At 40.4% G+C, this 58,276-nt stretch overlaps 2 protein-coding genes across 4 annotated transcripts in view; both read right to left on the bottom strand.

Moving 5' to 3' along the window:
- The window catches only part of OSGIN2 (oxidative stress induced growth inhibitor family member 2), a 10,476-nt gene extending 1,635 nt beyond the window's left edge, over positions 1-8,841 (bottom strand). Inside the window, exons 1-6 of the mRNA XM_063299463.1 lie at positions 8,717-8,841; positions 7,606-7,760; positions 3,495-3,631; positions 2,095-2,286; positions 1,194-1,285; positions 1-578 (exon numbers count right to left, since the gene is read on the bottom strand). The exon at positions 1-578 is cut by the window's left edge and continues 1,635 nt beyond it. Coding sequence (XP_063155533.1) covers positions 1-578; positions 1,194-1,285; positions 2,095-2,286; positions 3,495-3,631; positions 7,606-7,760; positions 8,717-8,760 — 1,198 coding nt within the window. The 5' untranslated portion in view covers positions 8,761-8,841. The remainder of the gene's footprint in view (positions 579-1,193; positions 1,286-2,094; positions 2,287-3,494; positions 3,632-7,605; positions 7,761-8,716) is intronic.
- An 8,298-nt stretch (positions 8,842-17,139) lies between these two features.
- On the bottom strand, positions 17,140-49,066 carry LOC134494343 (Y+L amino acid transporter 2-like). Of its 3 annotated transcripts, none has more exons than XM_063299460.1 (10): positions 48,890-49,066; positions 36,374-36,895; positions 32,142-32,267; positions 31,018-31,162; positions 30,679-30,802; positions 27,492-27,595; positions 19,883-19,979; positions 19,093-19,242; positions 18,062-18,245; positions 17,140-17,301 (listed from the first exon to the last, which is right to left on the bottom strand). In XM_063299460.1, exons 2-10 carry the CDS (start codon positions 36,876-36,878, stop codon positions 17,210-17,212), a joined length of 1,527 nt encoding a protein of 508 aa, XP_063155530.1. In that variant the 5' UTR covers positions 36,879-36,895; positions 48,890-49,066; the 3' UTR covers positions 17,140-17,209. The 3 variants fall into 3 exon arrangements, with proteins under 3 accessions (XP_063155530.1, XP_063155531.1, XP_063155532.1); XM_063299461.1 differs by having other exon boundaries at positions 48,844-48,906; XM_063299462.1 differs by lacking the exon at positions 48,890-49,066 and having other exon boundaries at positions 36,735-36,805.
- Between the last annotated feature and the right edge of the window lie 9,210 nt (positions 49,067-58,276).

Here is a 58,276-nt window from a genome sequence, read left to right as displayed (position 1 = left end):
TATGGTAGACTTTATGGTATTCTGGGTAAAGTTTTTTCGGTAATTGCTTGAAAATTAAACTTGGGTCAGTGACTCTCCTACGGAATGCATGAATAATAGGTACATTATTATTATAAGCACACAGAACTGCATCAGCTGCTGTGAGTCCACCACCTATAATTAAAACTGGATCTGTTTTCCCATGTAATATTCCTTTATCTATGGCAGCTCCAAAATCCGATATGGTATGGAGCACAAAAGGGAAGTCTTCTCCTTCAACTTGCAGTCGGCCAGAAGCATCAAAAGTTCCAGTGGCCAGAGCCACATTCTCAGCAAACAAACAGAATGGCATATGAGAGCCATCTGCTGATCTCTGATAACCTCGTATTTCCCAGTTTCTCTTGATCAGTGGAGTCTGCCCACCCTGTTCTTCCATTTGCAAAGGGCTTTCACCTTCACAGTCCTGGTCACGATAAAACTTTGACACGGATGTTATATAAGTATTTTCTCTGAAGTTTTTCTGTAAGCCCATGATTTTAACATAGTGCTTGTAATAATTTGCAACTTCCTCTGGCAGAACTCTGTCACACTTTATATTTCTGAAAGAAGATCAGACCAGAAAATTATTTGCATTTAATTGTTACATTTAAAGTATATAATCACAACAGAAACATCTCAGCTCCAAATATGGTTGTACTATCCCGTCAAGTTTGGACTCCTAAGCAAAAAAAAAAAAAGGGGGGGGGGAGAGTTGTTACTGCATTCTGTTTCACTTTCAGTATAACAACACATTTATTTTTTTACTATCTGCAAAATTTCCACTACTGAGTTGGAGACCTACAATTATGATCTCTACACCCAGACATCAGCTCTTCCTTTCTGCCAGAATCACTGTAAGAATGTGAGAGCCAGTTTGGTCTAGTGGTTAAGGTTCTGAGCTAGAAACCAGGAGTCAGTGAGTTCTACTCCCACCTTAGGCATGAAAGCCAGCTGGGTGACCTTGGGCCAGTCCCCCTCTCTCAGCCCAACTCGGTGCAATGCAGACTAGCCTCCTCGTGGTGCATCCTGGGCAACGTGACTTGTCACGGCTAAATAGTCTACACATCTGGCTTCTGGACCTCACAAGGATTTCCCAACAAGAAAAAGCAGCATGAACACCGAACTGCTATGTCATATGATAAAAAAAAAAACTATAAAAATGTTACCATGCTCACCTCCGTTTAGTAGCAGCCCAATCTTTAAATGTGTATCCAGGTAATTCCATCCAGTTTCCAAAGCTGATGGTGAGCATAGAACCTTCCATAGACTATGGGGAAATAAAATCATGACTATATTCAAAATATAGTCTTAGTTTTCTATAGCAATAGTATTAAATTTTGAAAATTAATTTTAAAATAAACAAATATATACCATGCATCATGTCCCAGAGGCCAAACCATTTATTATTTTATTTGCTTGGCAAGTTTCCATAGTGACTCTTACTGAAAGTATAATACTTATTCACAGTTTGTCATTATGATATTTAGAACAAAATGAAGTTTAAGCTTCCAAATTCTGTTGCTGATATGGAAACTCTTAAATAATCCAGAGGATCACATTGCAAGCTACCTTAAACAATGTAGTCAGAGAAAAAAGGTATCACCTCTTGACATAAGTTAATATTCTGCATTTCATCATCATGTTTTTAGCCTGGTATGACTCATTTTGCCATTTTTTAAAATCCCTGTTCAGTATGTTATTATGAATGTCCTCAACTGATAATATCCAGCAATAATTGTTTGTGATAAAATGAGGACTTCAGGCCCCAACAGTAGGTTGTGCTAAATGTTGCTTAGTAACTAATTGGTCCCAAGACCAAAAATTAGGATGGGGACTAGGTAAAGTCCCATATTCCAAGCCTGTGAAAATGACAGAGAATGTGTTAAACAAACAGCTAAGTAATTAGGTCTAATATTATTTTTATGGATCATTAAAAATACTGGATTATTCATGGGATGCTGTACATGATACAGTTCAAAAAATATAAATTGGCATTCCCTATAGGAACCATAACCAATCAGAAGCCCTATATTTTAAGTACACATAGCTGACAAAGAAGTTAAAAGTTTTTCTTACATGCCAAGCACCACCAGGTGGTCCTTTGCCAAGCACCATATGAGGAATGTAGTGATGTGGTTCAAATTTCCACTGAAGAATCGGTGGGTATTTAAATCCAAAATCAGCATTAGGATGAAGCAATGTGTCAAACAGAACTGCAACAGGATTTGAAGAGCGTCCTTCCAGGCCTTCAGCCAAGTACTCTAATTCCTGATTTGAACAGATAAGATTTAAATGGCCATTCACAAGTACAAAATGATGGACAGTGAAAAACTCTTTAACTTCACTTGCACATCAGTTATATGAATCTTCTTACAAATTCTTTGTACCTACCATTTCTTTACTTCTCTGCAAATTCTTATCAAGATGATTGATTTGTGCTTTGGTTTTAATTGGCTTGGAATTCGGGGAGGGGGGCATAACCCCAGAATATCTCAAGGGCATGAAGTTGGAAAAATCTTTCCTAAATGGTATAGGATTGACTAATTTGTGTTGGGAGAGAACTGGTATAAAGATTTAGCTATATATATAGCTAAGTATGGATGGACGTGGCGCTGCGGGTTAAACCGCTGAGCTGCTGAGCTTGCCGATCGGAAGGTCGGTGGTTCGAATCTGCATGACGGGGTGAGCTCCCGTTGCTAGTCCCAGCTCCTGCCAACCTAGCAGTTCAAAAACATGCCAATGTGAGTAGATCAATAGGTACCGCTTCAGCGGGCAGGTAAAGGTGTTCTGTTTAGTCATGCCGGCCACATGACCACAGAAGTGTCTACGGACAAACACCGGTTCTTTGGCTTTGAAACGGAGATGAGCACCGCCCCCTAGAGTCAGACATGACTGGACTTAATGTCAAGGGAAACCTTTACCTTTACCTATGGATGGACAATGGGTCGTTCATGTAATATAATTGGACAATTTCTTTTCAGCCGTTTTGGAAAAGCTTACATCCATTTTAATGACATCCTGATGTCTTATGTCACATCATAAAGTAGTTTGCTGAGCCCTACTAGTTAGTTCACATTAAATTAATAGGCCACAGGTTTATTAATAGCCATGATAACTAAAATGTACCACCTTTTGGAAACAAATATTTGGGAAGTTTCCAGAAGCCATAGATATACTAGTGCTGGAAGCACACTGAAAACATAGTGATCTTTGAGAAATGTTTATGTATTTAAGGCATGATACATGTCTTGAACCATGTATATTGAAGTGCTATTTTATATTAATTACAAGAGTAAAAAAGAAAAAAAAAATCTATGCTTCTAGCAGTTTACAACAGAAATGGAATCAAATTTTTTTGAGGCTGGATATAATACACTTCCCCCCAAATATGAAAGAAAATTAAATGCATATTTCATAGCTATATGTTCTTTGATTAATAAGCATATAAGCAAATTGAAAATAAGATTAGCACACACCTGATCAACGATAGAAAGATGAATAGCTTCTTTTAACTTATTATACAAAATAAGATTTGGATGTTCAGCTTCAGGAGATAAATATGGTCTATATCCAGACAACATGTAAGAGAGGCAAATTCCTGAAGGTCCATTACCTGTTTGTTTTTGAAAAAAGGTAATAACCTATTTATTAAATAAAAAATTACATGCTCAAAGTAATAAATATATTACATCAAATATATTACATCATTGCTCAAAGTAATAAATATATTACATCAAAATTAAATATTTTTAAACCTACTGATTTAGCAATAAATGCTTTTAATTTTCTACTAAAATCAGCAAAGATTTTGGTATATTAATCTTAGACGATTAGGCACAATTTTGTCAATGTCCTAGGTTTTTTTTTTGGTCAATTATATTGACTCAGTTCCGATGGCTGAACTAAGTTTGTCAATAAATAATAATTTTATACAATGCCAGCAACTATATAATGTTTTAGAGGCTTCTGAGCTGCAGGGACTAGTTCAGGCAGTCACTAGGAGTCAACACTCACTCAAAGGCACCAAAAAAAAAAAGGGCTAGGAAGAAAGAAGAAAAAACAATTCCTTCCATACATATTTGGATGAATACCTGGAACTTAAAAAAAATCAGATTTATTACTAGACTGGCATTCAACTTTAGACATTGTGTTAATTTTTTAAATTGCTATTTTCTACAATATTGGAAAATATACAAGTGAGACGTTATTTTATAACAAGCTATAACTTTTATTATTTTGTATTTAATCCTTAATTAGTAATTGGTACTAATTAATAGTCCAACTAGGTCACATTTCCTAGCTGATCTTGAAAAGCTAGGGTCAAACCAGCTGAATTCAAGCCAGCAGGAAATACAGGGAGTGTAAGCTAGATGGAAAATTAAAAAATAAAACGAAACAGAAGATGGCAATGGCAAATCACTTCCATCCTGTTGCCAAGGAAACTACATGGATTATCTCTATAATGTCACCAGGAATCAGGTTTTATCTGTATATAATTTTTTATTAAGGATTTTTATTACAATAGTAAAAATTAATACAAACTAAACTTAAAGAAAGAAAATAGTAAGAAAGAATAAAAAGTGCAAGAAAAAAAGAAAAAGAAGACAGAGAAAATAAATAACATATTAAAGAAAAAGAAAATAAATATTTAAAGAAGTAACTTCCAACCTTCATTATAAGTACAGATAAATTTCAACCTTCATTACAAGTAGATAAACTTTTCACCCCCTATAAGGTTACAAACAGATTTCTTTTCATCCCATATCCCATCGCTTTTCTATAAGCATATCCATAAAATGCCAATTTTTAAATCCCGATGTCAGCAAAAAGTCCATAAAGGGTTGCCAGAACTTCGCAAAAAAAAAAAAAAAAAAGTCTTATTTTAAACTTGATCAAAAAGACCAACTTTATATTCCTTCCTTTTACTTCTAACAGTCTTAATCTTTAGTTCATTCAAATATTGTCATAGGATTTGTCTTCAATTCTTCTTTATCCCATTGTATAGACATCTTCAAGGGTTTAACAAACCTCTTTTGTAGATCCAATAACAAAACATTTTCCAGGTTATTCTCTTGGTTTGTCATTTGTCATTTTTAAAACTTCAGCCAATTTCTTTTGTATATCCAATAAAGTGTCTTTTTCCAAATAATTTGTAGTTCTACTTTTGGTACTTTTTCTGTCTTATCAGACAGTTTGCTCCACATCTGTCATTCCCTCATTAACATTTTTTGGACATAACTTATCCATAGAATCAGACATCATTACTGACACTTTTGATTTTGTAGCTACTGATTTCTGGCTCCATTTTTCAGATCTCTTTCAATATTTCTAATGTTATGACATTTTGTGTAATTTTGTAAGTCCCAGTACTAACTGACAACAAAAGCACACTTGTATTTTTCCCCTTCTACTTAGAATCTTTAGTCCCCGCTAGTGTCCAGTTTCTAAAATCATAAAGTCACTTATCCTTGTTATGTATGAATCAAGATAGCCAAAATAGTTCTGGCTCCCATGAGAAGCTACAGTCTAGTAAAAGTCAATATTCCAAATTTAACTGGACCCTTAATCCATTTGTAACTTTCTTAGATCAAAATCTTATTTATCGTTTTGCTGTTTATTTCAAATTCTTTAAGTTCTTAAGTTTGTAATTAATTTTTCTTTTGTTCAGAGCTGGCTAACTCACCTGACGACTTTTCAGACTTGTTGTTCTGAAGGTCTCTAATAGCTTTAAGGTGGTTAATAGGCAATTTCCTAAAGTGATTAGAAGGTAAGGCTTGCAAACTTAGTGTCCTTTAAAAGGCTCTGTTGTGGTTGCGAGCAAGACAGCAACCCCAGAAAACTGCTGTCTTGCAGTCTCTTCACAAGGGCCAGCCATCCAGAGCACATATGGGCAATCTCCCATCCTCTCCTTTTCCAGAGAGGTTCCAAAGAACTGGTCTACTGATTAGTTCTTCAGTCTTTGCCATGATCATCAGCTCCACTTCACAGAGACGTCTTCAGTTTGCCATGCCTTCCCCAGAAGTCCCACCAGGAATCAAGTTTTACATGAAAGTCTTAACTTCACTAATTAGTAACAGTATTTGTCATTCCTCAAATTACCAACAGTTGAAATAATTTTTGCTTCCATATTAATGGAGGTATACTGAATTTCCTTAAGTGTCATTTGCAAAAAGAATCTTGGAAGTATTGTTCAGATATACAACTTCTCATGGAAGAAGCTAACTAAAAATGAAAACAAAAATCCAAAGAGTTAATCCCTCCCATTCCACCCCTCACCATCAGCTCCTGCCATAGCTGACTGGAGCAGAGTGAAATATGTTTAAGACATTTCAAGAAGAACTTATATTACCTATTAATAATGCTTATTCTTTTCTAAAGCATGCAGAAGTGGGCTACTGAGTGGAAATTAATGAAACATATACAAGTAGACTTCATTTACTGACTGCCTCATGCAGCGACTGTTTAAAGTTACAGTGGTGCTGAAAAAATAACTTTGCTGTCAAGGCATGCATTTATGACCTTCACAATGTCGTCTCTCAGTCATTTTTTCACCATTACAGTCAGTCAGTACACACTGTCCTGTGCCTGACCCATTTTTCCCCTCTTGCGGAGCAGATTGCTTAAACAAGCAACCTCTTTAGGTAATATCTCCTGTGCCTGACCCTTTTTCTCCCCCCATCACAGAGTGGAGAGATTGGAGAGGAAGGGATTATAAGAGAGTAAGCAGGAACACAATGGGGAATACACATAGAAAGGAATGTACTACCACCGGTTATGAATGTAAATACAAACATTAATTCCCTTCCTGCTGATTATCCCAGAGCTGGGATGAGCATTCCAAAGAGTGGGGGAGTGGGGGAAAAGGAAAGTTGAAGTAAAATCGTAAGCACAGCCGTGGTCACATGATTTTCCACTTAACAGCTGTGTCTCTTAGTAATTGAGTTGCCAGTCCCAATTGTGTCGCTAAACGAGAACTACCTGTGTCTAAAGCCAACAGGGCAGAAAGTGGGTTATGGAGGGATGATCTGAAATGAAGAAGTGTTGAATAAGGTAATAGTTAAATATACGTCTTACTTCCATTCCAAATTCTGCACTGTAAAGCAGATTTCTAAAATCTAAAAAGGGGGATTAGCTGAACTATATGAGTTAACATGTTTTTGTTGTTGTTGTTAATTCTTAAAAACTGCTTTAGAATCTTTGAGCAGTTTATAGATGTTAAAAAGTATTACAACATCAGTGCCTGCCCACAGTCTTACTATCTTCTGGATACAATTCAAAAGGTAATAGTGCTAAGAGGCAGTTAGGCCCCAAAGCCAGACTTTGCAGATGAAGTACTGTATATACACTGGCAATTTCTGACCTACTGTAAGGCATTAGTTCTCCTTCTCCTTGGAAGAAATTATTTTAGCTGCAAAATTTTTTCCAATACCATCTGATTATTATATACCAGATATGGTTTATCAGTTAACAAGGATACACACAATTAAGTCAAATTAATGAAGTCAACAGTGTTTTTTTCATTTTATATAATTTAATAATGCAAATCTTTTATTAGCTAAACATGGAACTTCTTTGAGAATAACTCACCAATTACTACTATGGGCAAAGTCAGTGCTGGGTCCACAGGAAGTGTAGTTTCTTGTAGTAACGGCATAGTTTTAGTGTTTGTCCCAAGACTGTCATCAAAATACTGCACTAAGGAATTCAAAAAGCATCCTTCAGTTTCTGGACTACTATAATTTCTATTTAAAAGGAAATGAAACAAATAATTATTATAATATATCCCTTACTGTAAATATTTCATTTACAAATTAGTTCATGCTGATTTGTAAATATAGTATTTTAGCCACATGCATATAAAAAAGTTTATTTTTCCCAAAAAACATACATAGTGCTGGTTGTGTGAGATTGTTGGGATTTTAGTTTTGCAACAAACTGGTTGATGATCATTTTCAAAATTAACATGTTGCATACCGAATTGTACATCTAAACATCTATGAATGTGATCCTTACTTAGAGGACTCTTTAGGACTTGTAAATAAATAAGATGCCTTGCCTGGATCCACAAACAAAGAGAAGGGAGGGGGGAGCGACTTCACCCACCGACTCTGCCATACCTTTTCTCACCCAAGGTGAGGGGTAACTATTACAGAAATGTGTTTTTTTTTTTAAAGGCATTCATATATATATGTCTTCGAGGCATAATTTTTTAAATGTATATGATACCCACGTTTGCGTGCGGAGAAAGGGGAAGTGACAGAATGAAATACGATTCGCCTGACACATTTTCAATCCACACACACACACCAACACACAAGAGGTACGTTTCCGCTATTCGGGAAGGCGGCGTTTCCGAGCGCGTGTGGCCGAGGCCGGGGCTCCTCCACCTCAGCCGGCCGTACCTCAACCATCCCCACGCCCGCCGGGCTCCCCTCGTGTTTGGCCGGCCTCCGCCAGGATGCTCCGGAGCGCCTCGCCCTCTCCCGCCTCAGATCCCACGGCGCCAGCAAGCGCTTAGCGCCGGCGACCTTCGCCGGGCTTCCTAATGCCGGCCGGCCGGCCTCGCGGGCCGGATCCGGGCTGCCCAGCAGTTGCGGGGTCCCGTGGCTCAAAGCCGGGGGAGGAGGAGCCGGAAGCCGGTCTGTGCCCGGCGCCCCGCTTCGTAGCTGGGGACCCGCCTGGGGCTCGAGGCGATTACCTGAAGCGGCTGGTCAGGGAGCAGCGGCAGCACCACACCGTCATGAGGGACTGAGGGAAGGGGGCGGCGAGAGATGGAGATACGGCGGCGGGTGGCCGCTGCGGTTCCCGCCGCCTCCGCCTCCTTCCTTTCTTCTGCCGCCGCGCTGGGGGCCGCTGTTGCCTGCCGCTCCCTCCTCCCTCCCGCATTTCGCCTCGCGAGCGAGCGGCGCTGGGCCAGAGGAGCGGGGGCGGAGCTTGCTTGGCCCAGGCCGGGGGAGGGGTAAGAGGAGGGAGGTGCTGCCCTCTGGGGCAGGAGGGGCGCGGGACGACGTTCGGGGGCCGTGGGCGGGCGCCGCTTCTCCCGGGCGCACCTGCGACGGATGGAACGACTGGGAAAAAGCGACAGCGAGGCCCACCGCGAGGACTGGAGCGCAGCGATCAATCGCGCTTCTCTAGGAAGTGCCTTAGGATCACTGCAGGGGGTATTCTTGGGAGTCAGCTGCAGGTCTGCGTTCTTCAATTCTGTACCACACGTGTCTTTAAAAATACCATCATCATCATCATCATCATCATCATCATCATCCTCCCTCTGAAGAAACGCGAGTGCAGGGGTTGCCGCTTCGCTGTTCAGTGCACCGAAATTTTTTTTAAAAAAGAAGAAAAATGGAAGGGGAGAAATGAAGCTGCACCAGTATGCCTATTTCCACCGCGCAGCACCCACCATCCGTTCAATCGTGGGCTCATAATGTTAAGGGAACCTTTCCTTCTTGATAAGAGTAATGGTGCAGCTTCATTTCTCCCCTTCCAGTGCAGTTCTTGAATCAGAATTTAGAACTACCAAAGCTGCTGATAAGCAGTTAGGGAAATACCATACTATATTTTGGACTTTTTCTATGACTGGGTTCAAGTATTGGTCTCCCAGTTAAAAGAAATTTAGTAAAGTTGCTTCAGTTAAAACAAGACATTCCATCTCCTTACTCTACTTACCTTGCAAATGACTGATAACCTGTCTCATAATATTCTTCAGCTATCAAAGAATCCAAAACTCTTTCCAATAATTTAAGAATTTTAGATGCTAATACTTCTGGTCCAAATTGCATAGTAAAAAAAAGGTCTTCCTGCCCTTCTCAAAATGGGGATATCCCAAGTGTTGTTTTCTTAAGGAAATAGGAGTAAAATTTCCTTCCCATTATCCAAAGGTGTAATGCAGCTTTTACTGCAGGAAGTACAACTGCTTTCAGGGCAAATCAAACTCTAGACAATTCCAAAATGCTTGAAACAGCCCCTATATTACAGTACACTTTAGTTTCATGCTCAAAGTGGGACATAGTTTCAAATTTTACACTTGAAATGGTTCAAATCTAAATGTTCTGCACACCCTTTAGTTCAGATTATATTTTATTACGTTTCACTCAATGAAAGCTAATTATTTCAAATACTGAAATTTTGGGTGGTCTCAGTAGTTTTTACATTGTTGACCTTAGTACAAATCAGAATAGGCTGTTTTTATTGCAAAGATTATCCAACATTGCATCAACAAAGATTGCTGGATTGTAGATTTATTTAATCCAGTATAAGAATTTATTGAGCCCCTAATTCTCTGTTCCTGAGGTTCTGGCCCCTCCAGATGTTGCATTGTAACTCCCAACATTCTTAACCATCATCTGTGCTTGCTGGTGCTGCTAGACTTGCAGCAATTCCACAATAGTCAGAGTATGCTCAGCCCTGCTGTAAGCAGAGAGGTTAGATTTGAGTCACTTTTAGTTTGTCCTGATACTCTTTCACAGGCCATGATCTGTTGAACATTGGAAGTAAAAAGGAATAGTAAAATGGTAACTATAGACATTGCAAGGCCCATCGGAACAATATTGTACTTTAATATATTTTAGGATTCCCATCACTTTATTTTGATTCAACTATCTCATTTTCTTTATCTCAAAAACACACCAATTCAATCACATGATTTCTTTTTCTAGTCTGATATTTCCAAAAGAACAGTTGACTAGCATAGGAAGAAAGTTGGCTCAACTATTGCTGCCTCATGAGCTATAATCTATTTTATTTAATCTCTCACACACACACACATCCACCCAGACTTGTTGAGAATCAGGTGCCATACAAGTTTAATTCATAAATAATAATAATAATAATAATGTAAACAATATATATCTAAAAGTCTACAGAAAATGACATAATGCTAAAGCATGTGTCTCCAAAAGCATAAAATGTTACCCTGAGTTACAGTTTATAAAGAGGCAGAGAGATGGAGGAGAATCATAATTAGTGAGCCAGAAGAAGATGAAATGTAAAAAGTGCAGGAACTGGTAATCATTTTTTTAATATAATGTCCTGTTATAAAACATGCATTATGATTTGGAGAATAGAAAGTCTTTGTTAAGATTCAAGTTATAGAAAAGTTAATCTGCTTGAAAAATTCTAGATTATCTCTTTCACGCTGACACATGGTTCCTGAATATAATAGTCTGGATCTGCTAATATATTTTTCCACTTCATTTAGAATATACCATACTCCAAGATGTGTCTGAGTTAAATTCCTAAGTTGTAAGTTTTTGTTTAATGAGTTTGAACATTTGAAAAGTTTGATCCCGTATGCAGTGATTTTGGGAAAATAAGTACGTAATATCTAATATGTAGTGCCTATGTGTCTACTTCCATAAAACTATATTTGGAATGATAAAATGCAAATAAGTCATGCGAATATAAGTCCTTGTCTAGTGGCAAACAGTTCCACTATCTATTATAATACAGTTTATCTTTTCTTCTAAAAATTTCTTGTGTGTTTAATTTCCTGGCACATGTACAAAAGGATTATTAGCTTTTGTATCTGATTGTCCCTTTCCTAATGCTTTAAACAAACAGCAACATTTTAGTTTGCCATGCAAATTCCTGTCAGTTATGCTGTGTTCAGTAAATTCCTCTGTGTTAATATTTATATTACAATGAGTGTAAAAGACAAAGCAATAGGAGTTTGTTACAGCCAAAGACATGAGCCAAAGATTCTTTGTCTGCGAATGCCATCAAGGTGGTGGTGGTGGTGGTGGTGGTGATGGTTTTAAAAGCTTTTTTCCTTGCAAATGTACTAGAGTCCCTTTTTGGGAGAGATGGGCAGTGATAGAAATTTGAAAAATAAATAAATAAATAGGAGTTAAAGTTTTAATGTTTGTGGAAACATTTCAAAATTATATAAAAATCTGGAAACTGATCTACTGATAGTGTTCAATTAAATGTATGGTCCATTCCGTATAATTCATTCTAGCATAATGTTCTTTAAACACTAAATCTATTGTACCTGAAATTATTATTAAACTAAAAAAATCAAAGGCATTCATTTCAATCCATAACTTGTTTGTTCGTAAGTTCCATTTGTTTTAGGAGAGCAGAATTTAGAATGAAAATGGCTTATTTTTCTGTTGTTTGCTGTTGCAGTCTAGAGTGAAGTGGATTTCCTTTAAAAAATATTTTAGGTTACATATACCACTTGCTGAATCTTGTTCTGCAACAGAATGCTGCATTATGGAATACTCATACCCACTTAGCAGAGCTCCTTTACAAGACACCTGTCACGAGTACTGATGGTGAGCAGGAGGGGGCCCCTATCCAGGGGGGAAAACGCATGTGTAGTTTACAAGCTTTGAATCTCCCTTCGAAGAAACTCAGAGCAGGCCCACCTTGATTTCTGGGTTTTATCCGTGAGAGTTTTCCCACGGCCTTTCAGTTTAGCAAGATTTTCTGTCTAGTAGAGTAGAACAATAAACACTAGAGACACAAGCTACCGTCTCAGCGTGGTTCTTCGCTCCAAGATAGGACAATACCCTCCTGATTATTTTGTTATACAAAGACACCATCATTTTATAGCCAAAGACGTGAGCCAAAGATTCTTTGTCTGTGAATGCCATCAAGGTGGTGGTGGTGGTGGTGGTGATGATGATTTTAAAACTTCTTTCCTTGCAAATGTACTAGTAATGCCTCTTCATATATGTGAATGGTATTCTTTTGGCAGTTGGAGAATGAGTTCTCTCTTAGCATATAGGAGTCCAACAAAGAATGCTCTAAGAACTTCACTGCAGTTGTGAGACTGCTTGTATTTGGATTTTAATCAAATGAATATCTGAATTACGTAGCTTTATGCAAGAAAGCTTGTTTTGATTCAGCTCCATGCTTTTGGTAGTGTAGCCATTTATTCTTCTTTACAGCCTTTGCCCCTTACTTGGAGGCTCTCAGAGGACATTCTTCTGTTAGAAAGTGTCTTCTCCTTGAGAAGTGTCTTTATTTTATTTTGTCAATTTTTTATCACCGCCCATCTTCCCCCAAGGAGGGTCTTCTCTTTTCCACTCCACATCTTGTTGAAGGAAGTAGACAGTGTTTGCTGGCTGGGGAATTCTGGGAGTTGAAGTCTACATATCTTAAAGTTGTCAAGGTTGAGAAACACTGAAGTAAAGGGAAAGAAAAAGAAGATGGAAGTTGCTTATCAGTAGTTAGCACCCGAATAGCAAGCACATTGATTTATCTTCCCTATTTTGATGAACTCTATTTAATTTTTATAGGTAGCCCTTGGCTTATGACCACAATTGGGACTGGAACTTCCATTGCTAAGCGAGGCAGTTGTTAAGTGTCTTTTTTGCCATGGTTGTTAAGTGAATCGCTGTGGTTAAGTGAATCACCACAGTCATTAAGCGAATCTGGCTTTTCTCATTGACTTTGCTTGTCGGAAGCTGGCGGGAAGGTTGCAAATGGTGTTCACATGACCCCAGAATGCTGCAACTGTCATAAGTGCAAGCCAGTTGCCAAACACCTGAATTTTGATCAAGTGACTCAGGGATGCTGTGATAGTTGTCAGGGCGAGGACTGGTTGTAAGTCACTTTTTCAGTGCCATCGTAACTTCGAATGGTCGCTAAACAAATACCTGTAAGTTGAGGACTGCCTGTATGTTATACAGTATTTGTTCCTATAGATACAAATAGTATGTCCTCTTTCTGTGGCCATGCATCCCTGCATTTCTAGGCACTTCCTTGTACACCCTTCACTAATTCATGGGTTGGAGTGGGAATTGTTAATAGACTTAAGGAACCGGGATCAATGATCTTGCCTAGAAATGTCCAATTTTCCTTAGAAACTTCCACAGCTGGGACATTAGAATAATTACTACATAATGATAATTTGACAGCCTTATCTAATTTACCATTTTGAATTGAACAGATCAGCCTCCAGACTAAAGATTACACTTGGAGAGTTTTGTCACTGAGCTCTGCAACACAAATGCTGTTAAAGAGATGGGTCATGTTCAGAGAGAGAATGGAGTACTTTTACTATGAAATCGTTTTATTAAAAAATATATGTTTTTAAGAAGTAGCTGAATAAATTGGCCTTTACATAAAACAAATAGTCTGGGCTGAAATCATTCCATAAACAAATTCCTTCTACCACAGATGAGACATTTTCTAGCTCCAACCATAGATGCTTTCATTCAATAACAGTAGAAAGATCAAACAGTTGCTTTGTTCTGCATTGACATTATGTTTTATTATTAAGCTCTTTTCATTCTTTTAAAATTGAAAGTTTTCAGTTGGTTTGATTTATACAGCATAAATGAATTGAGCACATGTTTGGAACTTTGGCCACCTTTTTCTTTTAGAAATAATTGTTGGGATTATTTGGATTGGAGCAGTTAGGGAAGGAGGTTTTAACACTTTGCCATTATTCCAATTCCCCGACAATCGATCCCTGCTTAATCTATATAACCCTGCAAAGCTCTTATTGTCCTGTTGGGAAGCAAGCTTATGGATATAGCTAAACTACCAGTCTTTAAAACCTGGCTGGTTCCTGCACATCACCACTGCAGTTTAGAGTCAATTTGGCTCTCTGGATTTGAATGCTTGTTTTTCAGATGTTTAACATGGAGATGATAGTTAGATAGATAGATAGATAGATAGATAGGATAGATCAATAGACGATTATCTATCTATCTATCTATCTATCTATCTATCTATCTATCTATCTATCTATCTATCTATCTATCTATCTATCTATCTATCTATCTATCTATCTGTATAGGAGTTATTTCAGCCAGTTCCTTCTCTGCAAAACTTGGAAGTCTTTAGTGTAGTCAGAAGACATATCAGAATCTATAAGTATGGTGGAATATACTTGCACTTTTGAAACACTGGCTCTCAGTTGCTTTCCAAGTGCAATTCAAGGTGCTGATTATCACTTTTAAAGCCCTATGTGGCATGGGGCAAGGTTATTTGTGGGACCGCCTCTCCCTGAGGGTATCTGCCTGCCCCACCTGGTTAGAGGTGGGCATGCTTCAGATCTCTTCCCTTAAATGTTGCCATCTAGTGGGACCTAGGAAGTGCGCCTTCCCTGTAGCTGCCCCTGCCCTGTGGAAAGGCAGTATTCAAGCTATTCCTAATTTTACCCTCATGGCAATGATTCTCTGAGGTTGACTGTACTGAGTGACTAGCCCAACACTGCCAAATGTAAATTTTAATGTGGGTCGTCTTTGTCACCATCCAACACTGGCACACCACAACACCAGAGAATATGTTTGCATTTTTGAATATAACACATGAATCACTATTATTGCTAAACCAATGTGAACCAGGAATCAGTATTAATGCATCTTTTGTACCTATGCACAAAAACTGCAATCTAAAGGAGTGTCATCTACAAGATGTGCCTTTTATTTCCTGAATTCATATGCTAGTACCATCTGTAAAATGTTAGCTATATTTCTGTTACATTACTGTACAAATACACACAGACGTTTATACATAAGACTTTTGCTGCAAGAGATCAGTTAAGGCCTCTAGTAAGAGATATCTAACCCTTTGTTGAAGCACACAGAGAAAAGAGCAGATCAGGAAAAAAAAAAAAAGGAATGTCAGAAGTGTATTTTCAAGAGTGAAAATGAACGCTTTTGAGTTTGACTCAACAAGTAGCTTGTTTCGGCATTACCTACCATTGTTGTTCATCTCTGTCCTATCACTGTGAGAAACTTCCTTTAGAAGACTGATAAAGATGTGAGATTAATAGGATGAAATATCTAGGTTGATTGAACATTTCTGGGACTGCATATTACTTAATTCCACAGATTCTTTCATCCTCCAGAAAAAGGTTTTGCATTAAAGTATAGCACTTTATAATTTGGTGTAAAAATATTACCATTTTTCCTGACCTCATCTAAACAATGAATTGAGATGCCATTGCTCGATTCTAATGATCAAATGATGGGGGGGAAAAGACTAAAGCATATTTTAAATCCAGCAGAATGTGATGCTTTTATGAAGTAACAAATATTTTCTATACTTGCATGTATTGCACGAACATCCCTGAATAAATTTCAGATGCAGAATTTTGTTGGGAATCTTTGGGATCAAATTTACTTTAGTTCTGTTCTGTTCTAGAAAAAACCTTAGCAATTTGAAGAATTTTGATTCTTCAGTTATGTATGCACTGGCACATTAGTTCCTAATGTTTTAAAACAAAGCAGTTATTTAAAACTTGGGTTTATTCAAAACTGAAGTGAGTTTGACAGTCATTTATCAATAGAGCATGCATTTAAAAAAATATACTGTATATAAAACGCTTGGACTGAAAGAAAATAAAAATGCTGATTGATGCATGCATATACAGTATCTTACAGTATTACAGAAAGTTGAAAATCTAGAAGAAAACATGGTAGTGTGGCATACATACTTCTCACTGACAGCCTGGTTCTGGTATCATAACTGTTAATTACATAATTATATTCAAAGTAGAACACTTGATATGTCAACGGCCCTTATTCTTCTTCTGAAGATGCTGCTAACAGCAAGGTTCTCTACTAAATACATTTTTTTCATAATACAATTATTAATATCCAAGGAGAAAAGGCAAACTGTGGTGTAACACTGACAGTAACATTTGCCATGTCAATGCTGAACTTAAATGTTAGGCACCAGTACAAGGGCATACAATATCTCTTTACTGCTCCACTAATACTCTTCCATGGATTTCTTTGACTCAGTGCCACAAGATGGCACTGCATTGATGCATACTAGTTACATGCATCCACCAAATAAACTGGACACCTTCCATCTGTAAAAGGCCTACAATGCCTTAGAATTTATAAGTATGAACTTGAGATTTTAAAAGTTGATGTTTTTAGTTTTTTCTCCAGCCATTATTCAACCTTTTCCTTCCTAGTGTTCTAGATTCAGTTGGTAACTGTCACTTTGCTGATGAACTCTAAATCCATAGCACGTTGTAAGAGCTTGCTTCGGTACAAAGGGCTGCTTATTAAAAAAATTAAAAAACAATGTGTAATTCTTATGTACAGAACTGGCATAAAGAAATCCCTCAAACTGATGACAACAAAGAAAAGGTGGATGAAGTGGCACAGACTGAAAAAACAGCAAAATGATGCACAGTACTGCCTTGCTACACCCTACAGCACAGAGGAGGATTTCCAGCTGCTTGGCTGCGTGAAGTGTGGAAATTGTCCAAATAAGTCTACTTTGCTTTGATTTCCAGTGCCTCTGTTTCAACGTCCAAGTCTGTCAGACAGCAACAGAATAACATCTGAGCATACTTCGTGGTGGTAGCTGCAAGATGAAATAAAGTGGCCACATTATAAAAACAGTAATGCCATTGGCATTAATGGCATTTCTGTAAAAGTCCTCATTAACATGGCAACCCTGCTTTTTGGAACAAATTGGTTACTGAAATTTGGTATGAGATAGAGTTACAAAACTTTTTGGGAGTCAAGGGACAGCCTTGGCTTTTAGAGTGACGAGGGCTGCATTTTAAAAAGGGGGCAGAGTTGAAACAAAAGATGAAGGGCAAGACCAAAATTAAATTTCATTCTATTTAATTTACATTAAATTTTAGCTAAAGTTAAATTAACCAAAGATAGTTAAAAGAATTATTCTTTTATTATTCCCAGGTATTCAATGTCTTTTTCCTTCTTTCTCATTAAAAGTTACAATTTAGTGGAAACATTTTGAGCTGTGTGCAAGGCTATGTGGGGAAGGATGTATGTGGCTCTGGGACCTTGGATGGCTGACTCCCTCATACAGGGGTGTCTGGTGGGGTGGTGTCAAAAAAGTCAAGATGATGGCTATGATAGCATAATCAAAGCATGCAGACCTTCAATTGCATGGTCGAGGTTGCCATTTTGACTAATTTGCCCCCCCAGAAGAGATACCACTCTCATTAGATGGGTAAAAGAGTTGAAATAAATACAGTCAGTAGCTTCTGATTTGAACCATGTTAACATCATCCATCCATCCATCCATCTCTCCCTCCCTCCCGTGCAGAGGATATAAATTTGAAAAATTATAAATAAAACATGTAGTTTCCTACCAGAAAGCCACTGAAGATACCAAGGTCTCTTTTCTACTGGTAAATAAACTCCCAAAAAGTAAGCGGGAATCCCAGAGAGTGCAATGCCAATTCCAATAATAGAATTGATTGTATCACTGTAGAGAGGCACTATAACCAGGAAAATGGTGCATATGCAATATACAATGGGAAAGAACAGACTGAGCTGAAAATACAAAAGATAATTCCAAGTTAAAATAAGTGCTTCTGAAAAATGCCGCCATATCACAACTCTCACAATTTCAAATAAGCTTTTCTATAGCTGTGTTTCATATCCTAAAAGAAAATAATTGTACATATGACAAAGAATATTCCTTAGTGCATGGTCTGAAATTCTCAGAAACAACAACAACCTGGTCTTCAGTTTAATCCTGAATTGTGTTCAATAGATAAAAGGTAGATATAAAAAATATTTATTTTGCTTGCTTCTCCAATTAAGGGGCCTTTAATTGGATTACCACATCTGGACTGCGAAAATCTATGCAACAACTACCTAGCAATTAAAAGATACAGAAAATGCTAGTTCTTTGTTGCCATCTAGTGAATGTCTGCATTTTTACAGCCTGGATCTGGTAACCCTAGTTTTTAAGCAGCAAGTCTGTCATTTCATAAATAAAATTTTCTACAGAGCAGCCTTTCTCAACCTTTTGAAGCTGAAGGAACCCTTGAAATATTTTTCAGGCCTTGGGGAACCCCTGCACATTGAGGCTCAAATATAGGACAGAAGTTACAAAATTATATTTGTGTAGGCCTGAATATATGCATTAACAGCGTTCTTAAACTAAAAATAAAGAATGAAATTTACCTCATTAATGTGAAATTACCCAAATTTGAAACAATTTTTTAAATAAATCGTGATCTCCCAGAGAACCCTTAGTGACCTCTCACGGAACCCTGGGGTTCCACGGAGCCCTGGTTGAGAAAGCCTAGTCTACAGAGTCTTAATACAAAAGCTAGAACTATATACAGGACATGGGCTAACATTTTAAGTTTTAATTCTCTTAAGTACTTACTTTAATTGGCCTTGGCCTATCTGGCTGGATATACCTTAAATATATTAATCCTGCAATGGATAGTCCAACAAAGAACCAGTAGCTGAAACAGTAGTAATTTATCAGGAGAAAGACATCTTCCACAAGGAGATAAATCAAAGTCATTAAACCCTATCAGCAGATAAAAGAGAGAGAATGAAGTGTAAAGATAAGGGAAAAAATAAATGTCTGCTCTAAATCAATGTTTTTTGAACTTGGCAACTTTAAGATGTGTGGACTTAACTCCCAGAATTCCCCAGCCTGCTCTAAATGATGCTTAATCATTGATGTGTCTCAGCTGATATCCCCAGATAGAACAGGATTACAGTTTCCCGAATTTAGTCCTGAATTTAGTCTCCATTGCTAACAGCTTTAACCAGATAAAGTGCACCTATTGGAAGCTTCCTTTTGTGCTAGTTGCTCTTGAACTTCAGATTCCCACAATCCCCAGCCAGGTGCTAGAGAGCTACATTTGGGAAGTTTCTTCATGCTGATGTTGCTAGCGGTGGTATTATTATTTCTTGTAAAAGAGCCTGAGAATCATTCAACTAGAAGTCCTATACATAACCTCAAAGACATGCCACTAAATCCAATCCGTCTTCAAAATAGGCATGAACTGGATACTGCTGTCACTGCCTGAATAATGCCTATATATTCAGTTTGTTAAAATAAAAATTTCTTCCTTGCCTCAGTTCACATGAAATAAATGTATAATGAATATAGGTTTCAGAATAAACAAAGCTTTGTTCTCCTATGTTTTATCATTACTTACATTAAAAACAAGAGCAGGAACAGGGGTGAAACATTTTATATGAATTAAGCTCAGGCTATCAGGGAGATGTCCTTCTCTAGCTCCAACATAAAAAAGTCTATAAAAAGTGAAAAAAACATATAAATTACTAATATATATTACTATATATACAATCCATTCATCCATCCATCCATCCATCCACAATCAAAATAATAGTGATGTCAATCATAACAACATAAATAATCCTTTTCCTTCTTCTCCTTCTTCCCACCATTACTATAATTTACAGTTTTATTTTGTTCTTCTCCAGGGAATTCAGGATGGAACATCTTCACAATTTTTTCTGAAGTGAATTAGGCTGACTAAAAATGATTGGCCCAAGGTTACCTAGAAAACTTTATTGACTGGAGTTTTGAAACTGAATCTTCATGGACTTAGTTCAACATTTTATCCCCTGCTGCATTCCTTGTGGTGAAGTGCTAAGGAATGCAGTCCCCATGGCATCCATAGGGAACTGTCCTTTGCAATTCCATTATGGAGTCAATCATGTGGAAATGTTTATTGAAATTATGTATACATTACCAACAATGTATATTCTCTGAATTAATTTTGTAGACAAAGGCACACAGTGTAGTATAAAATATTATCTGTGTAAATGAAATATTCTGAGACACTAGAAGTAGCCCGAGAAAGAAGGAAAGCAAAAGGCAACAGTGATAGGGGGAGATATGCCCAATTAAATGCAAAATTCCAGAGGTTAGCCAGAAGAGATAAGGAATAATTTTTAAACAAGCAATGCACGGAAGTGGAAGAAGACAATAGAATAGGAAGGACAAGAGACCTCTTCCAGAAAATTAGAAACATCGGAGGTAAATTCTGGGCAAAAATAGGTATGATCAAAAACAAAGATGGCAAGGACCTAACAGAAGAAGAAGAGATCAAGAAAAGGTGGCAAGAATATACAGAAGACCTGTATAGGAAGGATAACAATATCGGGGATAGCTTTGACGGTGTGGTCAGTGAGCTAGAGCCAGACATCCTGAAGAGTGAGGTTGAATGGGCCTTAAGAAGCATTGCTAATAACAAGGCAGCAGGAGACAATGGCATCCCAGCTGAACTGTTCAAAATCTTGCAAGATGATGCTGTCAAGATAATGCATGCTATATGCCAGCAAATTTGGAAAACACAAGAATGGCCATCAGACTGGAAAAAATCAACTTATATCCCCATACCAAAAAAGGGAAACACTAAAGCATGTTCAAACTATCGAACAGTGGCACTCATTTCACATGCCAGTAAGGTAATGCTCAAGATCCTGCAAGGTAGACTTCAGCAATTCATGGAGCAAGAATTGCCAGAGGTACAAGCTGGGTTTAGAAAAGGCAGAGGAACTAGGGACCAAATTGCCAATATCCGCTGGATAATGGAAAAAGCCAGGGAGTTTCAGAAAAACATCTATTTCTGTTTTATTGACTATTCTAAAGCCTTTGACTGTGTGGACCATAACAAATTGTGGCAAGTTCTTAGTGGTATGGGGATACCAAGTCATCTTGTCTGCCTCCTGAAGAATCTGTATAATGACCAAGTAGCAACAGTAAGAACAGACCACGGAACAACGGACTGGTTTAAGATTGGGAAAGGAGTATGGCAGGGCTGTATACTCTCACCCTACCTATTCAACTTGTACGCAGAACACATCATGCGACATGCTGGGCTTGAGGAATCCAAGGCTGGAGTTAAAATCGCTGGAAGACACATTAACAATCTCAGATATGCAGATGATACCACTCTGATGGCTGAAAGCGAAGAGGAACTGAGGAGCCTTATGATGGTGAAAGAAGAAAGTGCAAAAGCTGGCTTGCAGCTAAACCTCAAAAAAACCAAGATTATGGCAACCAGCTTGATTGATAACTGGCAAATAGAGGGAGAAAATGTAGAGGCAGGGAAAGACTTCGTATTTCTAGGTGCGAAGATTACTGCAGATGCTGACTGCAGTCAGGAAATCAGAAGACGTTTAATCCTTGGGAGAAGAGCAATGACAAATCTCGATAAAATAGTTAAGAGCAGAGACCTCACGCTGACAACAAAGGTCCACATAGTTAAAGCAATGGTATTCCCAGAAGTAACATATGGCTGCGAGAGCTGGACCATAAGGAAGGCTGAGAGAAGGAAGATAGATGCTTTTGAACTGTGGTGTTGGAGGAAAATTCTGAGAGTCCCTTGGACTGCAAGCAGATCAAACCAGTCCATACTCCAGGAAATAAAGCCAGACTGTTCACTTGAGGGAATGATATTAAAGGCAAAACTGAAATACTTTGGCCACATAATGAGAAGACAGGACACCCTGGAGAAGATGCTGATGCTAGGGAGAGTGGAAGGCAAAAGGAAGAGGGGCCGACCAAGGGCAAGATGGATAGATGATATTCTAGAGGTGACGGACTCATCCCTGGGGGAGCTGGGGGTGTCGACGACCGACAGGAAGCTCTGGCGTGGGCTGGTCCATGAAGTCACGAAGAGTCGGAAGTGACTGAACGAATAAACAACAACAAATGAAATTAATATTAGTTTAATAATGTGTTAGAACTTCTTTGGGAAGCTGACAAGGTGTGCCACTGCAAAAAAAAAAAAAACCTGTCTTGTAGCTATCTATGAAATCTCAGGATAAAGGTCTCAAGACCTCTATCTTATAGACCAGATAGATATATGTAGAAGAATGAGATCCTTCAGGAAACATTGCTCTTAACCATTTAAGATAAAATTGGTACTTAGAATTGGGCATGAAAATAGCCTGACATCCAGCACAGGTGGAAGAATGCTATCACACAATCATCAATGTCATTCACAAGAAATGGTACCATTCTTAAAGTATGATATGAAAAGTATATAGTATGCAATCTAATTGTGCCACTGCTATATGGGGAAATGAAGAAATAAAGGAAACACATATTTGTCCCCAGTCTTGAGTCTCAGATGTCCTAAGCCTACCATTCTTAGAATTACAAGCCTTAGTAGCTGTGAATTCTGGATATAGTAGGCCAAGATTATCTGTAGTACATCAGGCTGGGAAAAGTGCAGTAAAGGACTTAAAATCGTATAAAGTAGTAGAATGTTTCAGCCCATACATTGCATTAGCAATGCAAAATATAATGGTCTTTTCTTTTTTTCTGGTTTGGGGTGTTTTTAAAACATTAAAATAAATAGCAATGAGAAATTGTTTTTTGCTGTTCTTGTGCCCAGACTGGTACACTTAGCGTCAGTGGAATTCTCCCCAGCAATGGATTTTTTTGAGGTGGACTACTAAAAACAGACCACTGGGTGGCATTATATCTTCTCATATTGTCCAATCTAAATGTTTCCACCTGCTTCTGATACGGTAGGGCCTGTGTTTAAATATGTTAAGTTTGATGTATTTTCTACTGGAAACATGTAAGTTCTTTGCTGAGGTTCATAATACAAATTTCTGAATAGGCTTCTTTTCTCTTTATAAAACACAGTTTGGGACTTCTGGGGAAGACATGGTGAACTGAAGACAGTTCTGCTAAAAGCAGAGCCAACAACCATGGCGAAATAAAGAGACAGCGAGTAGACCAGCTCTTTGTAATTTCTCTCTGGACAAGGAGAGGACTTGAGATCACCCACAAGTGCTCTGTACAGTTGCGCCTTATGAGGAGACCACAAGACAGCAGTCTCCAGCGGGTTTAGAGCTCTGGGAGATGAGGGAATAACCATTCTTTACTCAAACCACGGTCGGCACCTTTAAGGACACTGGGTTTGCAATCTCTTTCGGAAATTGCTTGTTAACTGCTTTTCAGCTATTAGGAACCTTTTGATCGACAAGTTTTATAGCACTGGGTAAGTTTCCTTTAATCCATAGTGAAAAAAGTTTTAAATACAAGTTTAATGACTTAAAAAAATTATTTTGGAATAAACAGCAAAAGGGTGATTAGAATTTTGAGTTTGGAAAGTTACAAACAAACTAAGGGTCCAGATGGATTTGAAAGAAGATTTTGGAATTATAAGAATCCTTCCCATGGGAAGATGCTTTTGTTTTGAATTCTCTTTAAAAAACATGATAGGATGGGACTTTGAAGATTGAACACCAGAAGATGGAAAAAGAAGAAAAAAAAATACAGCTTGAAGTTCACAGAAATATTGATAAAACTAACAGCTTTTAGCTGTCCTGTGGTTCTAAGAAAATACATGGCTGCTGCTGGAGCCATTTCCAGGAATTAATGAATGAGCAGAAAGAATTATGGTGGGAGTAATAAAAATACAAGTTACCATAAATATCTGGGCTGTTAATGCTACAGATTTTTATAGTATCCTGAGAATATGTCTCCTTAACCCAGTTTTCCCCAACCAAATGTACTGGTCTTCAACTTCCAGAAGTCCCAGCCAGCATGGCAGTTGCACACAAATTGGCCTTGTTGGCTGGGGATGATGGAATTATCACAGATCTAGTATCTGATTCTTTTTAACAGGACTTTTCTAACATGAGATTGAACTTTGTCATCATATTGATGTCTGATGGTTGGAGAGCCAGTTTGGTCTAGTGGTTAAGGCTCCAGGCTAGAAACCAGGAGATTGTGAATTCTAGTCCTGCCTTAGGCATGATTGCCGGCTGGGTGACTTTGGGCCAGTCACTCTCATCAATCTCAGTCCACGACATCAAGCTTGGTAGCAACAAGCCGGTCAGTCAATTCCTGTTGTAACCAAGTGATCAACATTTGTTTGATCTGAAGAGTGGACCCTGTACCCGCAGGAAAACACTAGGAGGGAAAAAAAATGATGTCTGATTGTTTGGGAAAAAGAAACAAGGAAGAACAGTCTCTCAAGAAAAAAGAACAATAAAATTAAATTTCATTAAGTAGGAATACAGTGTCCATTTATTTATTTATTTATCTGTCATTACTCATACAATTTAATGAATAGAATAGAAACTTTATTGATTTAGTCAACTGACTATATCAAAAGTGTATGACCGATACAAGTATACCCTGTGCCCGATGGAACACTCTTCCCCTAGAGTTGAGGTGTGCCCTCACTCTCCGGACCTTCCAGAAAAGGGTAAAGACCTGGCTCTGCCATCTTGCATGGGGCATGAAGAGGGGTAACCAACCCTGGGGCTGGTTAGCACTCTGAAGATGCTCCCATAAATTAAGAACTTTTTACCATCTATGCCTTGTAATTTATTATTTATTTAAGAATATTGTTTTATTGTTTTATTGTATTTTAACTAGTTTTTATCCTTGTTTTATTGTAAACTGCCCAGAGTCGCTCTTTGAGATGGGCGGTGACTAAATCTGAAATAAAAATAAATAAATAAAAATACAAAGAGATACAAAGAAAACATAGGACATATTTATAATAAGTTGTCACCCCTAATGTTAACCCCAATCTGCTTTAGATAATCTGTCCTCTTCGAAATGGCCTTTGATATAAAGAGTACAGTCTTACTAGCGATATGCAGGTTTGTTCCCTGCAAAAATAAGATAGTTTCTCCTGGGTGCCCCAGCATTTTTTAGTTTTTAAATAAGAATCTAGTCCTTTCTGCAGAATATAGTTTGCAATCAAAGAGGATATGTGCAATGTCTTCAACAGCTGGTGCACCACAGATACACAGTCTTTCTTCAAACAGAGCTCCATGAAACCCCACCCCACATATCTTACTATAGAAACTAGTTGTTCAAAACGAGCTCTAGATAAAGTTCTTCTAAGATGTTGAAGCATGAAAGTAATTAAGTACTTTTGTAACTGGGAGGCTGATTTGTACTGAGCCAGCCACTTCAAGGACTTAACATGTTTAAGGGGATGCAATATCATCTTGGGCTGCCACGTCCATGACCCTTTGTTGGAAACTTTTCTTGGTCTTCTAATCTGATTGGACTGGGAATTGGATGGAGACTTTGTAAAGGGGGTAAACCCAACTCTGTCTTACTGCTGGAGATGGTGTAGATTGTCCACCCTCAAGATGCATTTCAAAAAAGTAGACTGTATCTGTTGCAGTAAGGGAGCATTTATATATCCCCACAGTTCTGTGCCATAGGTAATCTTTGGGACTATTTTGCTGTTGTATACATTTACGATTAGAGTTAGAGAACCTGGGTAGCTGTGGTTGGTGAGCTGCCTTATGGCACTGGCACAGGCTGTAGCCCTTAAAGAACTCCTCTTAAAGTGTGGGAGCCAGGAACCTGTTTCTGTAAAAACAATTCCTCAGTATAGATAGGACTTAACCTGATCTATATGTTCCCTATCCAGGCTCCAGTTATACCTAGTCCGTCTCTTCCTGAAAACAACTACTTATTGAAGTTCAGATAGTTAAGTGCACAGTATGAACTAAACCTGCATAGCAGTCTTCTCAGCCCTACCTGGGTGTATGACATCAATACCATGTTATCTGCGTAAAGCAGAATACTGTATTTATATGTTTACTTTTAACTTTAGGCATTTGCATAGCAGTTGAATGAGGGGATTTTGGGATATCGTTAATGTACAGATTAAACCAAATGGGAGCATCCTTGTCTGACCCCTTTATTGGTGCTAATTATCTCTGCTAGGGAACTGTGTGCTCCTGTGAGTCCCCTTAGGCAGGAGTTTGAATATAATGCCTTGATTCAAGATAAGAGTCTGGGATCCATGCCCAGGTCCATAAATTTCTTCCAAAGAAGCTCCCTATTTATTGAATCAAATGCTTCACTGAGGTCTATAAAAGTTGTAAACAGTTGGCTCCCTTTATCTGTATATTTTTCTATTAGATGACATAAAATAAAACAGTTATCAATAGTGGATTGACCAGGCCTAAATCCAGTTTGCTCTTCGGGTAGCAAGCCCTTTTCAATAACCCAGTCCTCAATCTTGTATAAAAGATATTTGGGATACAATTTTGCTGCAATGTCAATTAGACTAATTGGTCTATCATTTGAGGGATCACCCTTATCACCCTTTTTGTAAATGGGGACTACAATAGAGAGCTGCCAACCAGCTGAAATTTGGCAGGAATTATTTATATGAGTAAATAAACCTGTAGGTAAGGGAGCCCACCAGTTAGTGTGACATTTGAATAATTCAGGGGTAGAAGATCTTCCCCAGGAGCCTTACTGGACTTCAGAGTCTGAATGAGTCCTCTGGTCTCCCGTTCAATCACCGGAGGCCAGGATGGGGAGGGACTACAGTACAATTTAATGAAGTATCATTTGATTTTTTTAAAAAAAAGAATGTTGGTGACGTTCTCCTGGGTGGAACATGATGCTTTTTCACATATTCAGTACAAGTGGCCAAGGGGTACATGAGAATTACTTGTTTCTCACAGTAAAGTCATCTCTCCAGTAGTTTTCAGCCTACGGTGAAACTTAAATCCCAAGGGAGGACATGATGAGGAATTCCTCTCCTCTTGGGCTTTTTGAGTAGCAGTGCCTCCACTAAGATGTCCTGCCCCTTCATAGGTTGCTGGAAAACTCTTTCCCCTGGAGAAAATTCAAGAAATGATCCACCCAGTTTCTTTTCCTAAAAAGTTTGATGGAGAAGTTTGAGAAGCCATTTATGCTTAGCATTACAATGCACAACAGAAACATTTATTAAGCATTGGCTGCTGACTTTATCAACCCAGTACTCATTTCCTAGTGTCTCATACCTTGAAGCTGCAATAATTGATGAGTTTAATCCTCCATAACAAGACATTGCCACTGCAATAGGGATGATCCACTTAGCGTGGCTAAGAGCTTCATTACCAAATGACTGCAACAGAAAGAAAAGTAGAAGAAAAGGCTCATTCAGCTAGTTTCCCTGTGTCAGAGAAATTGACTGCATGGAAATGTAAGTTCCAGCACAAAATTAGACTCGGTGAATTCCGACATTACCAGCATCTTGAAAAAGCTTTTGAGTTTAGCTATCCACCATGGACAACTAGATTTCTACTGATTAAGTAATAAGAGACAAGAAAACCAGAAAAGAATTATCATGATCTGACAAGGATTTTTAATAATCACAGAAGGATTTTGTAAACTCCCAAACTTCCTGTGGGGTAGTGAAAAAAATTATCATCTACCTTATTTGTTCCAAAGCAAACTTTCCTAACATGGTGCTTTCCCAATGTGTTGAAACTGCAGGGTCAAGAATTCCCAGCCATATTGCAGATCTGTTTCTGTAAACCACCCAGAGTCCTTCCTTTGGAGTGGGAGGGAGATGGGCAGTAATAAAATTTGACAAAATGAAATAAATAAATAATGCCTTCTCTTCATATTGGCTGGGAATTGTAGTCCAAACTGTATCTGGAGGGGACTGGGTTGAAGAGACTTTTCTAACAGTTCCATAGCATATATATGTGGTACAGGAAAGAATCCTCAACGTACTATCAGTGAGAACACAGAAGAGAGAAAATCAACAGCACTAGGTGCTATGTGTAAGTTGTAGAAAATATAATTTGGCTCTACCACATTTAATAAAAGCTCTCCTTGACTGAGAATGTGGCATTCTCACATGTTACAGTAAGCTAGACATTCCTATTTAATAGAAAGTTGTTTTAAAATGTGATAATTCAGGAGGAGGCAAACTTTTTGAACTGGTGGGCAGGTTTAGAATTTTGAAAGCGACCAATCATAAAATATCCATTGACCAAAACACGAACGGGGGATTGTGCCTATCAGTTTCTCCAGCCCTTGAGGATGCTTCCTACTATTCCAGCTTATCTGTTGTTATTGTGTTCCTGGACAGGTAGATAGTCAAACTTCCAAACCAAACACCAATCATTTTCTAAGGATACTTATGGGTCTTATGTGGGACCCAGAAACTTTCTTAGGACAACAACAGGAGAGATTAGAATTTTGCTTTGCAACATGCCAGCTGCAAATTTTAATTATTTTGTAAATAGGAAAATAACTTTTCATTTAATATCATTGTAATAAGGTAATTTAAAAAAAAATAAAAAAATGAACTAAGCTTATGGAACCTAGTGGGAACCTATTGGCATCATACTGCCTATTCCTGTTATAGAAGAGTTAATATTACTGTTTTCTTTTCCACTAGTGTTCCCCTTTAGTGTCCCCAGGTCAAATTGACCATGCTGAAATTCAAAAACTATGTTTCTGAATCATCACAGGATTTGGGTATTGGAAGAGAAGCAACAATTCATGGGAAAGGAGTCCTATGTCTCCTTCTATTTATGTCCTTTATTTAAGGTCCATGGAACTTACTGCTCTAAGTAAAGTAACCCAATGCCCAAGGTATTCCCAAAGAAGATCATCTGATAGCTTCCAAAACAAATGGGTTGCGCCTTCAGAATAATTACTCATTTTAAAACTAAGACCCAATCTTGCTAGTGCATTTAGAATCAAGAGGTTATACTTGCACTGAAATGATAACATTGCTTTGCATTTAAAAAATAATCTTATGGGTAGCTGGATTTTTCTTCAGTTTTCAAGGTTTGGTTCTCCCCAACCAACTGTGGGAGTAACAGCAGCACGTACTACAATAAACCTGGTTTATGTGCATGGATTTTCTGCAGGTGCTTTAAAAACTCTTTTTATAATTTATTTTTGCTACTGCTAAAACTGACACTGAGTATTCAGCAAAGGAATTAGTGATAATTTCAAACAGCTTCCTGTCAAATTCCCATATTCTTAGCTCTTAACTACTGCTCTTCTACATGTTCTGTATAACTTATCTATCTTTATTTTTTGCCCATTTATCACTGACAAAAATGTCAAATTCTGTTTCTAAGCTTCAGAGAGGAAAATATATGCAAGAATATCTCATTTCCTTATTTACTCCATTACCACAAACAGGCAATTTTATTTCAGTATTACACTCATGATAAATTCCATCTCTTGAAAACAAAGACGTATTGCTATATCCATAAATTGCAGTTTCATAACTCTTAAAACAAGAGTGGGCAACCAATGAAATGCATATAGCTCTGAGCACCCAGCAGTGCAAGACCTAAAATTCAGCAGCAAAATGATTGCATTTTGGCTGTAACATGTCAGACCATGTGGGAGGGAGGTGTTCAGCAGGGTTTACATGAGAATAATGTTTTTTTCCCAGGTGATTTCTGGTTGCATTATCTCCCTTAAACAATTGCAATACCTCTTCCACCCCAAATGGGCCAAAAAAGATTCAGCCATCCAGTTCTAGTGACATCATCAATGTACCAAATGATCTGAGCTCAGGAGTCTCTACTGTACACCTTGCCTCAGAAATTGCCTCCATTTGTGTTAAAGCATCTAGGAAAATGAGCTGATACTAAGCCTGATGTATATTTCTCTGGCTTGAAATCTAAAATATTACTAAGATTTAAATCAAGAAAGAGTGAAATGAAAACTAATTGATTTAGTCACATGCTGTCTCTACCTAACATCTGGGATTCTATTGCAGGTTGTGGATTCTTGCAATAGGAAATTCTACATGGCAGTTTGGAATACATGGGAAGTTCAGTTCAGTAGCACCCCTAAGGTGGTTAAATATATTGATCTGATGAAAACAATGCTGTGCCATTGCACCACAAGTCCTTTTGTATGTACCTCATGCCATCACACACACATGCCAGAAGGATGGAGCTTGTAGTGCAATAGCACAATGCTGCTTTTGTTATTTTAATGAAAGCAACAAGACACCGTGGACACCTGTGTTTGGGCTGCATGAAAGGCAAGTGGTAAGTAGACAAAAAAGTGTATAACGTGTTTATTATGGGTCAGCCTTCTTCAACCTGCTGTCCATCAGATGCACTGACATTCTCAGAGTTGCAATCCAATACATGTAGATATCCTGAGATTGGGGAAGGCTGCCCATCAGATGCACCCAACAATTTATAATGTACAACATACCACAGCCACCGCATCACTTGCTAAGAGAGCAGGCATGTCCAACACGACATAGTAGGCCACATTGGTCAACAAGTAAATAATAGTCACTATAGGCATTGATACGGCAATGGAAAGCGGAAGGTTTCTGAAGAAAGAAATAAAACAGCATAGCACATTAAATGCAACTGAATTAAGGATAAACCAAAAGGGGAAATATAAAGCAAGTATTAAAACAGCAGTTTATATATGCATCTTTCTACACTATTGAGTTCACTTATGTATATATAAATGAAAAAAAAGCACCAGATTCAAAAGGAGGAGGAGGAGGAGGAGATGTGGTTATCCAACACGAACATGTACCTTTCTGGGTTTTTCATTTCTTCTGTGACAAAATTCAATGTGTCCCATCCAGAGTAGGAAAAGAGGGCAGAATAAAGAGCAAGTGCAACAAATCCTGCATTTGTTGTGGAACCTTCAAACGGTTCCTTAAGGTTTTCAGTTTCTCCTGTGAAAACATCAGAAGTTTGAAGTTATTTACATTTAACTTCATATAATACAAATAACTACGTATAACTACGTATAAAGTACCCAAATATAGGTCCTTTATATGTAGCTCACTTAAAAGTGTGGTAGAACTGGAATATTCACTGCATGAAAATCATGGTTATATTTTGCCTTTCCCATTACTCAATGCATAGTTTGTTGCATTGCTCACATATTCTCTTTACCCTTCTTGGAAGCGAGTCTCTTCATACCAGCTGCCTGGCATCAGAGGACAAAGGTCACAAAAGATCACAGTTCAGTTAATGTGAGCAAAGATATGCCACTTGGAAGCATCATTTTCTGTATGATGACACATTCTTTCATGAAGTTTCTTTGGTGGAGTTACTTTGCCTCCATTAGAGTTAAAGAGCAAAAGAGCCAACATGAATGAACTCAGGGCAGCTCCCCCGTTATAAAATGTACATAAAAACCTGCATTTGGATTGCTCAGGATAATTACTGCAATCTAGTAGTTAGTTGCTGGCAGTGCATTGTTAAATGTATATTTGGAAATAATGATTACCAAGGTTTGGGCACATTACAAAAAATATGGGATGCTGATCAGAATGGGATGCTGATAGAGACAGTGCCTTAAAAACTGGATTATTTTGATGTGTTTGCTGGGCTGCAGCCATAGGAATAATAAATATGATTTGTTCAGTTGCAACAAATCTGGATGCCCAATATCAAGTTATTCAGAGAATTGTAGATATTGGAAATGAACGTTGTGTATAAACATAATGTGCACAGAGATCCATGACCCTAGAAATTGCTGCAGATGGATCACAGTATATTTTTTTTCCTGCATAAGAGGAACGGTTCATGTCAAACACAGACACACTCATACTACACAGCCAAAAAGTAAAGTCTGACTTAAACTCTAGGGTTCCCTCTATATGCTATTTAGTTTTGTCACATTTATAAGAGAAAGTACTTTCTTACCTTGACTAATTTTATAAAGCCCCACAACTATGACCGTAATAAGAGCCATCACTTTTGCATATGTGAAAAGATCCTGTACTCGGGTTCCCCACTTCACATTGACACAATTAATAAAAGTCAGAGAGCCTAACAAAAAAATAGGGTACAAACAAAATAAACTTTGTTAGCTGCATTTCATTAGAATACACAAGCTATTTGAAATGTTTCTTTTAACAGGCTGGCTATTTTGTTTTTCAAAAGTACAGGTGAATGTATTAAAGAACTCCAGGTGGCCCTTGTTTAGTGACCACAATTGGGACCAGCAACTTGGTTGTTAAATGAAGCAGTCACTAAGTGAAACTGATTGTGCTTATAATCTTACGTCAGCTTTCCTTTGATTTACAGACCTGCAACAGTTGTAAATGTGGGGACTGGTCATAAAGTTACTTTTTCATCACCATCGTAACTGCAAATGGTTACTAAATAAGGCAGTCACTAAATGAGGACTACCTGTAAAATGAGCACCCAATGCAGACCAAAAGCAAATTTGCAAGCAAGATATACATAAAAATGAGATATGCCTCTTTCATATGCCTTCAGTGGGAGGCAGAAACCAAAAGACATGGAACAATAAAGCTATTTTTTAAAGAGAATATTGATTTGTAAATGGTTTATCTGATGGATAGTGCTATAATTTTGGAGCATGTCTAACTAGATTTGCCAGTTTTAGGATGAGAAGAACCTGTCAATCAGATCATAAGAGTAAACAATGAAGAAATGCCTAACTAAATGTAGTCTTTTGCCTCAGGCTGATAAAGACAAATTTGTGAGACTTTATGACAATACTGCACATACTTTCGAGAAGTAAATCACACTGAGTATGGTGCTCCAATTTTCAGTAAACATGCAAAGGATTGCACAATTTATTTGAATTCTTTCCTCAGACATTTAACTTACATGGGCTTGGGCAAACCTTTCTTTTCTGATCTTAGTTGTGCTTATAATTTTTAAAGCAGGAATGTAAATGATATTAGAGGGGTGTTGAGAAGGTGAAAAGTAGTTCAGTTTCCATGTATCATTTCAAATATACACTGAATATTTTAAACAATATGAAAACACGCCCATCTTTTAGGTGCATTCTCCCAAGAATGATGTTTGATATAGCTTCATGCTGATGATGAATAGTTTTTTTTAACAATGTAATGTGTGAAATGGGCCACAGTAATAGTTCTAAGCATTTTTAGAAGCAAGATGATATACTGTAGGTATTAATATTAAGCATTTTCTATGCACAGCGGTACTCCTGCATGGAAAGTCAATGAAATTGTTAAACTTCCCCAAGCAGATACTCAGTTCAACTCTCAAAGTTTACACTTTTCTGGGGAGCATTGTCCAAATAATCTACAAGGCATTAAGGTGGGGGGAGATTCTGTTAGAGAAGTAAAAATTCACTCAGGAGCTCTGACTGATGTAACTTGCTCTTGCGAAATAATTGTCTTCTATCAGAGTATTATACATAATTAAAAAAAAAAGATGTGTGCCTTCAAACTCTGGCACTAATTCTAATAATTTTAATCTGAGTTCCAGTAACCAATGACCTTCTTATAAAGTAAAATAAAGATTCCCTTGAGTTGAGCTTGATTCCTGATGAATACAGTACATGGAAAATCTGAGTAATTTTCTTGGCATAAATATTCAAGAAGTGGCTTGCTGTTAAGAATCATCTTAATCATCTTAATTTCTTAGAGATGATGGAGGGAGGAGCCAGGATGGCAACAAACAAGCAGCTTCTTAGAGTTACTCACATTCTAAATCTTAGGCATGGGTCAGAAAAGTTTTCTTCTTGGGGGGAAGGGGCAGTGAAATGACGTTATCAATGAAGCTATCCTGCTTATCAAATATAGGAGATAACATCAGTTGAGATAGTGCTGTCGGTGTGATCTCAGGTATATGGGCATCATAGCTGCTTGTGTGATATTACTAACAAATCAAACAGTCTTTTATTGCATCAGTCAGTAAAAAGGAGGGTTGATTTTGCTTTATAAACAGGTTCTGTTGAAAAATCACCAGATTTTGATGGGCTCTACCAAATACTTTTGGTTTTATATGATCCCTGATTTTAGTTAGGGATTATCCCTTATTTTAGTTAGTGATCAGTATAAAAAATCCTCCAAAACCATCCAAGGAAATAATCCCCCAAAACAATCCAAGGAAAATTACTACAACTTTAAAGTATACTTTTAATAATTAAGTATGTGCAAAATAGATGACAGAAACTTAATTTTGGGAAGATTTTTTTTGTCTGAAAGAGGAAACATTCTGTTGTTGTTTACAATCCCAGGCAGTTGCGCCATCTGGGTCAGGCTTTGGAAAAGAAATCAACTCAAGAGAATCAGCAGGACGCCCTAACATAGTATGGCTTATAATATTTGAAATATTATATACACATCACAATCTAAAGATATGGAACTCCATACAGTCATTTGATATAGGGTCTAAAACTTTGCATAATTGTGCTATTGAGTCTAAGATGGGTACCAAGTCAATAGATGATCTTTTGATGCCCTCTCAGAAACCAAGTTGCAAGTTTCAATGTAATATTTCTCTATACCCAAGAACTCAAGATTAGATATGCTTCATTTATCTACAAAAGATTGAACAGATGATTTAGTGATTTTTTTTCTTGAAAATTTCCCCCATACATCCACTTTTAGATTAAAGATAGTAGTTATAGGAAGTGCTTTGAAAAAGTATTAGCTGCTTATCAGTTTTGGTCACAAAATGCATTAAAATTACTTCTACATCAATAGATGAAGACTGGGATTTTGTTTTGAGGAATGTAGTTCAACTCTGCTTAATTTGACCTTTAGAAGGATACTTCTTTACAGGTAGTACTCGAGTTACAATGGCAATTGGGACTGGAATTGCCATTGCTAAGGAATGTGGTTGTAAAGCATGGCATCATGTGACTGTATTGCTTAGCAATAAAAATCCCGGCAGTCCCTGTTGCCGTTGTAACCCCAGGACCGCATGGGTCATTAAGTGGGAGCCCCAGGTAAGGAGTGTGGGAGGATGGGGGGGGTGCTGCAGGCAGGTGCTGGGAAGTGCAGGTGGGCTGGCGAGGGCCACGGATGGGCACTGGGAAGTGCAGGCGGGTCAGCAAGGGCTGCAGGTGGGTAGGCACTGGGAAGTGTGGGCAGGGGGTTGCCATAGTGGGGCTCCTCAGGAGAAAAAGCTGCAGTAGCAATTTACGGGATCGACTTGCAACCTTCCCTGCCGGCTTCCCCATTGACTTTGCTTGTGGGAAGCTGGCAGGGAAGCTGGCATAACACAACGCTCCAAACAAGGAGAAGATCTCACAAATGGCGATCATGTGACTGCAGGGATGCTATGACCCCCTCAATTTCCTGGACCAGTCGCAAGTCCCCCTCATTCAGCACCATCGGAATTTTGAATCATCTCTGAATGAGTGGTCGTAACCCGAGGACTACCTGGTACCTGTAACTGTGTACATTTGTCTCTGTGTGTTATTTTGTGAAATAATGATTTAGATCAACCAAGTGCCTAATTCGTGTTTTGAACATTTATTCCCAGGCAACAGGCCATTAACCTGTTCTAAAGCTGTTGTTCAAAACAGCTGGAAGCTACCAGGATGCCATGGTCTAGATCACAGGTCCAAGGTCATAATGTTGGGTTAAAGGGGAAAGGGGGTAGACTCAAATTCTTTTTAGACATAAGTAGCCCACTATGATAGTACTTGATAATTTCTAACCTGAAATATTGGTTTGCATCCCAGGGGCAGCATACTTAACTCTCAGACATGGAGCTACAGTAAGTAGTTGGGCTGTGTATATTGTATCCTGCCCACTCTAAATAATAACATAATCGGTGCCTTTCTAGATTAACCAATGCCTTCGTATTCCAGGTTTCTATTCTGTTTGGTTTATCACATTTTATCACATTTGAAACCAGTAATCAAGATCTAAAGGAGGCATCCCTAATGAAAACCAAAATCTAAAATCACCTATGTATACATCCTTTCCTTTCCTTTCCTTTCGAAACTGTACAAATACCTTTCATGTTTAATTGTTCTCATCTTCAGACCAAGTCTGAATTTAGAATTTTTCACTGATAAAATGGCAGATTCTGGAATTTATTTGGCTATTACCCCAGAAAATGAATAAAACATGATTACATTCTAAAACTATACTGTATAATAAATTATTGCATTGACCAAGTAAAATTTTACTTACAGATACAGGCGGCTGCAATCAACCTAACTGCTCCATAGGGTGGCTCACAGAATGGAAATATTGGCTGAACAATATAATTAGCAAAAGTAATTGCTATGACTGCCTGAGTGGTAGGTTCAATGATCAACAAGGAAGACCATAGTCTGATAAAAGCTATAAATCCTCCAAAAGCTTCTAGAATATAGGCATAGCTTGCTCCTGATTTAATTATGGATGTCCCCAGTTCAGCATAACACAACGCTCCAAACAAGGAGAAGATCCCACCAAGGGCCCAGAGGAGGAGTGCAAGTCCATACGAGCCACTATACATTAGCACACCCTTGGGTGATACGAATATCCCTGATCCAATCATGTTCCCTACAATTAAAGAAATGCCATTAAGCAAGGTGATTTCTTGCTTCATTTGCATCTTTTCCTTCTTGTTCTCTGCCACAGAGTCCAATTCATGTAATTCATTCTTGGTTACTTTTTTTTTATTGCAACATGTTGTCCAACGACCCGTCATCTTCAGTTAAACATTACCTGGAAGTAAGAAGAAGGAAATAATGTTTTGTCTGGGGAAAAAAAAAAGAAATGTGGAAACAAGGAAGAGTTGTACTATCACACTGTAACAGGCTATTAAACCTGTTAATCATCATCACCACCATCATCTGGAATCTCTAATCAAGAGGCAAAGCTCTTGTAATAATAATAATAATAATATAAAAAATGGCCTCATTCAAATGAACTCTTTGTTTGTTTCCTTAGTCTTTCACAGGACCTCATCAAGTTCTCACCCCAGTCTAAGGCCAGAAGCACTGGTACTCCAGGTTTTTCTACATGCAACTATCCCTCATTGCAGTTAGGCCTGGGCATGGGCTAAAGACCGCAATTTTTGGTGAGGTAGGAGTGGTTTTCCTGGATAGAGGACAGGAGAAGAAAGAAAAGGTAAGCCTGAGGTTCACTATTGGAAGAGCTACTTTTCTTTGCAGAAAAATCTTCATAATGAAATTATGATTTTACTGTTCAAGAAAAACAGACTTTGAAACACTGGTTCCAGGCCTTTCCTAGATTAAAAAAAAGTTTCATGGGTTTGGTTAGAAATTTAAAATACTAATTTTCTATCATTAATTATTACTAGGAGCCTGAGCAGTGATGGGCAGCACATACAGTTTAGCTATTACTTTGTATAATACATGTGGAAACTTAATTTAGAGAACTTTGTTCTGAGAGCACTGTATGCAGCAAAGTTAAAGCCATAGAAGGGTCTACTCAAGATTGACTCAAACTATAATATGATATCCCTTCCATTCCTACATGCAGAAGCCTACTGGGGTGATAGTTGACTTTGGTTTCAGCATTGCTAATGTGGATCAGGGAGAGTCCCTGGATGACTTTGACCAGTCACTCTCTTTCAGGCCAACCCATATAGCTGCTGCGGGGATAAATTTAGGAGATACCTGTAATGATTGCCTACTCTAATAGACTCAGACTCACAAGCAGGAACTTAATGATATCTGATTTATTAAAGAATAGTATGCAAATACAGAGAAAGCTGAGAATGAGCAAAAGCGCGCCAAATACAAACTAAAAACCCTCGGCTCAAACGTAATCCCTCCCCTCACCCTGCCGTTGCAAACTCCCCCCCCCCCCCAGTGCTGGTAACCGTTTCTGCTGATGTCCTGGGAAAGGAACTGTCAGGCTCTGCCTGCTACCCAGTAAAAACACAGACGCTAGTGTAGGCTTAGGTTCTGGTTTTATTTGAGTAACAGTATGCGTGCCCTTTAAGAAAGCTGAGAGTGAGTGGAGCGTGCCGGAACGGGATTTAAATAGCCCGCGCCGGTCAGCGCTCCACCCCTTCTTACTCTGGGTGCGCCCCCGAGCCCCGTCATTTCCGTCTTCAGTAAGTGAGGGGTCGTGGAGCCCCTCCTGTGCTCCGGGCATTTCCTTGATTGCTTCCCTGGCCGGTGATGGTTCATTGCCGGGCGATCAGGTTCGTAATCTCTTTGACAGCTCGGGCACGCCTCATGGTCTGGTCTTGTCAATTGCTTTCTTTGCAACATTGTATCTTTCTCTTCCGTGCCTCCGGCTAGAGTTGATACTTTGTTGCCAGCACCTGTTGCTCTCTTTTGTTACCTAGTTGCCTTTTCCCTTAATCCGCCCGGGACCCATTTCCCTGCATTGTCATGCGAGCCGTTGGGATGTCACAAGCATTGCAACGGTGATCATGACATACTACCCCCCTTTGAGAAAGTTAAGCCGCGGGTTTGGAGGGATAGGCGGTATGGAAGGTGCGGAGCAGGTCGGGGGCCTGGACGTCGCGGGCAGCGACCCGCTCAGGGTGTGGAAAGTGTTTCCACTTTACTAGGTATTGGAGGGAGCCCCGCCGCTTGCAGGAGTCAAGTACCTCCTTCACTTTGAAATGTTGTTGCCTGTCTATCATCACTGGGGGGGCGGCGTGGGTGCCACCAGGAGGGATCACTTGCCAGCTTGAGTAAGCTGCAGTGAAATACCGGGTGCAGTCTCTTTAAATTATGGGGCAGGTCCAAGCTCACCATGACTGAGTTCACGATTTGTGTCACCTGGAATGGTCCAATAAACTTGGGGGCCAGCTTCTTTGATGGTTGTGGTGATTTTATGAATCTGGTGGATAGATAGACCATGTCCCCCACCTGAAACGTTGGTTGCTGGCGCCGGTGTTTGTCCGCTTGCAATTTGTACGCGGTTTGTGCCTCTTTAAGTGCATCCTTGATGACCGGCCAGGAATCTGCGAGTTTCTCACCCCAATCGCAGGCGGCCACTGCTGGGGACGGAGGCTGAGGTAGTTCAGGGATGGGGACGAACTCCCGACCTGACACCACCCCAAAGGGGTTTTTCCCGTGCTTTGGTGTATCGCGTTGTTGTATGTGACCTCTGCAAACGGGAGGAGGTCCACCCAGTCGTCCTGGTGGTAGTTTATGTAGGAGTGGAGGAATTGCTCCAGTGTGGCATTAAGGATCTCTGTGGATTCGTCCGTCTGGGGATGCCAGGAGGTTGGCAGGGCTTGCTGGGTACCTATCAGTTTCAAAAAAGCCCACCAAAACCTCGAGGTAAATTGTGTGCCCCTATCAGTCACCAAGCGGGAGGGTCACCCGTGTAGGCGGTACACATGGACTAGGAACAGTTTCACCAGCTGTTGGGCTGACGGGATCGAGACGCAGGGGATGAAATGGGCTTGTTTTGAAAAGTAGTCTTTTACAACCCAAATTACCATTTTCTTTTGGCTGGGCGGTAAGTCTACTATGAAGTCCATTGAGATTTCATCCCAAGGACGGGAGGGTTCAGCCACGGGTTGCAGCAACCCCTGGGGTTTGCCAGCCGGTCGCTTGGCCATAGCGCACACTGGGCAGGACGCCACATACGTCTTGACGTCCTCCCTCAGCGAGGGCCACCAAAACTGTCTCTGAGTTAGGTGTAGGGTTTTCAAAAACCCGAAGTGACCAGCCTGTTTGCTGTCATGCAATCTGTTGAGGATCGCCTGCCGTTGTGAGTTGGGTACATATAACCTTCCCTCCACCCATGCGAGGTCCTGTGCCATAGTGACCTTGTTGGGGTTGGTGAGGAGCCAGGGGTCAGATTTTAACGCCGTTGTAAAATCTGCCCGTAACCCACCTGGCATTTGAGGTTGCCTGTGTCTAGGGGCGGGTTGCGCAGTAGTTGTTTGCAAAGGGGGGCAGGTTGTCCCCGAGCACATCCCTGGGTGATAGCTGCCATACCCAGTTGAGAATCGGAGAACACCGTCCCTACAATGTCGGAGATAGGCTCCGCATCCTGGGGCAGTCGGGAGAGTGCGTCTGCTAGGAAATTCTTTTTTCCTGGTATGAACTTCAGCTGGAAGTTGAACCGGCCGAAGAACTGAGCCCAGCGTATCTGTTTGGGGCTGAGGCGCCAGGGTGTACAGAGCGCCTCGAGGTTGCGGTGGTCTGTCCAGACCTCAAACGGGCAAGTCGTCCCTTCCAAAAGGTGACGCCAAGCCTCCAGTGCTGCTTTAACCGCAAATGCTTCCTTTTTCCACACGTGCCAGCGCCTCTCTGTCTCTGAGAATTTCCTAGAGAGATAGGCGCATGGCTTCAGGATTCCAGCGGCATCCTTTTGCAGCAGGATGGCGCCTATTGAGAAGTCAGAGGCATCCACCTGCACCACAAAAGGCCGTTCGGGGTCTGGGTGAGCTAGAATTGGCTCCGCTGTGAACAGCGCTTTTAGCCTGCCAAACGCGGTTTGACAGGCAGGAGTCCAATTAAGTACAGCCCCTGGGTTTTTGACCTTGCGCATCTCCCCGACGCCTTTGGTCTTGAACAAATCGGTTAAGGGCAGGGCAATTTCCGCAACCCCCCTTGTGAAGGACCTAAAGAAGTTCGCAAACCCAAGGAAGCTTTGAAGCTGGCGCCTGGTGCGTGGGTGTTCCCAGCTCAAAACTGCCTGAACCTTTGCGGGGTCCATCTCTACGCCTTTGTCAGAGATTCTGTACCCTAAGTAGTCCAAGCGCGACTTGTGGAATTCACACTTGGACAGCTTAGCATAGAGTTTGGCTTTCCGGAGCTTAGTGAGAACTTGCCTCACTAACCTCTCGTGTTCCCTCTGCGTCCTCGTGTAGATGAGGACATCATCCAGGTAAACCAGTACGCCCTTGAATAGATGTTCATGCAGTACCTCATTGATGAGTTGCATGAAGACCCCCGGGGCCTCCACAAGACCGAATGGCAGTACCTTGTATTGGAAGGAGCCCAAGGGGCAGTTGAACGCCATTTTCCACTTGTCCCCCTCCCTGATGCGGATTCTGTAATACGCCTCGCAGAGGTCAAGTTTGGAAAACACCCTTCCCTTTGACAAGTGTGCCAGCATGTCCTTTATGAGGGGTAGGGGGTATTTGTTGGATAGGGAAGTGGAATTTAATCCGCGGTAATCGGTGCATAGTCTCAGGGTGCCGTCCTTCTTTTCATGAAATAGGACGGGTGCTCCAACCGGTGAGTTTGCTGGTTCTATGAAGCCCCTGGAGAGGTTTTTGTCCAAGAATTCCCGCAGCGCCGCTAATTCTCTTTGGGTCATGGGGTAGATCTTGGGCTTGGGTAATGGGACATCTGGGAGCAGTTCAATTGTGCAGTCCGTCTTGCGGTGGGGGGGGTAATTGGTCCGCCTCCTCTTCTCCGAAGACATCTGCAAAGTCCACGTATTGCTCCGGCAGTCCTTCTGGGGGGGGGGGGGGTCATGGGTTTGGTCGACGACCTCTGCCCTCCCCACCATCAGAGCAGATGGTTTGTCTGGTGTCGGTGCCTGGTAGACCCCGTCTTTGAACGTGATGGAGCGTGTCCTCCAATCTATGTGTGGGTTGTGGCGTGCTAGCCAGGGGATCCCCAGCACTACTATGGGTTTCCCCACCTGGGTTACCACAAAGTCTATGGATTCCTTGTGGGTGCCCATTGTCAGGGTGACCTTTCTGGTCCTCTGGGTGGCCGGTTCCCCCCCCCCCCCCCCCGCTGTAGAGCCATCGAGTTGTTGGAACGCCAGCGGTTTAGGGAGTGGGGGGAGCAGGGCAGTTTTAATGTGGCAACAATGTCTGGTGGATCAGATTTCTGGAGCATCCAGAGTCCACCAGAGCCTCGACCGTGATGGCTCTAGGGCCGTACGAGAGTTCAATTGTCCCTGCCAGGATGGAGCAATCGTCACTCACCCTGGGGTTGTTGCACCCCTTCTTCACCACCTGCCCAGCGGCGCTGCTTAGAGCAGGTGGGGGGTGTTTTCCGCTGGCTGTTCTTGGGCGTCGATCGCATCCCCTGCAAGGTAGGTGTCCGCATCCTCGTCTGGGGTTGCTAGCGCTCCTGTCAGACGTCTGGGGGGGTTGGATGGCTTGTGTGGCGTCTTCGGTGTTGGTCTGGGCAGGCGATCAGTTGTCCTGTTCTTGAAACAGTCCGCCGCTCGGTGGCCCGTCTTCCCACACCTGGTACATTGCCCGTGGGCAAGCCTCCGTTGTTGGTCTGCATGCCAGGTTGGGCCTGACTGTGGGACTGGTCCTCTTGTGCTGGGAGGGACTTTGTCATCTGCAGTTGCGAGCAGGAATGTGCGCTGAGCGTGCTCCGCTTTTCCGGCTAGGCAGATCCACCCGTGAAGGGAGGCTGGGTCATCCCTGTAGAGTGCCCATTGTAGTACCTCCCGGTTGAGGCCACGCTTGAACATGTCGATCAGGGTGGCCTCAGACCATTCCGTGATTTTGCCTGCGAGGACCTTGAACTTGAGGGCGTAGTCAGCCACCATTTTTCTTCCCTGGCGAAGCGCTTGAAGTGTGCACTTGGCCCTTTCTTTCGCCAGGGGGTCCTCAAAGTAATGCTTCAGCTCGGCTAGGAAGTCGTGGAAATTGGCCAAGGCTGGGGCTCAGGACTCGGCCATCTGCACGTACCAGTCCGCAGCCCTGCCTTGGAGCTTGGTGGCCACTGCCGAGATTTTGGCTGCTTCTGTGCTGAAGTAATGGCCGTATTGGGCCATGTAGTCCCTCGCATTCGTGAGAAGGAAGGACAGTTTTGTAGGGTCCCCATCAAATTGTACGGGGAAGTCTTTGGCAAACCCCCCAATTTGTGGGACCCTTACCTGTGGGTGGTGAGGGATGGCTCCCACTGGCCTGGGGCCACGAAGCCCTGCGACAGAGTCTCATGCTTGGCCCCTTCCGCTCGGGGTTGGTGGCAGGGTGGGTAGGGTGCCCCAATCCCCTCTTGCCCCCTGTGCCGCCTCAGTCTTGGAGTGCTCACCTACGATCATTGCCAGGGACTGGAGCATGTGTTCCAGGTCTTGTACCTTGGCTTCCAGGGCCGTGACCCTGTCTGGCGTGCCCTGGTCGTCCGACGTCGGTGCTGCCGGATGCTGTTCGGTCTGTAGTCTTGCGCCTTCCTGCTCAGGAGTTTGGGGGTAGCAGAGCCTCCAGGTGGAGTAGGGTGTTCCCGTCCAGGGTCCTGCTCCGCCGGCCCATGTGAGGAGTTGTTGGTCCCCGACTTCGTCTTCCGTTGGGGCTCTCCCGTCTGGGTTGGAGCTCCAGGTCTGGAACTGGGGTGTGGTGTGGGCAGGGAGGGTGTCCGTGTCCCATTTTGGGTGCACCGCCTCCAGCAGCTGTCGGGTCGCCTCTGCCTCTTGCGGGCCGTCCTTCACGCCTCTGGTGCGAAGTGCTGGCTCCATTGCTGTCCCCGGTTCCGTTTTCGCCAGTTGATCTCTCCTGCGGAAAATTTTCGTCCGGTGGAGCTTGGTGACTTTGGTTTGGTGACTCTCAGCTTTATGTCAGGCTCTGCCTGCTACCCAGTAAAAACACAGACGCTAGTGTAGGCTTAGGTTTTGGTTTTATTTGAGTAACAGTATGTGTGCCCTTTAAGAAAGCTGAGAGTGAGTGGAGTGCGCCGGAACGGGATTTAAATAGCCCGCGCCGGTCAGCGCTCCACCCCTTCTTACTCTGGGTGCACCCCCGAGCCTCGTCGGTTCCGTCTTCGGTAGGTGAGGGGTCGTGGAGCCCCTCCTGTGCTCCGGGCGTTTCCTTGATTGCTTCCCTGGCTGGTGATGGTTCATTGCCGGGCGATCAGGTTCATAATCTCTTTGACAGCTCGGGCACGCCTCGTGATCTGGTCTTGTCAATTGCTTTCTTTGCAACATTGTATCTTTCTCTTCCGTGCCTCCGGCTAGAGTTGATACTTTGTTGCCAGCACCTGTTGCTCTCTTTTGTTACCTAGTTGCCTTTTTCCTTAATCCGCCCGGGACCCATTTCCCTGCATTGTCATGCGAGCCGTTGCAATGTCACAAGCATCGCAACGGTGATCATGACAGGAACCTTGAACACACGAGATAACCCAAACACATTCCAATCCAGCTGCTAACATATAACAATCCCACAAGATGGAATCCTCCTCCCCTCCCAGATGAAACACGCATCAGCCAAATGACATGCGAAACGTTACAATGTACCAGCAACATTGGAACGGTGAACATGACAATACCTCCATATAAACCACCTTAAGCTCTCAAAGGAAAGGTAGAATATTAGAGCAATAAAGGAGTAATTTTTTGCTACAACACCTGAGGAAACCCTATCAGATCCTGGGGCATCCAAAATTATGTCCTCAAATCTGTCTTCTATCTTCCCAATGTTGGCCTCTTAAGGTAGCCACTTGACTGACTCTGTCTAATGATAACCCTGGTCTTGGAGCTAATCACCTCTTCTTCTTCCTCTCTTCCTATCATGCAATATAAAGTACCTTATTCTTTCTGTCTCCAGCCAAGGAAAACATTCGATAACCTCTGCTGCCACAGCTTTTATTTCCATATTGATCATGAACATTACTGCCCATAGACAGTTCCTAATTCATGTATGTTGTACTTTATGCATTCCAACTTTCCTCTGACCCAAGAGATAAGAAGTGGATTCATATATTATAGTAACCCATGATGTGATTTGGTTTAGCATGTTTTGTGAACAAAGTCACTGCTTGTTACAGAAATCTTGATTAAAACAAATGTGACCTAACTTGACTTAAAATGTGAGCCCAGCTATAGCATCTCTAAACAATAGCCAGAGTTACTTCTGTGGAGATAAGCCAGACTCTACTATAGTTTGCCACAGGTAATCCATAGCATTAAACTGTAGTTTCTTGGTTAATTTCAGTATCAGCGTACTACAACAAATGATCTCCACATTATAGTGATCAACTCTGAGTTTCCCGACTGGCAGCAATAGTTCCACTCTTGCACTTTCTCATGTGACTTGATGACAAAAAATAGCTATGAATGAATGAAGACCTACATAAGTTTCCTCTGCTAAAATGAAGAAACCAATGTATTCAAGATCCTGAAAGAATGCAGTTATATGGAGCAAGTCATTCCAGGTTGACTGTCAGTAGGGATGGGGGATAAATTCGTTCAGTTCATATTTGAATGTGAATGTATCACTTTCTTTTAACTAATACAATCCCAATTATTCACATTTCTCATGACTCCAAATTTGGCAATGCAATCCACCCATTTTTAAAAAAATGTATATTAGGGGAAACCAATAAGAGAGAATATATGTAGCTCAAGGTTGAACTGTGGAGTCCATGGTGCTGTCTGAGCTTGGTTGTTTGCTTGCAGACGTTTCATTACCCAGCTAGGTAACATCGTCAGTGCTAGTGAGTGTGGGGTTTGCTCCCTGTTTAGGGGAAAGTCTATGTTAGGGGAATGTCTGCATGTTCCCTTATTTTCATCTTGTTTTCCCTCTTTGGGTGTCATCCTCATTACATCTGGAATCAAAGAAAATTCAGGTAATTATTCTTTATAATCTAGTTTGCACTCTTGACTCAAAAAAACTGTAGTGGGATACTTTGTTTTGAGTCAGGCTATTATTCTTCAGGATGATTAGCTATTTATTAGAAAGCAAGCCAAGGAAAACCTATTCAAATGAATAACTTGATCTTTGGCAGGGCATCCTACTTTGCTCATATTTCTTGACAAACACGCTAAAGAATTAAGTAGCACAGTGAAAATCAGGTGTACAGGACTTGAGTTCATTAGATTATATTCTTGAGCCTGGGGGGTAGGACAGAATTAAGAAAATCAAATTATTTAGTAATGGTGATGATGCACTGTTTATATTGGGGAAACAAAATAATAAATTATGTGATTCTTTTATTGATGATTGATGGCTGGTTTGATACCCTAGAAACGATGAAACTAAACTGGGACTGAGTGACCTGTCCAAAAATGTGAAGAGCATTTGCTAAGTGAACATTAAAAGATTTGTTTTAACCAACAGTGTTTTTTTTTTCATTTACAGAAAGTTTATACTACGAAGTAACAATATTATTTAGTGTCAAAGAGTCCAACTGTATCATGGTTAAACATCCCTTCAGAATTCTTGTTTATTTTCCTTTTTTGCAATTCTTTATTGGTTCAGGCAATAAGACAGAATGATTCCAAGTTGCAAAAGAAATGATAATTTAAAAATGCATGATATAGGAAAAATTGAGAAAGGTAACATCAAGTGAAACAGATTTTTTTCATGCTGTCAATGAAGTTACATGCTATAAGAAGTTAATAAATGGGCTCTGATTCTTCGTAACAGCATTTATATAGAATGGATTTTTGTTGAACCAAGAAAACACTCTTTCTCATGAAAGGGACTGTAGTCCACAAAAATCATATAATAATATTTTTGTTCATATTTAAGGTATCACAAGTCTGTGACCCTAACTTGACCTTCCACCTTTCACTATCTTTACTATTTTGGTTGACATTTGAGCCAGAACTCAGTTCAAACTTAGTGCCATCTGCTCTTCTCTTATCGCTTTGATTGTTTGCTTCTTTCCTTCCCCTGGGCAGAGACTTCTTTTCTTCTCTGCTCGAAGGTCCTGGTCTCCAGGCTTTCAGGAACCTGGCCCCATGACTTTGCAATCAACTCCTTCCTCCCCTTCAGTACAATAATATCAAACAGCCAGTCACTTAAGTACTGTAAATCTATTTAATTGTCCAATGAGCTCATCCAGTACTGTAAAAGTAGACAAACAAGTGTTCCTCTGATGTAACTCTCACAGTCCTCACAGCTTTTAAAAGGGGGTTAAAGACTTTTTAATTTGATTAGTGGGTTTGCGTGGGACCTGTTATTCTATCCTACTCTCAGTAAGTTTGGTGGTTTCCAGGTTAGTATTTGTTTCACATTAATTATGGATGTATGTGTGCTCTGTAAAATTGTAGGGTGTTCTTTTAAATAAGTGTATTGCATTTGATGTGGGACGCGGTGGCGCTGCGGGTTAAACCGCTGAGCTGTCGATCGGAAGGTCGGCGGTTTGAAACCGCGTGGCGGGGTGAGCTCCCATTGCTAGTCCCAGCTCCTGCACACCAAGCTGTTCGAAAACATGCAAATGTGAGTAGATTAATTGGTACCGCTTCGGCGGGAAGGTAACGGCGTTCCGTGAGTCATGCTGGCCACATGACCCGGAAGTGTCTATGACAACGCCGGCTCTAAGGCTTAGAAACGGAGATGAGCACCGCCCCCTAGAGTTGGACACGACTGGACTTTACGTCAAGGGAAACCTTTACCTTTTTATTGCATTTGATTTGTCTTAGTTGTAAATATTTGTTTTATCGGTTTAACTGTTAGTTGTGAGCTAATTTCATTGCATGGAAAGTTGCAATGATTGTGGGTTTTTTTAAATTTGTGCCATGTCTTGGAAAAGGCATATAACAGTAATGGTAATAATAATAGTAGTAATATGACTATTACTGCTAAGTTGAACACTATATATTCATTTAAAGCAGCCATGCACAGCTGAGAACAGATCCTCATCTTCAGCACTGGCGAAGTTGATGTGGCTTAGTCTTGGTGGACAGAAAGAGAGTACATGGAATAGAAGTAGATCTCTATCTGTTTCGGAGTTCAACTCCTATAAGCCTCAGACAGCTTGTCCAGTGGCAAAGGACTGTGAAAGTTACATCAGAGGAGCATTTGTTTATCTACTTTTACAGTACTGGATGAGCTCGTGGGATAGTTAAATAGATTTACAAATCGAAACTGACTGACTGTTAAGGTTTGTGTCAAAACATTATTTTCAGATCAACTCAGCATAATCTTTGGAAAACCTTTTTCATATAATCAGAGATAACATAAATTGCCCCAAGATTTTTCATCTGAAAGCAAAGCACTTGTTTGAATTCACAGTGGTGCAATGAAACCCATGCAAAGTTCATTTGAGTTGACCACCTCCTGCTCACCCAAAGCAATATCTTCAGGAATAAGTGGAGGTGAGTCATCAATGAGGGGTTTGTTACTTCTGTTCTGACATTTCACTTGGCTGAAATGCCTATGCATGCAAATTAAAGAGAACACTCTTAAATAACGTATCTTGTAATAGAAATGCCTTTACTAGTTGATGAATAATTGATGAGTAAGTAGAAAAAAAAGCTATATTAAACCATGCATGATATCAACTATAGTACTGGAAAGTCAGTTGAATCAGTCTTCAGTATACAGTACAGCTATTGTGATTAAACATAAGCTGTAAGAGAAGTGTTTGCTCTATGAACATTTGCCCAAGCAGGAATATTCTGAATATGCAAAGCAAAGCTGGTTGTCATCAATAATTTTCTTCCCCCAATGTTGTACTATTGAGCTAAATTTTCCTGTCCTTTGACAGGATGATACATTTTTATATGCAGTGCCCCCGAGCCCCCAATATTTCCTAATGCTTATCTATAATATTGAGAAAGCTCCTTTGTTTCTCTTTCTCTGGTACCTTCCAGATGCATGGGACTACAACACATGCTGATGGGTTGTGATGGAAGCTGTAGTCCCATGTATCTGGAGGGGGCCAAATTAGGAAAGTCTGTTTCCCCACCAGCATTTATTTAAAAAAAATATAATTTGAAAAAAAAAAATCTTCCCTTGCTCTACCCTCCCAATGGCCCCTCTCTAATGAACATTAATTGAAAATATCAAAAAGAGAAGTCATTCCTACATGAAATTAGTCAATAAAGGTAAAAAAGAGTAATGTTGAGGCTTACCCATGAACGATATCCTCTCTACTTTAGCGGGAAAGCTATTTAACTTCAGAAATGGAATGGTGATCTCACTCTAAGTAAGCAACAGAGCAAACAGCTGCCTGATGCAAAGTGGAAACTGATATGAATATGAATAGCCTCTTTGCTTTTTCTCTTCCCCCTTCTCTGGGCTGCTATTTGAGGAGGGAAACCACAATGACCCGCTGCAACAACAACCAATAAAGTAAACTGTTTTCTGCTAAATTGCTCAAGTGTACTAATGAGCAACAACTGTGGAGGTTACAGCCAAGCTTTAGTGTGTTAAGATGGTAGGTGTTGCAGAAGAACTGTGTCAGTCTATGGTTGCCAAAATGTATCCTAGGAATGTAGAACACCACAGGAGGAGTCTGGCAGCACCTTTTCACACTACTACCTTTTATTAAAAGGCATAAGGCTTACATAAAATTGGTTAGTCTGAAAAGGTGCTCCAGACTCCTTCAGTTGTGTTCCGAGTATCTCACAAATGTACCCTGCTTGCTAAAAGTAAAATAATTCAACAGGACCTGAGCTCCTTCTGACAGAGACTTTGCTTTATCTAGTCAGGGATGGGTTTATTATTTCTACATTCCTAAGATTTCAGTGTAAGTGGTTGAAGTGGAATATTTTATAGAGGGTGTAAACATAAACCAATTTGTTTTCAGAGCAAGGAGGAGAACCCAGTCTGGATGGAAGTGTGAGCAGAAAAGAATCCAATCATGAGTCACTAATTCAGAGTCAAAATCAGCCAAGCTAGAAGAAAAGGTCAACAGTAAACCAGTCTCATGACATAATAAGTCAGGGATCACAGGGGAAGATATTGCAATGGGTGTGTAACATCCTGATTCCAAAGAAATCAGTGGGATTTAGTTTCATGACTAGCTGATCATTAAGCAAAACAAATGAAACCAGCCCACTTCTAGATAAATTTTCTAAGTGCTTTACTGAGCCACAAGTGTCTACTCTATCAAATAGGAATTAAATTTACTAAGAACATTCCTGAGAGTAATGATTACCTAGACAGGACAAAAGAGCCTGAAATGCCTCCTGGAATCATTGCTTAATGCTTAATAGCAGGTACTAGACACAGTCACAGGAGAATGCAAGAGAACAGAAACAGAAAAGAGAGATAAAATTCAGGCAGGGTAAGTAATAAATGAAATGGGTTGAAATCATGGATGTTTAAGAGATTAATTAGAACAAGAGTCTTACACAGTGACTGGTTTTACACAACATGCTAGACTTGTTGCTAGTTGCACAGTTTGTGGGTTGGCATGTTGGTTTATTAATTTATTAATTGCATTGGTAGGCTGCATACTCAGAATGACTTTGGGTGGCAGATTAAAAACAAAAAGTCAGACAACCATCAAAACCATAGCAAAGAAAAAATGGCCAAACAGGTAAACAACAAACACAATAACCATAAAATCAACCCACAATGAGGCTTAGTCCAATATCTGGAGAAAATGCCAGATCTTTAAGGCTTGTCTAAAAGACAGTATGGTTGTGGGAACCCAGCACTTGACTGAACATGACAAGGCCTTCATGTTTAACCATATAATTTTTAATATTTTGGGGTGTAGCCTGTTATGTGCACATAACAATTATACCTGGTTAACTGAGATTTGGGGTCTAGAGTGTTGTGTGAACCCACTTATTATCTAAAAATGTGCAAGAGAGTACCCCAAGGGGCTGGGTTTTTTGAGGGACCACCTCTCCTCAATGACATCCACCCATCCCATCAGGTCCAGCAGAAGAGACTTGTTGTGGGTTCCATCCACTAGAGAGTGTCATCTGATGGGACCCAGGACGAGGGCCTTTTCTGCTGCTGCACCCACCCTATGGAACATCATTCTTCCTGAGGTCAAGCTGGCCCTGACCTTGATGGCCTCCAAGACTGGCTTTGCCATCTGGCCTGGGGATCAGAGAGTGGTGTGGAGCCCATAAAATGGTTGCACTGTTCTTGAATTACTGTGCTCTCCTGCTGACTGCATTGCATGGTTTTTAATAGTTTTAATGTTTTGTATGGTTGTTTTATTTTTGGGGTTTTTGGTATTGTTGTTTTAATTGTAAGCTGCCCAGAGTCATGAATGTGAAATGGGCAGCTATATAAACTGAATAAATAAAATAAACAAGATGCATAACAGGAAGATTGCTGCTGCTGAATTCAATATAATGCCACCAGCAGCAGCAATGCAGTGCAGCTGGAGTGTCTCTGTTGATTTCAGGGAGAATCAATAGAGACTTGATTCACAGCATTATGAATTCACAGAATGGCTTTTTTTGTCAGCTGCAAACTGTATCTCTGTATTTACATAGACAAATGTCCTTAGAAGAAAAGAAGTGGAATTGGCAATGAGTAAAGGTTCCGTTTGCCTTCTTCATTTCTGTGCTAATTTCAGGGAAACTTACCTGTCCATAGCAGTGTTCATACACTTCAAAGAGTCTACCTGAGTGCTTAACTTTTTGTACCTGAGTCCAAAAAGTAAAATAAAAGTTGCTCCTAAGGTGGGTTCCACAGGTTGGTGAAAGCTTTACAGCTTGAGGCTGGGATCGACATCTGGCTTCTAATCCCTACATATTATACCTTTGGAACTTGTTATGTACCCAGCATTTGATTCTACTGCTCTGTTCAACTGCTCCTATTTTTAGGAATTATTTTCAGAACAATCTACTTCCTTCTAACTCTGTGTCTTGAACTTTGAAGTTATAAAGACCAAATCTTAATCTTTGCAACATCTGTTTAGATATTTCAAAAGTGATATCACATCCTGCCTCTTTTCTCAAGGCTAAACATATCTAATTTCCTTGTTATGCCTTGCAAAACTTAGTTTCCAGTTCCTTGATTCATGATCCTCATTGTCTTTCTTTGCTCCTGTTGTAGTTTCTTTGAATCTTTCTTAAATGTGTTGCCCAGAATTGGACACAAGACTTGCAGTTCAATCTGACAAACACAGAATATAGTGGAATGTTAATATCCTTTAATTCCAACAGTTATATCAACCAGCCTTAGAACTGACAATTAAGATACTGAAGTGGTGAATAGTTTCTGCTTTTTAGGATTGACTATCAACAGTAAAAACCAGCAGTCACGAAATATGTCACAGACTAACTATTGATAAAGTAGCAATGAAGGCCTTGGAAAAGATATCCAGATGCTGTGACATGTCTTAGAACTGTGCAGGAAAAGATTTTCCCTGTGACACACTATGGAAATGAAAGTTGGACTTCGAAGAAGCAACTAGAAAGAGTACTGATGCTTTTGAATGCTGGTGTTGGAGAAGATTCCTGAGAATATGATAGATACCCAAGGAAACAAACAAATGAATCATAGCACAAATCAACCCAGTGTTCTCACTTAAGGCACAAATAACCAGGCTCAAATTATCATATTTTGGACACATTATGTGAAGACCCAGCTCTCTTGAGAAATTTATAATGCTGGGAAAGGTGGAAGGAAAAACAGGACAACCAGCAGTAAGGTGAATGGACGTAATGGACTCAATTGCAGTGGCAATAGATGCTCTGTTAGAAGACCTTAAAGACCAGGTTAGGGACAGATCATCCTGGAGATGTGGTCACTAAGAGTTGACACTGTCTCGATGACACATAATCAATCAATCGATCAGTCCCTATGATTTGGAAACTATACTTCAGTGGAAGCAGCTTAAAACCACATTTGTCTTTTTAGCATCCATGCCACACTGCTAACTCATATTTAGCCTGTGTTCAACTACAATTCCAAGATCCTTTTCACAGGTACTGTTACCAAGCCAAGTATCCTCCATCCTATATCTGTACATTTGATTTCTCTTTTTTATGTGAAGTATTTTGCAATACTTGTAACAGATACAGAGTAATTTGAAAAAATAAAATTAAATAATAATGGGGGAGGCGTCTGCTGCAATCTTATTATGGCTTGTCCTGCCGCTGCTGCTGCATTATTGCTTACGCCAATGCATTCCTTGCAAACCAATTCAATCTATATTGCCCAGCAACACAATAGGTGAAGAAACACATGCTAATCTAGTTACACTAGGTCTTAGTAGCCCCTTCAGATAATACAAGCCAGAGTAAAATTAACCAAGTAAGCAATGCTGAGCAGCCCCTTCCCTCTTACTGTCTCAAGAACTAGAGCAAGACTCTTTGAAGTGAAGACAACTTTGCATTCTGCCACATGAGCCTTGGTAGTGTTGGGCTGGGCATCAGAAGGAAGTTTTAGTTGCAAAGGCTTCCTCTGTACAAAAAATTGCATTGTGATGAGTTCCATGCTGGTATGTATTTCCTACATGTTCCATCAACATCTCTCAGTCACAGTGTTTACGAATCATGGCTCACTTTAAGAAATGCATCAACCACCAGCATAGGGCGAGAATAAGACAACCTCAGTTACCTGATGCACAAAAATGCCTTGCAAGCACAACTCTCCATCAGTGACTCCTCTCTCTCTCTCCTTTTAGTCAGGAAGTATACATGTATCCAGGTATCTTCAGATAGGGTGCTGCCACTAATTCTTTAGATAATGCTAAAGATGCATTAAAATGGTTCTTGTTGAAAGAGAATGAGCAATTTTCTCATTGAGAAATGAGCAACAAGAGGGAAGGAAGGCAGCTGCATAGTAGCAGTGCACAGAACTTTGAAGGAATGCTTTTTTCTATTACACAGTGAAGCACCAGTTGGAGCACAGTTGCAAAGTGAAGTGGTAGAGTAAATAGCAGTTGAACAAACTGGTTGCACTGCTGCGCTTTGCTCATAGAAGGTGGCTTCAACACATGTGCAAGGGCCATTTGCTGTGAAATGCAGTTGCCAGTTAAGGCAAATCTACCTCACCTGGACATGACATGAGACAGAAGACATTGCTTCTCCTATTGTGAAGTGCAACCTGGTCCCTTGGCCCATAAAGGCATAACAGAAGATAAACAATACACCCACTGGAGAAAGCACTGAGAACTTCCTGAGGATTTAATGGTAAAAGACATAAGAAGAAACTGGAGCATTGAAATCTCTCTCAAAAGAAAGGCAATGCTCCTCACCGCAAGAAAAAGGCTACATATTCCAAATCCCAACAATAAGACACATTCAGGTATTTAGCATCTATTATTTCTGAATTTATGAAAAGGCTCTGAGGACTTGTGGGTTAAATGTGATTCCTGGGATCCTATAGCTGCTGAGATTATAAATCATCATTACAGCAGGCATCATTTTGAAGGGAAGGTGGGTGAGCTACAAGTATGGGCATATCAACCAGTGTGGTGTAGTGGTTAAAGTATTGGTCTAGGACTGGAGAGTGCCAAATTCAAGTCCACCCTCAGCCATAGAAGCTCCCTGGGTGGCCTTGGCCAGCCACACTCTCACAGCCCAGCTGATCTCATCCACTTGCTGTGGGAATAAAATGATGTAAGATTTCCATGTAAGTAACCTTCAACTCTTGGCAGAAAGATGGAATATAATAGGGAAATGATGTAGATGCAGATGGCTCTGAGCAGGAATAGGAGATGTTGCCATTTAAGAGGGGCATAGCTGGTGCATACTTCAGCATTTGCAGACCAATGTTCTTAATGTCTCCTTCACTTATTTAGTACCTACGATACTACATAGCTGAACAGGAGTAATAACTTTAGATGGGAAAGAGGAGATGATGATGATGATGATGATGATGTCACAGCCAAATACCATTTTAACCACAGCCACAGGAGTGGATAGATGAAATAATCTCTGTAATCTGAAATGGTCAACCTCTTTCCTTCCTATCATCCCATGCATCAAGGACTGAAATCGCATTTTTGGTAGAGTTATTAGTTAGGGTTCATCCTCCCATCCTCCTAACTATGATACAAAGATGCTCCACTTTATGAGGGCTAAGTCCTTATGATGATTTTATTTCATCTCCAGCTAACAGTGGAAGCAGCTTAAATTTGACTTTAGCTGATCCATTTTAAAAAGTAATACTTTCTCTCTTCCTCCATCATTAAGTGTTGGCTGTAGATAAGATGTGGGATGTTTTGCCAATAACATGGTTGATTGTATGGTTAGTGGCTGGGATCTGCCCAGCACCATTGGCAATTTTGGGCTACGGTGGGCATACCTTTTTGCATTTAGTTCCTTGGCACTATTTTCCAGGGCTATTTATTTGGGCAGCAGGAAAGTAGCTGAGAGAGCAGTGAGGCGTCCAGCCAGAGTGAGTAGCACATGGACCTGTATTCTCATTCATAATGCAGCTGAAGTATTCCAGGTCAAAGGTTATCTTGCATTTGCCCAGGTTTGCTTCCTCCCATTCCACAATCCCCTCCTCATATACAGTAGGGGGGCTGACTATGTCTACTGGTTATTTCCCCAACCTTGTTAGCCCTTGCCCTTCATTTCCATCCCCTATTTCATACATCTCAACAGTGCTGAGCCAAAACAAGGGGGGAGAATGGAAAATTAGGAAAACATCAAATTGCTTCAAGCTTGCTGGGATCCTGTAGGCAGAAAGATTTTGGTGCTCAATTCCAGTGCTGTGGTAGTGATGATGGAGCAATCACTCTCTCATCTTCCCAGTGTGCATGTCTTATTGGAGAGGAAGTAGCCTAGGGCCTCTGGGTATTTTGGACTGAAACTCCCTTCAGCTACTGCAGCCAGCGCCAAGGAACTCTGAGAGCTGTAATCCAAAATATCTAGAGTGTACAAGACCACCTGCTCCTGACCTGTTTGTAAAAAACTGCAGTCAGGATGTATAAGATTGGGAGGAGTAAAGTGCAACATCAGGGGGCGCATCTCCATTCCTATCCAATACCCATAGCTGATTGAGATTAGTCTCACTGGTATCCAAATATTGACCACTTGTCTTTAGTTCTCACGGGTACAATATTAATTATTCCTGGCTTTATCCCAATGTCCCAAGATGTGTGCTAGAGACCACCACTGGAGATGCTATCTAAAGGTGCTTTCAGATTAATTCAAAAGAAGAATCAACTTGTGAGAGAAAGACTTACCACACGTCCACTGACTAGATGTTCCTCACAGTCATATAGGCCGTTATTTAGAGCTTGCTTGTTGGCATCCAGGGGCTGGAATGAAGCAAAGTACACAATAGCCAAAGGCGCTGGGCAGAAAAACAGCCCCCGTTGAGTGTCTTGTGAGGAGCAGTTTAAGAAGTTAATGAATGCTGGAAAATTCTGAGGCAGTCAAAACAAGTCAGCCAGAGTCAAGGAATGCATTTGTGTTCCTAAAGTCAAAGAGCAACTGGAAGCAGCCTACTGAGTACAGAGTAGCCATGGGGAAATGACCTAAGCCAGTCAGGCCCTCCCTTGTTTTTTTTTTCTCAGCCTCTGCTAGTTATATTCCTAATATTTACTTCCTCCCATTCTGCCCCCTCCCTGCTCACCCCTTCCATGCAACCCAAGGAGTTGGGATTTTTAATAGTAACTAGGCCCTAGAAGAATGTATTCAAAGGGTAAACATTTGGTGCCTTCCTTTGGTGCTTCTGCTTCCTACAGAGCTAACATACAGGATCCCTTGTCTGTTATTTTCCTAGACACATCAGCAGCCGCTGTCTAGATCAGTGTTTCTCAACCTTGACAACTTGAAGACGTGGGGACTTCAAATACCAGAATTCCCCAGCCAGCATGGCTGGCTGGGGAATTCTCGGAGTTGAAGTCCACATGTCTTCAAGTTGCTAAGGCTGAGAAACACTGGTCTAGATAAATATTGCTGCCTTTTCTATAGTGAACATAGAGATGTTTTCGGTTATTAGCCTTGAGGTCAAAGACAACAAATGACCATGTCCTGCAAGAAACAGGGCTTTGCTGAAAATTGCAAAGTATACTAATTTGATGGCTTTGATAGATTTACTGGAGGTGTTCCCACTCAACTACCCCCACTCCCATGTACACATACACAAGTATAAGAAGTAATATCACATTAGAAAATGGCAGCTTTCTGTTTGTCTACTCAAAGGCAGTTGTATCCCTGAAACTAGGGAGAGCTCTTTCACTAGTAGAGCGATCTCATTCCTTTGACCTCAGAGTGCTTTGATATAGCCCTGCCTTGGGTGCTGCAGTTGGGAAAGGAAAAATAAGAATGTGCTATTCAACGTTTACATAAATAACTTAGACAAGGGGATAGAAGGGGTGCCCATCGAATTTGCAGATGACACAAAACTAGATTTGGGGTGGGGAATCGGTAACACCTCAGAAGATAGGTTCAAGGTGCAAAAGTTTTTCAACAGACCTGAATATTGGCCTCTATTCAACGATTGGAAGCTGAATGGCAAGAAATGCAAGATTCTGGACCTAGATAGGGGGAAAAAAACCAAACAGGTGCACAGATACATGATAGGCAGTACTGGCTCAGCAGTAATACTGGTGAGAAGGATCTGAATGTCCTGGTAGATTACAGATTAAGCCTGAGGCAGCAGTATTCAGCTGCCAAAAGAGGCAATGCAATCTTGGGCTGTATCAGCAAAGGTATAATGCTGAGAACATTGTTCCACTCTAGCTGCACTAGTCAGTTGCACCTCCAGTTTTGACCAGCAAAATATAAGAAGGAAGCTGAGGAACTGGAAAGAGTACAGAGAACAGTGTAAAAGATAGTGACTTGAAGGCTAAATCCTATGAAGAACAGTTAAAAGAACTGGGTATGCGTAGCCTAAAGAAGAGAAGGCTAGGGGGAGACATGATAGCAGTACTCCAATACAGTACTTGAACAGTTGTCATAGGGATGAGGATGAGTCTATGGCTGGAAGCTTTAAAGGGGCAGATCTAAGCTTGAACTAAGGAATCTCTTAAACGGAGAGCTATTAAGCAGTGGAACAGCTGCCTCAAGGAATCACTGGAGGTTTTCAAGCAACTGTCTTCTGGGATGGTCTGAGGATTCCTGCTCTGGGTAGGGGGTTGGACTAGAAAATCTCCAAGGTCCCTTGCAATCCTATAATTCTATGATATGCTAATTTGAGAGCTGAATTCTGAGTAACACTGAAACTCAGAATTTCCAATTTTTATCTCAATGTTTATCTTAATTATAATTGCACTCTCTACAGTGTTCAGCTTTTTATACTAAACATTCAGGTCAGATGCTAATTTTGCTTGACTACAGCAATTCTCAGTCAGAGAATTACAAGTCATGGCAAAATATTTATATCCGTGAAAAACAAACCTGTCGTTTCTTTGCAACCAATTGCAAAATTATAATTTGAGAGGGCTTATTACTGTGAAGCTATTTCCAGTTCTGAGAAATTCTGTTCCTCCTGTAATGGTTGTGCTATTTTAAGACTGCAATAAATAAGAGAGAAAGAGAGAATGAAGAAGAGCCAGATGATACTAGGCATTGCTTCTTTTTCTGCAGGATGATTTCCAAGATTCTTTCAATTGTGTTATTCAATAACAAGTCCTAGAA

This window comes from Candoia aspera, chromosome 3, assembly GCF_035149785.1.
Source record: "Candoia aspera isolate rCanAsp1 chromosome 3, rCanAsp1.hap2, whole genome shotgun sequence".
Lineage (NCBI taxonomy): Eukaryota > Metazoa > Chordata > Lepidosauria > Squamata > Boidae > Candoia > Candoia aspera.
The sequence above is the reverse complement of the archived record's forward strand: the minus strand, read 5'-3'. Positions and strand labels throughout refer to the sequence as shown.

Bases quoted from the DNA above. Each gene is read 5' to 3' on its own strand.
- LOC134494343 (XM_063299460.1), bottom strand. From the start codon at position 36,878: ATGACGGGTCGTTGGACAACATGTTGCAATAAAAAAAAAGTAACCAAG. The intron at 32,268-36,373 runs GTAAGTAAAATT...TTTTTTTGTTAG, and splicing joins GATTGCAGCCGCCTGTATCT to GCTCTCTGACTTTTATTAAT. The intron at 31,163-32,141 runs GTAAGAAAGTAC...ATGTTTTCACAG, and splicing joins GCTTTATAAAATTAGTCAAG to GAGAAACTGAAAACCTTAAG.